Here is a 72,089-nt window from a genome sequence, read left to right as displayed (position 1 = left end):
ATTGAAGGGGATTCTAACTAAACATTCTGGTTTTTTTTTTTTTTTACATTTTAATTAACTTTGAAGAGTCTATTGAAATCCATTCATGTGCTTCCAAGTAGAAATCAACATCTAAATATTCTCAAGGATATTAGTGGAATAATAAAGCCTTCAAAGTATCAATACAATTACTGTTCCATTCATTGATTTCTCTATGTACGTTTGGAACAAATATAACTTATTTCAATTTGCTTTTTTTCTCCTTCAGAATAACGTTGCTTTTGGGACCTCCGAGTTCTGGAAAAATGACACTTCTATTGGCTTTGGCCGGGAAACTTGATCAGAAATTGGAGGTTAGAACATTAATAAGAAGATAAACCCACCTCTTATCTATATTTTCTATTTTATCAAAATCATGGCATTTAATTGGTATACATGGTGGGATTGTTCACCTTTCAACTGACTTCAAATGATCCTGTTGAGTTGGAGCATTAAAAACTACAATTATTCATAATTAGTTGGTGCGATCCACTATCCCAATTGGTGGAACAATCGATGCATACATTCTATTGTGCTGTGCTTTTGCAATTCACTGATATATTTGTTATCCTAATCACTTAATTTCTTGCATTATTAATAAAAAATAAGAGGGTGAAACACTGTTGCTCATGTCATAATAAGCTCGGGCTGTGTTTTTGATCATTGTTGATCAGAAATGGAATCTACTAAAAGGCGCAAAACCAACGGTATGTAATTTTGATTCATAATTTTAAATAACATGAAGGTAGCATAGTGATTTTCGTTGCTATAAAAGTGACAAATTGTGTCGCAGTCCTTGATCAATGCTCTTTAATGTAGTTGACACTCCATCAACGCATAGAGAAAATAGAACTTTGCCATCAGATAAAGCAGGCCTCAAACCGATTGCTCCTGGAAAATACAATCTAAGGCATGTGGGAAATGAAGGTAGTATACAAGGAGGTGGAGATTGTATTGATAACACAACCAATGTCGTATACAAGGAGGTGGAGATTGCATTGATAACTCCACCAACCTTGAACCGTCATTTTAAATTTTTTGGATTTGTCATGATGTACTGTATTTTGATTTCTTACTATATGATGCTGGGCTTGGGACTATATTTTTTAAATTAAAGGCTATAAATGCCCGTGCGTTAGCACGGGTAGGAGAACTAGTGAAAATCTATATAGGCACCCCACCTGTTGAAAGGCTTGCTGTTGCAGACACAGGTAGTAATCTTATTTGGGTACAATGTTCCCCCTTGTGAGAAATGTTTTCCACAAGACAAACCTTATTTTGATCCAAACAAATCTTCCACTTACATGGGTTTGTCATGTGACTCACAATCTTGCTCATTACTGTTGTAATAAATTATGCATGAACTATCTTTATAAATAATAATCGATATATAAATATAACAATCAATTAAATATAAATAAAAGAGAGATGAATGAAATTATCTTTTTGAGGTTGTTGTTGAAATCGATCACTGACCACACCGCTATGAACATCTTTGACAACCAAGCGAAATCTGCTACCGAATCAACTATCAAGATCTGTAGAACGAACAAACAATGAGATAGTCTGAGACGTGATGATCGCACTGTCCTTAAGGATTTTCTGCGTGATTATACGCTAACCGCCCAGGATTTAACAGACCCTTCCCGGTAAAAACCGAGGATACAGAACTGACAAGAAGAATTATTTTCAGGAAGATGTAACCCAAAAATTGTTTTCTATATGTTCGATGTATAACTCTAAGCATGAATATGGGGGCTTTTCTGTGTTAGTCGTGTCTGCCAAAATCAATAACTCATTATTAGTAAATGCATGGCAATTAAAATTGAAGGTTATGTTCAACAAACTCAACAAAATTAAAGTGTATACGGTTATGCTACTACACGTGTTTGAGTAAGTCATAAGGAGTATTGCTCATCTATAATAACTAATATGAAAATAAATGTCCATTGAATTTACCATTTTACCCCTAGGAGGGGCATTTTGGTAAATTAATTATTGGAAGGTTTTTTTTTTAGGGTTGGCATTTGAATTTCCATTTTTGCCCCTAACCAATTTTTTTAATTATTTTCTAATTTTTATATTTTTAATAACTTTTAATTATTTTCCAATTTTTATATTTTTAACTATTTTTCAATTTTTCCTCCCAAATTCAGTTGCTTCTACATTGCCGTTGTGGGAGATTAAGGTATCGTTTGACCCGACTTTTTTCAAACTTCTCTACATTTTTAAGGAGAAGTTAGGCCGAATACAATATCAATTAAGTACTTACTAAAAAAAGTATTTTTTTTTTAACGCATAAAATTGAATGGAATGAGCTTTGACCAGAAGTTGTTGAATGTTACTTTAAAAAACTACTTCTCGACAATTTATTTCACAAGCACCTCTTTTCAACTCACGCTGGGAACCTTTTCTTTATTTTTTAATATTATATTTCAATATGTTTTTTTCTTCCATTTAACTTTATTTTTTTAACCGTTCCGTTAATTTTTTAAGGAGGTTCCATTTAATTTTATTACCTTTTTTTCAAAGGAATTTTATTATCTTTTCATCACTTATATATTTAATTTCAATATCGTTTAACCATCACAATCTCACAAATATTTTTATTCACGCTGTCATTTAATGATCCCAAATATTTTTATCTCCTTTCTTCAACCTCGCGAATATACACACATATTAACGTTTAGAGTAATATTTTATGTCCGTCTGTCTGTTTTTTTGTTACGCTAATGCATATAATTTTTTTAGTGTTGCTTGGTTGAGTGCTACCTCACCAATTTTTTTAACTATTTTCCAATTTTTATATTTTTAAATTTTTTTAACTATTTTACAATTTTTTATTTTTAACTATTTAAAACTAAGTTGATGGTTCATGGTTTTTAAGGTTTATATTTTGACATATTACAATGATTCACAATTATCTGTCATTTTACCATCTATCCTTTCAATGTAATCTTCCAGACTGAATATTACTAAGCATATGTGAAGAGACTGAGATATTACTTTTTTGACGTCAAAGAGATTTTTTATTTTTTAACGGTCAAATTACTAATAACCAAGTTCCTACACAAGACGCTAAAGAGTTTAATGTGTTTCTTTCGTTCATTTTGTGTCATGTAAATATTGGTGTTAATCCCTTTTTAGTAACTCTATGACAGAAGCGCTCACTTTTATAATTTTAACTAATATGTAATTTATGATGTTTTTTTGCTCTTGATAAAGCTTTAATAAATATTTTGATAAAGATTTATAATTTTTGTGCAATATTCATTAATTTGTTCATTTTTCCTTCGGAACAATTTTTTTACAAAATACGTTACTGAACCCCATGCCTTAGACCATGCATCACAAATATTTGGATTATGCGACCTTCATTCTCAAATTTACGAAGAATGGTAATATTCCGTAATTTGAACATGTCTCCTTTAAAATAAGTTTTTTAAACGTGCCTATAATTCACATGAAAGGACTCGATACTAAATTGCAGTTAATATCTGCCTTTGCTGTAGATCATGTGAAATGATTTATATACGTTGAAACTGAAAGGCAAAATGATATAAATCAAGTAGAGAGGCATTCAACTATCTGTCTGATTCAGAAGTTTGTTCACCTGAAAGGACTGAATACTAAATTGCAGTTAATATCTACCTTTGCTGTAGATCATGTGAAAGGATTTATATACGTGGTACTAAATTGCAGTTAATATCTGCCTTTGCTAGGGGTGGCAAAAATACCCATGCCCATGGGTACCCGTGGGTAAAATCCGTCACGGGTATGGAGCGGGTAGCTAAACAGGTATCCACAGGTATAATAAATGGGTATTTGACTACCCATTATTATATGGACACAGACACGGATTGGATTGTATCCATACCCACGGGTACCCATACCCGATAATAAATTAAGTAAATTACTAATATATTTTTATATATCATATCTTATTAATTAAAGTTGGTACCTTATTGAAGAAAATTTTACCGCCCACCTAAAAATCCTCAATAATAACCTATTTTATTTTAAATTTTTTTAATTCATCTTATTAAGTTCACCGTTTCCACTTCATTCACATCATAAAACATATAGATTATATAAGAATCATGAATTTTCTATGAATTATGTATGATTTATGAAATTTTCAGTGGATTATGTATGGATGTTTAAAAGTTGAAGTTTTTTGAAAAAGTTATTATTTGTACCAAAAAATAAATAAATTCAAAACTCCATGGGTACCCATGGATACCCATGGATACCTCAATACCCACGGGTACCCGTATAGTGGGTACCCACGAGGATACGGGGTGGGCACGAGTATCATATTTATCCAACGGGGCGGGGACATGTATCATATTATCCTTACCCATGGGTATCAACTGACATTTGCTGTAGATCATGTGAAAAGATTTATATACGTTGAAGCTAAAACACAAAATGATATAAAGTAGGTAGAGAGGCATTCAACTATCTGTCTGATGCAGAAGTTTGTTCACCTGAAAGAACTGGATACTAAATTGCAGTTAATACCTGCCTTTGTTGTAGATCATGTGAAATGATTTATATATGTTGAAGCTGAAAGTCAAAATGATATAATCAGATAGCTTTGGTAATAGGGTTTTCATTGGTTTATAGATAGATATCAATTATTACTGGAAAAGTGTTTCTACCGTTGACTAAATATGTTTTCATTTGTTACTCGTGATCAAGCCATTTTGAAGATTTAATTTTGTAATCCGTAATGCAAGAGTACTCTAAATATTATATTATGGTTTATAATTATCTGTCATTTTTGCAATCTATCCTTCCAATATAATATTTTGTCAAATACGTTACTGAACCCCCGTGCGAAGCACGGGTTTGTAACTAGTATAGCATAAAAATAGGGAGCACATTGTACATCCCATTTGACTTGGTAAATTAAAAAAGAAAACATGTGCTCAAAGAAATTATTTGAAAAAATGTTTAGACTAGGTTCAATATATGACCAGAGGGATTGGATCATGTCTAATAAAATAAAACAATAATAATATTAAGTTTTTATTAAGAATATTTTTTCTATATGTCTCAATTGAAAATATGGAACACAAATTATTTGAAATTTTTGAAATATACTCAAAATTAACAACAATCCCCCACATATTTCAAAAGTTTAAAATAAGTTAGAAAAAAGACTTCCTGGGTTAACATCCTGGATGTGATGCATCAAACTGGTGTAGCAAGCTATATGAACCAGCCCTAGAATGATAATACTTAACATACAGTGAAGACGGTGTAGCAAGCTATATGAACCAAAATCACTTGGCGTATGTTAGTGGTATACCACTCGCATCACACCCCCACAGTTCTTGTTGTTGGCGCTGTTGGTGCGCTAATAAGCTGTGCGCGTGCCTGGATTATTTCATGAGTGCTCCAGAGATTTCGCCAATATCTGATACAAGCGGCCCCAATTGACACTCATATAGGTGATTTCATCAAGTGTATGCTGCAAATCATACACCACCCATAAGGGATATGAAATTCATTAAAAGCTTTATAGGTTTATCCTCTCATTAATGGAGTGTCTACCACATCTCACACACACACCATAGGAAAGGGACGAGAACAAAAATTAATTAACTAATTTTTTTTTTTGTGCTAGCAGAACTAATAAGTGACTTGTTCTTACCCATATGAATCTTATTCGTGGGATCTCCAATCACAAAGGTTAGGTTCCCATCACTTATTAATTTCAAATGGCTTAAGTCCCAATCCCCTCGATGCACACAAATTTATTTCATCCCAGGGGCTTTGTTTAGTGTAACAGCCCGGTGGGCCCCTCGCAAGGCAAGGCACTGCACCCCCCGCACTGCACTGTTACTCACAAGCTTAATCACTAGCCCCCTCACCATACTAGTGTTTTTGCCTCCCGTGGGAATCGAACCTAGTACCTGGGGATAAGTACTACTTCAATGCATTCCCACTACCAATTGAGGGGCATTTTGGTAAATTAATTATTGGAAGGTTTTTTTTTTAGGGTTGGCATTTGAATTTCCATTTTTGCCCCTAACCAATTTTTTTAATTATTTTCTAATTTTTATATTTTTAATAACTTTTAATTATTTTCCAATTTTTATATTTTTAACTATTTTTCAATTTTTCCTCCCAAATTCAGTTGCTTCTACATTGCCGTTGTGGGAGATTAAGGTATCGTTTGACCCGACTTTTTTCAAACTTCTCTACATTTTTAAGGAGAAGTTAGGCCGAATACAATATCAATTAAGTACTTACTAAAAAAAGTATTTTTTTTTTGAACGCATAAAATTGAATGGAATGAGCTTTGACCAGAAGTTGTTGAATGTTACTTTAAAAAACTACTTCTCGACAATTTATTTCACAAGCACCTCTTTTCAACTCACGCTGGGAACCTTTTCTTTATTTTTTAATATTATATTTCAATATGTTTTTTTCTTCCATTTAACTTTATTTTTTTAACCGTTCCGTTAATTTTTTAAGGAGGTTCCATTTAATTTTATTACCTTTTTTTCAAAGGAATTTTATTATCTTTTCATCACTTATATATTTAATTTCAATATCGTTTAACCATCACAATCTCACAAATATTTTTATTCACGCTGTCATTTAATGATCCCAAATATTTTTATCTCCTTTCTTCAACCTCGCGAATATATACACATATTAACGTTTAGAGTAATATTATATGTCCGTCTGTCTGTTTTTTTGTTACGCTAATGCATATAATTTTTTTAGTGTTGCTTGGTTGAGTGCTACCTCACCAATTTTTTTAACTATTTTCCAATTTTTATATTTTTAAATTTTTTTAACTATTTTACAATTTTTTATTTTTAACTATTTAAAACTAAGTTGATGGTTCATGGTTTTTAAGGTTTATATTTTGACATATTACAATGATTCACAATTATCTGTCATTTTACCATCTATCCTTTCAATGTAATCTTCCAGACTGAATATTACTAAGCATATGTGAAGAGACTGAATATTGCTAAGCTAATATTACTTTTTTGACGTCAAAGAGATTTTTTATTTTTTAACGGTCAAATTACTAATAACCAAGTTCCTACACAAGACTCTAAAGAGTTTAATGTGTTTCTTTCGTTCATTTTGTGTCATGTAAATATTGGTGTTAATCCCTTTTTAGTAACTCTATGACAGAAGCGCTCACTTTTATAATTTTAACTAATATGTAATTTATGATGTTTTTTTGCTCTTGATAAAGCTTTAATAAATATTTTGATAAAGATTTATAATTTTTGTGCAATATTCATTAATTTGTTCATTTTTCCTTCGGAACAATTTTTTTACAAAATACGTTACTGAACCCCATGCCTTAGACCATGCATCACAAATATTTGGATTATGCGACCTTCATTCTCAAATTTACGAAGAATGGTAATATTCCGTAATTTGAACATGTCTCCTTTAAAATAAGTTTTTTAAACGTGCCTATAATTCACATGAAAGGACTCGATACTAAATTGCAGTTAATATCTGCCTTTGCTGTAGATCATGTGAAATGATTTATATACGTTGAAACTGAAAGGCAAAATGATATAAATCAAGTAGAGAGGCATTCAACTATCTGTCTGATTCAGAAGTTTGTTCACCTGAAAGGACTGAATACTAAATTGCAGTTAATATCTACCTTTGCTGTAGATCATGTGAAAGGATTTATATACGTGGTACTAAATTGCAGTTAATATCTGCCTTTGCTAGGGGTGGCAAAAATACCCATGCCCATGGGTACCCGTGGGTAAAATCCGTCACGGGTATGGAGCGGGTAGCTAAACAGGTATCCACAGGTATAATAAATGGGTATTTGACTACCCATTATTATATGGACACAGACACGGATTGGATTGTATCCATACCCACGGGTACCCATACCCGATAATAAATTAAGTAAATTACTAATATATTTTTATATATCATATCTTATTAATTAAAGTTGGTACCTTATTGAAGAAAATTTTACCGCCCACCTAAAAATCCTCAATAATAACCTATTTTATTTTAAATTTTTTTAATTCATCTTATTAAGTTCACCGTTTCCACTTCATTCACATCATAAAACATATAGATTATATAAGAATCATGAATTTTCTATGAATTATGTATGATTTATGAAATTTTCAGTGGATTATGTATGGATGTTTAAAAGTTGAAGTTTTTTGAAAAAGTTATTATTTGTACCAAAAAATAAATAAATTCAAAACTCCATGGGTACCCATGGATACCCATGGATACCTCAATACCCACGGGTACCCGTATAGTGGGTACCCACGAGGATACGGGGTGGGCACGAGTATCATATTTATCCAACGGGGCGGGGACATGTATCATATTATCCTTACCCATGGGTATCAACTGACATTTGCTGTAGATCATGTGAAAAGATTTATATACGTTGAAGCTAAAACACAAAATGATATAAAGTAGGTAGAGAGGCATTCAACTATCTGTCTGATGCAGAAGTTTGTTCACCTGAAAGAACTGGATACTAAATTGCAGTTAATACCTGCCTTTGTTGTAGATCATGTGAAATGATTTATATATGTTGAAGCTGAAAGTCAAAATGATATAATCAGATAGCTTTGGTAATAGGGTTTTCATTGGTTTATAGATAGATATCAATTATTACTGGAAAAGTGTTTCTACCGTTGACTAAATATGTTTTCATTTGTTACTCGTGATCAAGCCATTTTGAAGATTTAATTTTGTAATCCGTAATGCAATCTGTCATTTTCGCAATCTATCCTTCCAATATAATATTTTGTCAAATACGTTACTGAACCCCCGTGCGAAACACGGGTTTGTAACTAGTATAGCATAAAAATAGGGAGCACATTGTACATCCCATTTGACTTGGTAAATTAAAAAAGAAAACATGTGCTCAAAGAAATTATTTGAAAAAATGTTTAGACTAGGTTCAATATATGACCAGAGGGATTGGATCATGTCTAATAAAATAAAACAATAATAATATTAAGTTTTTATTAAGAATATTTTTTCTATATGTCTCAATTGAAAATATGGAACACAAATTATTTGAAATTTTTGAAATATACTCAAAATTAACAACAATCCCCCACATATTTCAAAAGTTTAAAATAAGTTAGAAAAAAGACTTCCTGGGTTAACATCCTGGATGTGATGCATCAAACTGGTGTAGCAAGCTATATGAACCAGCCCTAGAATGATAATACTTAACATACAGTGAAGACGGTGTAGCAAGCTATATGAACCAAAATCACTTGGCGTATGTTAGTGGTATACCACTCGCATCACACCCCCACAGTTCTTGTTGTTGGCGCTGTTGGTGCGCTAATAAGCTGTGCGCGTGCCTGGATTATTTCATGAGTGCTCCAGAGATTTCGCCAATATCTGATACAAGCGGCCCCAATTGACACTCATATAGGTGATTTCATCAAGTGTATGCTGCAAATCATACACCACCCATAAGGGATATGAAATTCATTAAAAGCTTTATAGGTTTATCCTCTCATTAATGGAGTGTCTACCACATCTCACACACACACCATAGGAAAGGGACGAGAACAAAAATTAATTAACTAATTTTTTTTTTGTGCTAGCAGAACTAATAAGTGACTTGTTCTTACCCATATGAATCTTATTCGTGGGATCTCCAATCACAAAGGTTAGGTTCCCATCACTTATTAATTTCAAATGGCTTAAGTCCCAATCCCCTCGATGCACACAAATTTATTTCATCCCAGGGGCTTTGTTTAGTGTAACAGCCCGGTGGGCCCCTCGCAAGGCAAGGCACTGCACCCCCCGCACTGCACTGTTACTCACAAGCTTAATCACTAGCCCCCTCACCATACTAGTGTTTTTGCCTCCCGTGGGAATCGAACCTAGTACCTGGGGATAAGTACTACTTCAATGCATTCCCACTACCTCATGACATCCTCCACGTTTGAATGGTTAACCAATTTACTCGAACCTCTCCTTGAATGCCGTGACCCGGCCTACCTTTTCCCTCTCAACCTCACCGCCGGCGTTCGTCTCGGTATCGGTCTCTTCCGTCTTGCTAACGGCTCCGATTATCAACAAATCGCTAACCAATTCAACGTCCCTGTTTCCGTCGCTAAATTCTGCGTCAAACAGCTCTGTAGAGTCCTTTGTACCAATTTCCGCTTTTGGATTTCTTTCCCAAACGCAAATGATTTATCAATTTCGCAGAATTTCGAATCAATCTCTGGTTTGCCTAATTGCTCCGGCGTTGTTTTCTCATCTCGCTTCGAAATTGCCCCTTCAACATCACCACAACAGCCACAGCTACCACATTCCTCGATCGCGGCTCAAATAGTCGTTGATTCTACTTGTCGAATACTTAGCATTGCCGCAGGTTATTTCGGTCATAAAACTGATTATACGATTTTAAAGGCTTCGAGTTTGTTTAATGACATTGAAGAACAGACTCTTTTGAATGCTCCGTCGGTTAACGGGGTTGATCAGTATTTGATTGGTGATTCTGGGTATCCTTTACTTCCTTGGTTAATGGTACCTTTTGCTGATAATGTATGTGTTACTGGTTCTGTTGAAGAGAATTTCAATGCTGCTCATGGACTAATGCGGATTCCGGCTTTTAAAACTGATGCTAGTTTAAGGAAATGGGGTGTTCTGAGTAAACCGGTTCGCGAGGAGATTAAGATGGCTGTGGCTTATATCGGTGCTTGTTCGATTCTTCATAATAGTTTGTTGATGAGGGAGGATTTTTCTGCTTTGGTTAGTGATTTTGAATATCAGAGGAAGAGTGTGGATCCTTTCGTGTTGGAGGATGATCCTGTGAAGACTTCGAAGGCTTTGGCGATGAGAGCAACATTGTTCTTTCTAAGTCAATCAACCTCATATATTTATCAAAGTCTATAACAATAAACTTGATCTCTATAATTATTTTTATGCATGTCTGCTTACATTATTATTAACCGACATTACTATCAATGTGGATAAATATAAATCTATTTGTAGATTTGTTTACACAGGTCTGCTTGAATAACTTCAAACAACAACATCCCCACAATAAGTAAAGTAATTGTACATCATTGGATTTCAATTTCAATTAACATCATTGCATTATTTTGATGCAATGGTTCATCAACTCTAAACAATATTTCATATATTGTCAAACTGACATCATTGATATACTTCATCAGGTCTACTTAGGTAAATTTTAAGCGACAAACCCCCACATTGGAAAAATATAACTCTGTGTGGATTTGTTATACAGGTCTACTTGAAAATACTTTCAAGTGACAACAGTTCCACAATAAAAAATAAATCTCATAAATATATATTTTCTCATAAACAAAATTCATTAAACATCATTGTATAATTTTAGTACTGCCGAAGAATATTCTCTTCACTCTAGATACCTATCAAAAGCAAACTCTTTAAATCTTTCTGAAATTGCGGAAATTAAAATTGTGTGAGTGTCCATTTATTTCATCATCTGTTTTGCACTACTCCGAATTCTAATAAATCGCTTTTAACCATTTCTGTCTTCGTTCTTCTAAATAAAATTTTGTTCTATGTAAAACTTCACTTATTCTTTCTTTCCTTAGCCAGATATCAATACTTACTAATTGATGGTTTTAGATTAAATGGAAAGTCATATCTTAATTTTATGTGTCACCAATAGTCAATTAGTTCTATTGTAATTAAGAAAATTACAAGTTATAGTGTAAAGTTATAGTGTGTGTGGTTAAGGCTATAATTCTTAACATGATTATAAGCTAAAACGTGATTTTTATGTCGAAAGTTTTAGTGTATTCCAATGAATGGCCGCTGCAGCACCCTTCTGCAACCTCTTCTTCCAATTAATGCTAAGTTAATCATATAGTATATGTATATTTGTATATGTGTAGCTAGCTGCTCTTAATAAAAGGCTAGAAAGGTCTGATCGAGTTGGTCGGTTGTATTGGCTATCTTCCTGTTATCTAATCACAGTTATTTTCTGCTAACCAAAAACTACATCAGTAAAAGTCTTGTCTATGAACTATAGCTGATAACCTTTTGAATTGTAAAAGAATGGATAATAATTATTGTAACAAAATCTCTAAATTCAATTCAAACTTTAAAATAAATGTTTGCTATGAATTCAAAAATATTAGAATCAACAAAACGATAAGATTTTAACGGTTAAAATCATTGATATTGTTTGTATTGCTTCCAAATTTTTAGAATGTAGGCAAAAAAGTAGAAGGAAAATGGACTCAAAGGAACACAAGGGTGAGAAGTAACAATGTAAAATGTAGTGCACAATCTATCTTGCACCAAGAAAACTTATGCAGTCAAGAGCTGGTGCTCATTCTTAGTTTAGCAACAGTTTAAACTTCCTGGTTGGCAAATACTAAAACTCCACCCTGTCACAAATTGGATGTGGGAAGAGGATCATTGAATATTTTTTAAAACCATTTATCAATTATTAATTTTTTAACAGAAAAACCCATTTATGAATTAATCTTAAAGACAAATAAAATATAAATTATCCAGACAAGAATCAGACATGTGGAATTCACATCACAGAAAAATAAAAAGAGAATTGCAATAATCTGTACTCACATTGATCCCACAAAAATATGACATTCAAAACAAAGTATAGTCAATGGAAAGGAGTCAATGGTGAGTATTGTGAAATAAGGTTAGTTAAACAATAGAGGACATCAATGGCAAAAGCCTTTTCTAAATACCTTTGAACATAACATTAGTTCAATATATTTCAGTTACAACTTACAATACAATGATTGTGCCAATCCTGTTGGCATTATTGCTGAAACAGTAAACAAACATTTATGCAAAAACTATATCAGAAACTCTGATACCAACATTAAAAACACAGGTGTATATTCTGATTGTTTTGACGTTGCTCAAAGATCATCCACCAATACACATGCGTGGTTTTTTCAAACACAACCAACTGTTGCAGATATTAGGCCTACCATCATCTACAAAACAACATGAAAAATTAACGCGGATAAAATGATACATGATCGAACTATGGACCAAAATAATAATATGCATTTCAGATGCTACATATCACCACTACTGATCTATATGCTCATGCTATATAAGGATTTTCAATTCTGATTATAAGAGTATCATGTGTGTGAAATATTTTGTCTGCTGCTGCATAATTCTACTTATAAGGCCTTAGGCAAAGAGCTGTATTACTTTGCAATTAGATTTATGCATCCATTATAAGGATTCGCGCCACAGTTTCTGTTATGCATTTCATGTCTTGAAATATATCAAAGTTCATAAGAAACTCCAATTAGATTTTGTTAAACTAAGAATGGGATGTTCTTGATACCATATGAAGGCAATATATAAAAACTCATATTTGATATTATTTACATGAATAAGGTCTAGAACAGTACTACAGAAATTTGTGCACTATCACAAAGTGCTTGTTTCATGCCTTGAAACTAAGCAAAGGTGAAATACCTCCCCTGATTTCAGATCAGGAGGTTTTCTTGTGGTGATGTTCTGTTGTCACAAAATGGATCTCTCTACTGTTGTACCTAATAAAAGTGGTAGGGGAATATAAGGAAGTTTTTAGATCATTCTAAAACTGAATTTGAAAAATTGTCCTTGTGTCTTTCATATATCATGAATGCCAAAATTTGAGTAAAAATTCTCACCATAAGTTTGCACTCTAATCCTTCAAAAAAAAAAAAAAAAAGAAGTTTGCACTTTAATCATCTAGAGGATTTTTGCTTCAGTATTTTGCTTCTGGGCAAAGACAATTCAATTTCTCCTATTCCCACACAGTGGTTGGATTTTGAGTTATCTGTACTGTGTGGAATAAGTTGCATTCGCTATAAGTATGCCAATGTACATGGTTGCATGGCTCTCCAAGACAAAATATTGACAAGAGGTGGCATTGGTCTTGAAATGTTATCTTTGTCTAATGTCTGGGCTGGACAAACAATTTAAATATATCCATATGGCATAACTTCTATCATATAAGTGTGTATGTAAAATAAAGTCAAACTATAATTATACATAAAATAAAGTCAAACTATTTTCATATAAGCTTAAATTGTTTTCATAAACTATCTTTTGAATAACGCATCTTGTAAAAAAATTGTTCCAAAGCAAAAATGAGTAAATTAAGGAATATTGCACATACATTAAAAATATTTATCAAAGCCTCACTAAGTCTTGATTCATGAAATAGTTAAAAACTCGTGCTTCATACGGGTTAAATATCGTGTTTTTGAAAGATTTTGTTATACACGAAAATTGAGCAAATTAAGGGAAATAGCGCATTCAATGAATTACACCTTAATGAATTAAGGGAAATAATGCCTATATTCTTAAATAAGTTGTACAAATTCGATTCAAAATTGTTGTGACACATTGTTGTAATATAGATAATGGATTACACCTAAATTCAACAACATAACCAAGCTGCTCTTTTGTCCTGTTTCAAGATGCATACTGGAAATTTCAGCCCCAAACAAACAAAAAGTCAAGAGACAAAAAAGAAAGATGAAGAAGAAACAACAATCTCAACCTAATAGAAAGAAATGCTGCAAATAAATGGATTCATTGAATTTAAAGGTTTCATTGAATTTAAAACATATTCTCTTTTCTTAAAAAATGAATAGTTACAAACCCGTGCTTTGCACAGGGGTTAGCTACTTTTTTGACAAAATATTATATCGGACGGATAGATTGCGAAATGACAGATAATTGTAAACCATAACACAATATTTAAGGTGGATTTGTTTTTCGCAAGGTTCGATCTAGAAACCTCACTTGAGAATATCTTGTACACATTTGGGCATTGCATACCTAGTGTAGTGCCATTAAGCCAGCCCATTAGGGTAGGAACAAAGTGTTTGCTGAGTGCCAATTCTAATTCTAAGCAGAATTGTGTTGAATTGGTGTCTAATAGAATGAGTGGTTTCATTTCATTACTGTTGTTTTCTTTTTTGATTATATGAATTTAATTATCGGCATTAACATGGCAATTTGTGAATCAATATACCAAAAAAATAACAAAAGATACAATTTGACAATTTGATGTTTTACTCGTGTTCCATGTTTATAGTGTCGTTAATAGAAACATCGAACCTAGAGTGACACATATTCACGGGAATGGGGAGAATCACGCACTACCTATGAAAATGGTTGAGCAAGGCTAAATTTTCTATGCCATTATATTTCGACGAGTAGGACAAGTATTGTCTATAAATATCATATATGTACCGTTTATTGAACACACAATCAATCAAACAAACTATTTTTCTTATTTTATCTCTTTAACCTTTGCTTGACTTTTCATTTATGCATTTCTTAATTTTACAAAAAACTTTGTACTTAAGATTCTTAAGATGAGTTAAAGAACCCATAATTGAAGGACATAAATCCATTAATTCTCAACAGCAAAAAGAGAATCGGGGTTAAAAATTATTAGTCAATATCTCAACAAAACTTTGAAGTTTGAGAACAATCCATACACCCTTAACACACATGTTAACATTTGATTAGGTGGGATATTATACCAAAATTAGAAAGGAAAATCCCAACAAATTTCTCTGTAACACTTGTTTTTTCAAATTTACATTTGTTTTTTAGTTAGTAAGTGCTCCAAGCACCAATTATTATTAAATTAACATACCGTGAGATAAAAAGATAAAGAATGGAGTAGTTGTTGTCTTTTCAGTTTGAGCACCGACGAACATTATCCAAAAACAAACATGTCGTTGCAAGGACGGATAGATTGCGAAATGACAGATTATGTGTCTATAAATTGCTATCATCTTATTTCCAACAGCTCTAAAAGATAGTTTATGAAAACAATTTAAGCTTATATGAAAATAGTTTGACTTTATTTTATGTATAATTATAGTTTGACTTTATTTTACATACACACTTATATGATAGAAGTTATGCCATATGGATATATTTAAATTGTTTGTCCAGCCCAGACATTAGACAAAGATAACATTTCAAGACCAATGCCACCTCTTGTCAATATTTTGTCTTGGAGAGCCATGCAACCATGTACATTGGCATACTTATAGCGAATGCAACTTATTCCACACAGTACAGATAACTCAAAATCCAACCACTGTGTGGGAATAGGAGAAATTGAATTGTCTTTGCCCAGAAGCAAAATACTGAAGCAAAAATCCTCTAGATGATTAAAGTGCAAACTTCTTTTTTTTTTTTTTTTGAAGGATTAGAGTGCAAACTTATGGTGAGAATTTTTACTCAAATTTTGGCATTCATGATATATGAAAGACACAAGGACAATTTTTCAAATTCAGTTTTAGAATGATCTAAAAACTTCCTTATATTCCCCTACCACTTTTATTAGGTACAACAGTAGAGAGATCCATTTTGTGACAACAGAACATCACCACAAGAAAACCTCCTGATCTGAAATCAGGGGAGATGACATTTAATGTTGATGATTCATGTATGGTTATATCATCAGGAAATCTATTTAATTGTAAAGGTACGTATTGTTGTTTGGTCCCTGCGCATAGTCTTCTTTAGGGCCTCATTTTTAATTTGTAGGTAGACGAGATGACAATAGCCATTGAAAACTCAAACCCATAAGTGGAGAAGCTAGGGTTCAAACTCCTTTCATGACATCAAACCTAACAATTTGGACATTTTATCAGTTGAGCTAGGACATATGGATTGTGGGTCCAAGTATGCCATGTAGGATTTAACAATCACTTAGTTTTTTCTCTCCAATGCTAGAACTTAACACATTTCCTATTTTACTTTATGTAGACCCCTCATATTTCTTCTCATTTTCCATTATACCTCTTCTCTCTCCTTTTTTTACTTTTTATGATGCAGTCACTGCTTGCTAGATCGTGTTCCACTAGGAGAATTGTTCTCCACAGTGTCATCCAACTCATTGATCTCCAATGCATATAACATAGAAATATTTTCTTGTTTGCTAAGAACACTAAGAAAGAATGGATGCTGGAGATGGGTGCTAAGAACACAGAGAAATATCTTAGGGTCTCATTTTACACGACCTTGCTTGCTAGTATAGTTTGTCATATAAATCAATGTTTAAAATGTCACTTATTTTAAAATATGTGCCTATATACACATAATTATATCAATGCTACTATTTCTATTGAGAAATGAACATAATCCCTAGTGGCAATTATTTCTTTTAGGCAAAGAGAAGTTGAATACTCTTATGTATATTATAAAGCACCATGATTATTCTAGCACAGATCAGGTCACGAAGCACCTTGATTATGTACATTACAAAGTTCACGGTAGTATAGTTGCCTTTTCCATTTGGAGGGGAACAATATTCATTCTTTGCATGTTATAAGTTATAATTCATTCATTGCGTTGTAATTATCAGTCGTTTTATTTCTCTCTTTTTTTTTTTTTGGGTATAATGTCAAAATTTCCTTATTATTTTTTATGACATTTCGGATTTGTATATCTAGAAATGAGAGGGTTGTTAGGTAGTTTTCTTGCAAATGCATACCATACGAAAGAAAACGTTAAGAATAGAAAGTTGGTTGTTTTGTTTTGTTTTACAGTCCGTTAAATTACTATTTTTGAGAGAAGTCTACGTGAAATTATTATTAAAATCTGAACTAACTGCACTTTCTTCTGTTTATTAATCATTTAAACGTAGACTATTCAAAACACATACATCATCTTTGAAAATTGAGCAAGCAAGCGAGATAGTTGTTGTGTGAGTCAGAAATCAGAATCAGAAAAAACCAACTGATGGGCTGGGCAGTAGCACTACACGGCGGCGCTGGCGTCCCATGTTCACTTCCACCGGAAGCCCGTCAGCCACGCGAAGAAGCTCTCCGTCATTGCCTCCAGATCGGTGTCAAAGCTCTCAAATCCAACATGGCCCCTCTAGACGTCATTGAACTTGTTGTATGTATTCATCATGATCATAATATTTATCATTTTCTTTTATGAAAACTTGGTATCCGGTCTAAGGAACAATTAACCCAGAGGTCTAATCCTACCGTCTATTGAGGAGATGTACTCAAGGTTTCAAACCTTATTCTCTGGGCTACAAATCCTGAAAAGAGCTATATTGCTTCTGATCATGTAAGCAAGATACTCAGAAGCTTGCCTGCCAGATGGAGACCAAAAGTGACTGCCATTGAGGAAGCTAAAGATTTAAACACATTAAGTGTCTAAGATCTTGTTAGTTCTCTCAAAGTTCATGAGATAAGTCTTAATGAACATGAGTCTACTAAGAAGAGTAAATCAATAGCTCTTCCATCCAAAGGCAAGTCATCAAAAGCGCTCAAAGTGGTTGAATCTGAAGAGGAAGATCAATCAAGTTCAGATTCTGAACCAGATCCTGCTGAGATGGCTATGCTCTCAAGCAGACTTCAGTATCTGGCCAAGAAGAACAGAAAGTTTCAAGCCAGAAGGGGTAACTTCAGAAGCTCAAGGAAAGAAGATCAGAATGGATGCTTCAACTGTAAGAAGCCTGGACACTTCATTGCTGAATGCCCTGATCTTCAAAGAGAAAAGTCAAAGGACAAGTCAAAGAAATCAACGTTCAAACCAAGCAAATACAAGAAGCAGATTAAGCAGAGTTTAATGGCAACCTGGGATGATTTGGGAAGTGAATCTGGATCTGATAAAGAGGAAGCTGATGAAGATGCAAAGGTAGCTGTTGGGTTGGTAGCAACAGCAACTTCAGAAGCTGGATCAGATTCAGACTCAGAAGATGAAAACGAGGTATATTCCAAAATTCCCAGAGATGAACTTGTTGAGTCACTTAAAGAACTTTTTACACATTTTGAAGTAAGAACCAATGAGTTGAAGGATTTAAAAGAAAAATATGCTGATTTGGTACAACAGAAAAAATCAACTCTATTGGATCTGAAAGCTTCTGAACAAGGACTTAGGGGCTTTGACTTCATGTGTAAAACATATGAAGATCAGCTCAGGTTCTTATGTCAGAAGCTACAAGAAAAGTGTAATGAAAAACCTTTAAGTAACCATGAAATTGCTCTTGAAGATTTTATTATATCTGGCATTGACAGAAGCAGAGTAGCTTCTATGATTTATAGCATTTACAAGAACAATGGCAGAGGAATTGGTTTTTCAGAAGTGAAACTTGAGAAAACCAATCTAAAATCTTGTTGTGAATGCATCAATGAAGGACTGAAAACCTTCTTTGTACCAGAAGGGGCTGAGTTGGAAACTGTTGTTCAATCAGAACCTGAAGCTTCTAGTTCTAAGGCTAAGATTACTTCAAAGCAAAAGAACTCTAAGTCAAAGGCTATGATCAAATCTGATTCCAAGACTTCAAAGGTTAGGATCCTGAAAAGATCAGAACCTATTCCTCAGAGTCTAGTGAAACCAAAATCTGAGGCTCTGAAGTCTAAGTTTCAGAAGAAGACAGTTACTGCTTCTGAAGTACCAAAACCTAAGGTGATGGTTAATCAGAAGCAACCTAACTCACAGCACAAGGTACAAGAAGTGAAGAGTAAAGCCTTAAGTACTAACCTTTCAGGACCCATAGGACAATGGGTGAACTGATAGCTACTTTTTCTGAATTTGGTTCACACATCTCTAACATTATGTTAAACTTTCTTTCATTCATATAGTAAAAATATCTGCTTTAACTCTTAAGTGAATGAACTTTCAAAGAAAGTCCTTAGAAATCTACCACCTTCAACAGGTTTAGCTTGCTCTTCATTGATAGTTTTTTGGGATATACTTTGGATTGATGATATAGAGTAGATGAAGTTGATTGGGATACAGTGTAAATTAGATGAATAAAAAATATTTGTACGAATTTTTGTTGTTCTCAAGGAAATCTTGATTTCTTTATTGTTCTGAATGAAATCTTGATTTCGATGTTTATACTAAAAGTTAAATTTTAATTTACTCAAATTACTCTTTTTATGCAATAAGTGAAGATTTGTTTAATCTCTATTAACTTTGTACATGCGGTGACGTGCCTAAGACTTTTGAGGCCTTAGGCGAAATTTATTAAAAGTGTACTTTATATTATATCATGAGCACCACATTGACAGTAACTAATTTTTCAGTTTTTCTTTAATTTTTGATGATCAGGGGCTTATACTCTATGTTTGATATTTTGATGCTACTGAAGCTGTTCCATATACAATAGAGAAGAAAATAGATGTGGTTGTGGAAACTACAGTCTTCTGTCAAACCTGTGACCATTCTGGAACCTGATCTCTAAATGGAGCCAAGCCAATTCGTTCAGCCAAAGTAAGCATCACCTGCAAAACACATAAAGGCCATGTTAGTTACTACAAGGTTTTTCAGACAGACAAAAATGGTTACCTCTTTGCACAACTAGAAGGATTCAAGATGCAGCATTATATAATAGATCATCCACTTCACTCTTGCTTCGTGAAACCTGTTTGGTCTCCTCTTGAAAGTTGCAGTGTTCTCGCGAATGTCAATTACGATTTGAATGGATCTCCACTTCGTTATGAGAACAAGAGATTGCGCGGAAGTAGGTATGAGGCTGTTATATATACAGCTGGTCCCTTGGCTTTCCATCCACACAGGGCCATGAACATCTTTGACAACCAAGCGAAATCTGCTACCGAATCAACTATCAAGATCTATACAACGAACAAACAATGAGATAGTCTGAGACGTGCTGATCGCACTGTCCTTAAGGATTTTCTGCGTGATTATACGCTAACCCCCCATGATTTAACAGACCCTTCCTGGTAAAAACCGAGGACACAGAACTGACAAGAAGAATTATTTTCAGGAAGATGTAACCCAAAAATTGTTTTCTATATGTTCGATGTATAACTCTAAGCATGAATATGGGGGCTTTTCTGTGTTAGTCGTGTCTGCCAAAATCAATAACTCATTATTAGTAAATGCATGGCAATTAAAATTGAAGGTTATGTTCAACAAACTCAACAAAATTAAAGTGTATACGGTTATGCTACTACACGTGTTTGAGTAAGTCATAAGGAGTATTGCTCATATAGCATAAAAATAGGGAGCACATTGTACATCCCATTTGACTTGGTAAATTAAAAAAGAAAACGTGCTCAAAGAAATTATTTGGAAAAATGTTTAGACTAGGTTCAATATATGACCAGAGGGATTGGATCATGTCTAATAAAATAAAACAATAATAATATTAAGTTTTTATTAAGAATATTTTTTCTATATGTCTCAATTGAAAATATGGAACACAAATTATTTGAAACTTTTGAAATATACTCAAAATTTACAACAATTACTACCACTTGGCAAACATAGATGTGGAAAATCAAAGAAGTGTGAGTATTTAATTACTTATGGTGATGACTCTTACAGTTTTGGTGAATTGAGTACCGATTCCATTAGTTTTGGAGAACAATAGTTATTTTCCAAAATTAATCACTACTGGCTGAATCCCACAAAATCCGGAATTAATTAAATGCAGCGGTTTTGCCTCTTTAACTCATAAAAATGCACTTCAGGATATTTCAAGAAAAGAAGTGTCGCTAGATATTTTGTCAAAAAAAAGAAAAAAGTGTCGCTAGATATAGCATTGCTCTTTCCTCTATCTTTTCCTCCTCCTAAACAAAAACCATAGAGCATTAACAATAGAGAGCTCCAACACTTGAGTGTCTAACTGCAAAGGGTGACTTTCATTCACAGTTTTTGTGGAAGAAGCTAGAAAACATTGTGTAATTGTGACAATGTTACAAGTATATATACATGCTCTTTGGCTAGACCATGATGATTGGTTTTATTGAAAAGTAGTTTTTAGATGGTCATTCGTACAAAGTCGACTAACTTACTCTTTTAAAATGAATGTCGTTAACAAATTGTCTATAAGAGTTAACTTACTATTTATTAGAAGAACTATATTTTGCAATACACCCATTTTTTTTTCCTGCAAATGGATCATAAAAGAGATTGTTGTAGTGTAAAAATCATAATATTTAGTCCGTGGAACACAAGTTCATAGTTTTTTTCATATGGCTGCTACAACCTTCAATCATGTTGTAATCCTTAGATGAAGGGGACAGCTAGATAGTTGTCTATAATCAGTTAACTTGGTAATGGGGAAACTTATTTAGAAAAAGACCCAATTAATGCATGATGACTTTGATTAAGTCTTCCTTGATTTGATTGAATCAATATGTGGAAGTGTGTTTTTTTTTCTTAAATGAAGTGATAATCCACTGAAATTAAACTCACACACAACTGTGAGGTCTCGGGTTTGAACCCGAGTCATGACGTCCGGCCTTGCAATTTCGACATTTGCATGTTGAGCTAGGACTTCTAGACGTGGAAGTGCGTTTTTCAGTCACAACTATTATGGAAGAAACCAAAAAAAACCCAGTGAGAAAATCTAAGCCCATTGGAATTTTCCAACCACTCTTACAAGCATCACATACATGGAAGCTTAATTTTTTAACGTAATTACACTTTTGGTTTTGAAGTTTTAGATTGTGCGATTTTGGCTTACTCAATTTAAAATGAGCGACTTAACCCTTCAGTTTTACTCCGCTTTGCACTTAGACCATTTGCAATGGTTTGTTTAATGTGAGTTTCAACATCATGTGCCTTTCCAATGGTCTGTTGAACGGTTGTTGAATAATGACATGGATGAGAGAGAGAGAGGATGAATGCATTCAACGCAATTGAATCCGGCGGAACTGCCACGTGTCGTCGCTTAATTGGACAAAATCTGGAGCGTGTACCACACGCGCAGACAGTACGCGTGAAAAGCAGAGGACGGAGAGAGAAGAAAGAATTCTGGAATGATGGGGACACTTGTTGCTCTTTGATTGGTTGTCCGGTTTTTAATAATTTTAATAATTAAACCTCAATTATTTCATTGTAAAATAATTTTTTTTAAAAAAATATATATACCAAAATTCATGATTTTTTTTTCTCTATAAATAGAGAATTGGTTTATTTGATTTGGACACTGAAAAAAAACCAAGTTTTTCACTATCTTCTTCTTATTATTATCTTTCTATTAGCAAACTAAGTAAAATTTTAATCTTATATTTAGAGAAATGGATCCCAATAATAACCATTTCAACACCCAAAATTATTCTAATATCTTTCTATTAATATCTTTATTTTAATTTAATTATAATCGATAATTGTAATTTTATGTAAATATAAAAACAAAAATATAAAATTAAATAAGAATAAGAAATAAAAGGTGGTGGGGTAGAGTGTTGAATGAAAAAACCATTGGAGAGGTAAAAATTGAATGAGTGTTGAATTAAGAGAGAGAAAATGATGTGGAGTGTTGAAAACTGAAAAAATGGGTGTTGAAAGTTGTTGAATGTATATAACCATTGTAAATGGTCTTACTAATCATCTATCCATATTTTGACCAAAAACATTGACACGACTAATTTTAATTATGATATAGTATTTTTCATGTTTTCGTCAACGTGGAAATTAACATTTTAAAACAAAAGAAAAAACAATGGAAATCATGCGACTACTCCACCCAAATCATCTTTCTTCTTCCTCCTTCCACCTCCACATCAAACCTTCATTCTTTTTCACTCTTGTATTCTCATCTTTACTCACACACTCCTTTCTAATTTCATCCAACGGATTAATGAAAAAAATAATAACTTTTGTAAATTTAGTAATGAAAAAGAAAGTGAAGCAAGTCAAACTGCACAATCAATCTTTTCATCGAGTATAAAAATCATGAAAAATCTAGAAAACTCAAACACATAACGTGAAGTTGAGAACTAAAATTCAGAAAAAAATAATAAGAATAAAAAAACTAAATATCCAAATGGTCCCCATAAATATTAGATGTTTTTTTGGTCCATGTAAAAATATTTCTTGGTATCAATCCCTGCAGATATAGAATAATTTGTTTTGGTCCTTAATGTTGAGTCCAAGAATGTTCGATTTAGTATTAGCTCCATTTAGTCCATTTAAGGTTTGAAGTAAAACATGTTGCTAAAAAATAATCAAGGGCTGAGATTTGAAATTAAAAAAAATAAGTATTTGTTCAATAAAAAATAAATTCTCTCTCCTCATTTCTCACCGATAATACCTTCCTATAACAGGCAGCGGCATGGTTTCTTTTTTATGGCGGCACCCAGACGGCAATGAAAGGAATATGGGAGAGTGACGACGTTGTGAGATGAATAGGGGAGAGTACGACGTTGTGATTCACTGAGGCTTTGTTTGGGAGTTTGGAGGGGAGGGGAGGGTTTTGGAAAAAAGGAAAGAGCAAGTGGAAGAAATAAAAGACTTTGGGAGGAGAGGGTTTTGGAGGTTAACTTTTTACTCGTAATAAAAAATCCCCTTCATTTGGGGGAACTCAAAAATTGCATTGGAAGAGGGTTTTGGGGGGTTATGGAGGGTTTATATGAATTTTTCAAATTCAATCTATGTTGTTATAATATTCTTAAAATTAAAAGTATATTAATCATAAGTATTAGTTTATCATTCTCTAAAAAACTGTTCTTTCAAAAAATGTGAATTTTTTGTCCATTTTTCTATATATTTCCAACCCCCCAAAGCCCTCCCCTCCCTTCCCCTCCAAACTCCCAAACAAAGGCTGAGAGGGCAGCGGCGTGCGGCGATATTGGTGGTGGTGAGTGGCGTGGAGAGGATAAGACGACTGAGATCGCAGTAATGGGGAAGAGGGGAGCTGAATGAATAGAAATTGCATTTTTTTTATTAAAATAATTAATGCTTTTTAAAATTTAAAATCTCAGCCCTTCATTATTTTTTTGACACATGACTTGCATCCAAACCCTAAATGGAGCTAATACTAAATAGAGCATACATGGACTCATTAATGTTTTGTTTTAGTTTATGTAGAATCGTTTTATATTGAAAGTGGTCGCTCAAATATTCATTTTAGTCTTTATTTTGAGGGACGAAAATTAAATATTCTACATATTACAAGGATCAAATCTAATATGAATTAAATTTTGCAAAGAATAAAAGAAAACAACAATTAAAAAAATAGATAATTGCAAGGACTAAAATAATATATATATATATATATATATATATATATATATATATATATATATATATATATATTTACAATGAATAAAAACCAAAACACTTGATATCTGCAAGGATCATTTGCACATTTAAGCCTAAAAAAATATGATTGAAAAGAGGAAGATGTTTATGAAAAAGGAAAGAAGATGAAAAATGAAAACGAAAAAAAAAATTAATTAAGTAAATGGTCCTTATAAATATCCATAATTTTATTTTTAGACCCTAAAAACAATCACACTTGTTAGGTCAAATGATATATTTTACATGTTTCTTGAATGTAGTTACAATCTAATTTAGCTATAAATAGTCTTGCATTATTCTCCATTTTCATTAAAATTCACATCTTATTTCCTTCTTTCCATTCTTTTTCTTACTTCTGTTTTGGGAGACGGTAATGATGCCATGGTTACCGTTGACGATTCATATCATCTACAAAAACTGCTATGTAATTTTTGTGGGGATGATATGTATCATCTAGTAGGTGTTTTTTGATTATTTTTATAGGATTCTGATTATATAATTCGAAATAGTATAAGTACCTTACAAATTATATAATCCAAATGCGGTAAAATGAGAAATTTGGAAGGTGCATGAGAAATGGAGTTTAATATGAAGCCCATTCCAGTTTTTTTGAAGGGCCCATCATTCACCAAGCCCAAAAGCAACAAACACACAGCAAAAGAAAAAAAATAAAACTCAGCAGCTTCACAAAAAAAAAATGGAGTTTCGCGCTAAATTGTGCGAGCAAGAATCGCACTGAAGACTGAATTCAACTGCTCGGAAAACGTCGCCGGAGTTCGCCGTCGGCCGCCAGAAACAGTTATAAAGTCGTTCAGGTTTTCTTTATTTTTACTTTTTAAAAAAAAAAAATTCTTGGCTAAGTTAAGATTGCAATTAGGATTTTGGATCTCAAGTGATTAGGATTTATTTTCAATCAATCTTCGATAGCGTTTCATCTTTATAACCCTTAATTGAATACTATAATACTAATTTCCTTGTAGCACTGAAGCTTTTGATCGAAGTCGTGCCTGATGTCTGACACATGTAATTACATTCAATTATGTCATTTTCTCAAATTACTACCGGTGTAATGTGTCTGTGTCGTGTCCGATTTCCTTGTGTTCTTAATTGAATTTTAATGTTACTTGGTTGCATGTAATAGTTACTACCTAGAACTTGTCGCTTATAGTACAGTTGAAGAGTAGCTCAAAAACATTTGCTTCCTCTTTCTGTAAATTGTGATTATGAAGCACAGACTCTGGACATGACACGGACACTGGACACCGACACCGCTAATAATTTGAGAAAATCACTTAATTCAGTGTAATTATATGTGTCGGTGTCGGACACAACACTGTCCGACACTGGGACACATAATCCGAGGAGTGTCAGTGCTTCATGTGAAAATTGTAGGTTCATTTTAGGCCAATGTAGACCTGCTTTTGTGCTTCATTGTATATTGTACTTATCATATAAGATAAGCTAATTGTTTCTTCCATGTATAATTTTTTGTATGTAAAACATTGTCTGCTACAACATGAGAATTCAATCAGTAGGGATGGGTGTTCCACAAAGTTATTTTTCTCTTGTTTAACTAGAAGCATATTTTACACATTACACTGATTCCATCTGTTAAGAAATTGGAAAGTGTTGGAGTATTTTCACTTCAGTATGCATGTACCTTCTCCTGATTATACGCAATAATACTTTGTCTAACTGCTATTGGAGTCATTTTCTTTTCTTCTTAAGGAACGTATATGAGGAAATATTTTCATTTAATTGTTACCAAATAATTAATATTAAGAAAATTATGTCACCTTACAACAATAACTGATTTTCATAAGAAAAAAATCACAAGGAGTTGCTTTTCTATGCCGGCCAACCAACCTGTTATAATGGTTAGTGTATTGCACCATTATATGAAGAATGCAATAGGAACCTTAAAGTTGAAATTCACAGTGTTCTATTTTGTTCTCTGTGCTCCTTGACAAATTTTCAGTCATAATAAGTGTTAACTAGTTCTTTTATGGTACAATATCCTCGTAACCTTTTTATGTGATTATCAAAATGAGGTTTTTGTTTTAGTTGACTCATCTTTTATTTGTTCATTGAGTTTTGATAAAACACTATTGTTTTCATTGACCGGGTCTTGCATACGCCACTTAACAAAATGTTGTATTGCAGATGCAGTTAAAGATCAGCAATTTTTTCAAATGCCCCTCCAATTCCACTCCCGCATCCACATCCCTCGCCTCCGAGGACGACCGCGACGATGACTTGTCCCAATGGGAGAACAAACAAAACCATATTTTCAACACTTACCACCGAACCCGGAAGAACCCTAAACCTGTTGTTTCACCTTCCACCATAATCAGAAAACCAGCGGTGAAGAACAAGAAGAGGAGCTACGCCCAGTTCCATTTGGAATTCGGCCAATCCGATTTCTTGTTGCGCACGTGTTCCACTTGTGGTGTTGAGTTCACTCCCGGCAATGTAGATGACGAGAAAACCCACACACAATTTCACAAACTTTACATGCAAGGAATCCAATTCAGAGTAAGTTTCCCATTCTAATCTCTATTATTTGATTCCTATGCCCATTTCTTCTTATTCCTATTATTGATTCTGTTTTTCTGCAGGGTTGGATCAGTGAAAGGGTTATCTCTTCTCACAAGGATGGTCGAATTATTATGGTGTTGGGGACCGACCCAGTTTCTCACAAAAACAAGGTTATTTATTCTTTTTAACCCCATTTCTTATGATTTTCCGGGTTTTTTAGTGTTGAACATAGGCATGGCAACAAAACCCATACCCGTGGTTACCCACCCGAACCAAACCCAATTTGACGGGTTTTCCCCGTTTTGACTGGGTATGGGTATGGGTTTGGGTTTTCCCCGATTCCAAAACACGGGTATGGGACGGGTAACGGGTATATAGGTACCCACCCCAAACCCATACCCAAACCCGTCCCGAATGCAGAAAACTATTTTATGTTGATATGTCATATTATTTTGTTTAATAATTGTCGTGTTATAAAAACTACCATTGATAATTAAAGGGGCAACTAAATCAATCGATCTAACAAATGTTAAAGTGAGCATATTGTTGGATAATGCATTCCAACATTTCTCTAGGGGTTGCAAAAAAGCTTCTATTTTTTGTTAAAAAAAATTATTCAATGTGGGGACGGGGATGGGGCGGGGATACCCGAACCCGTTGGGGACGGGTTTGGGGTTCAATTTCTCATCCCCGTTGGGTATGGGTAGGGTAACGGGTAAGTATATGACAATCGGGTATGGGGACGGGGAATGTAAAACCCGTCCCCACCCCGCCCCATTGCCATGCCTAGTTGAACAAGTTCTTATGAAATTGTTGTTTGAACAGGCAGAAGAAGTTGTGAAGATGATGGAAATTGAGTTGGGAAGTGGATGGATAGGTCATCAACACTGTAAGGTGCATACTGTTCTTCTTCACCTCAAAAACCTTACTTGCAATTTAGATTTTGATTATGGTATTAGATTAGCTTTTATATTTTATATGTTTCTTGAGTAAAAGTAATAACAAGTTTATGATTGTTCATATATTTTAAAACACTTTAAACTGGTAGATATTCATTGAAATATCAAATGAGAGAGCTTGTTAAATAAGTAAATAAAATTAGGATACATTTGTAAATTTCTACTTATAAGTAATAAATATTTGTTATCACTTCTTTCCTGAAAGTACTTTTCATAATTATACTCTACCTATGCTGTTTTTATTATATGAAAATATTGTGTTAGATATTATTGTTTGACATCGTAGTATATATGCGCAGGTCTATTTGTTTGTTTCTCTCCAGAGGATTGTTGGGTGCGTGGTTGCAGAACCAATCAAAGAAGCATTCAGAGTCGTGTCTTTCTCGATTGATGAGCATTCTGATAGCAAGAGGAAAAGGGAAAAGAAGCCATGTCCAACCACTCTCCAGTTTGGGAATATTGTTTTTCAAAGGGAAGTTGAAAAAAAAGCTGTGAATGTGAATGATTCTGAGGTGATGGATGGTAGGGCAATCTTCTGCGAAAGCAACCCTGTTGCTGCTGTTTGTGGCATTAGAGCCATTTGGGTCACTCCATCCAACAGAAGAAAACACATAGCTAGCCAGTTGCTGGATACTGTGAGGTAATTTTACTTCCTTTAATTGTGTTATTCTTGGAAAACTAAATCAGGCAACCAGAGGATTCTACAATATCCGAATAGTGCATAGGTTCAAATGAGAGTCAATAGCAACAAATAGATTCAATTAGTACACAGATAATGGAGGATGGTGTTATGTAATACCACATCTTTGAAGCATTTCATACTAGCTATGTTGAATTAGTGTTAGTTGGTTAATTATTCTTCAATCAACTTTCCGGCTTGTTGATTCATTTTCTTCTCTGCACTAAATTGTGGCAGGAAAAGTTTCTGCACTGACTTGGAGCTTCAACGTGCTGAGCTAGCATTCTCTGCACCAACCTCAGTTGGGAAGGCATTAGCATGTAGTTACACCGGTACTGGATCATTCTTGGTGTATAAATCAGTACAACCGGGGAGTAGAAATGGCTGTGGAATTGAGGAGTCTCGTGTCATTGAAGCTGGAAATCAAGAGTAGAAATGTAGACAGCATGTTCTTCTCTTTCCGTCAGAAAATATTAGGCAACCCATTTAGTTCCGGTGATGTGATGGCGGTTGAGTAACAGATGTCATTAGGCGGCCTACCACCGCTATTTTAAAGGCAATGAACACCACATAGATGCAGGGATTATCTTTCTTTTGAAGAATACATACAAAGCCTTCTTTTAGTAGGTTGTATACAGTATGACTCACAAGTTTAGTATCTGAAATAGTAGTGGTCTGACAATTTTGTTAAATTGATAAAGTTTTGAAGTAACATCTGAAATTAAAAATGTTTGACCACATTCTTATTCGAGACAATTTCAGGTATGATACAAACATAATACATTTGAGTTTAATAGAGGCTTTTTCTAATTCTGATATGGGTAATTATGTGATTTATTGATTCAGTGTGTATAGCTTTAACCTTTGTCAAGATAATTGATATGCCGATATTGTACCTATCTAGTTTTTCTGAATACCTTTTGTACATGTTTCTATCATTCTTTGAAATTGTGGGGTGGGATTAGAAATTTAGAATCATCTCTTTGGTTTTATGGGGCTGCATTGCCCAATTTATGCTACTGATGCTAAAACAATATGGATAAGGTGGGATTTTGTGCATCACATTGCCTTAAGGAAGCTCTTTGATTGATTGGATTTGGTATGTCTTAGTTAAGCAAGTTGTAATATTCATCTGTCATATTTGTTCTGTTTTTTTCTTTGGTTCCGTTGTATATGCTGCTGTATGATTCATCTTTGGTGCTTGTACTCTTACTCTTGATAATTTTTGCACAACTTGTGCATGATTCATCTTTGCTCCAAGAAAGCTTCAACGGAGACTCACGTAAAATTTAGCTTCCTTTTTGGTTTAAGTATTGATAATAGTATTACTGTTGTGGAGATGAAGAGGCAAGGTTGGGGTGCTGATGGGCAAGAATGGCGGTGGAGAAGACGGTTGTTTTCCTGGGAGGAGAAACAGTTGGCTGACTATGTTTCTGTTAGCAAACATTTTCTTTTTGCAGGACAATGTTGTGGATAAATGAGTTTGGTTTCATCATTCTGATGAAGGTTATACCATGAAAAAAGTGCTTATTAAATTATCACTCAAGTTGAGCGGTCCGTATTGACGTTTTCTCAAATTTAATTTGAAACAAAGTTGCCCCTCTAAAAGTATCTTTATTCGCATGGAGAATTTTCAAGAAGAGAATTCCAACAAAGTGATAGTTTAAATCGGCACGGAGTGGTGCCTTTAGGTTCATTATTATGTTTCGGTGGTTTTGGAGAGGAGGAAACAATCAATCATCTTGTTCTTGGTTTTGATTTTTTTGGCAATATTTAGTAGCTTGTTTATCGGTGGCTGGTAAGGAAGTTCACTTTTGCATTTAGGTTATTTGGCTGACTAGCATTTGAAATATTTGAAAGGAGCATAATGCTCGAATTTTTTGTAATCGTAGATTCGAACTCACGTTTCTCCATTTTCATGTGTTTAGTTTTGTAAGTTTTTCTATCTCGCTCTTTAAAACAAAGTAAAACATCTTATACATTTTTTGTTTATGGATTAAGTACTTTTTGTAATTTTTTTCTCTCATCCAATAAAATTTTTGGTTCAAAAAATAAAGAAAATTGAAAACTATATTATAAAACTCTTATTATAGCACCACACATAAGTTTTTTTTTTTTTTATTACAAGCCACCGCCCAAAAGATTTTCTTTTTTGGGTGGAAATGAACATAAGTTGTTAACAACGAGTACAGATGCTAACGTTTTTTTTTTTTTTCACTACCAAAAAAAAGATGCTAACGTTTTTTTCAGAAAAAGGGAAAAATAAATAAAACCGGTACTTAATTATCAAATCACGTTCCTTTTTTTTCCTTTTCCTTTTTATAAGTTCAAATCACTTTCTTATTACATAAGTTCGTCCTTAATCTATACACGAATATATGAAAGATAATTAAAAAATGAAAAAGAGCCAAAGTGGAGATAATATAAATTATTAAAAATTGCAGAATGGTCGGATCCTCCAATGAATGAGCACATGCTTATCTATTTCCAACACACAAGTGGAATAGTATTATTATATATTTGCTATTGACTTTATTTATTTAAATCACTAGATTTTTTTTGAAGGGATTTAAAAAACTAAATATCAAATAAGTAATCAATCACTGCATACACAAAAATATTATATTAGAAAATGTAGATATTCCGTTTGTATTTTATTACGTTCAATAATCAAATAACTTATGTTCATTTAAGAATATCTAATTCATTTAAGAATAATCAAATAACTTATAAAAATAAATTTTGTGTAAAACTAGAAGTATAAGTGAAATATAAAATTAAATTTTACAAATAATCAAATAAAATATAAATGGTGCAAAGTGAAACATTTTAAAAATATTCTGTAAAAAGTATAATAAATAAATTTGATATGAAAAATTATACTCAACATTTAAATTTTTTAAAAAATAGTCCCTAGTGAGTATAACTCAGTTGGTAAGGACAATGCATAATATATGCAATGTCTGGGGTTCGATCCCCGGGCACCACCAAAAAAAAATTAAATTAAGATTATTTTTAAAAATTCCTTAAAAATTATTTTTAAAAATTCCTTAAAAATTAAAAATTCCTTAAAAAAAAGATTATTAAAAATTCCTTAAAAAATTAAAAATTCCTTAAAAAAAATATTATTTTTCGTTTGTTTTTGTGATTTCATTATCTTTGTACAACTTTGCTTGTTTTGATTTCTCGTCTTTGTGCGGTGTGTTTTTTTATTTTCAGTCTTAATGTGGTGTTTATTTGATTCAGGTTGAAAGATTAATTTTGAGAAAGTGCAGATTCAATTAGTGACTTTGGCATAGTTAACATTGTAGATCCGGAGACATGAGCATTTCAGAGACTTAAATATAATCATGTTTGTAGGCATAGATACTTTACTGTTCTATGATATTAGCATGAATGTTGTGAGTTTGTTCACAAATTCATAATTTCTGTTTTCAGCAGTTTTAAATTTATTGTATCAATATATACTCTATTAATTTAAATGAATGAATATCGATCGTTTAAAAAAACAAAGTATATCATCTAAATTTATTGAATTTCACTTCCCATATTCAACACCGATGAAATTAAAAGAACATTTTCTTGAAAACTACATTTAAATATGTCATATTATTATATTTTAAATCAAATATTTGATGTCTATGATATTTGATGGACAATGCATAATATAGGTAAAAATCAAATATTTTATGAAAGATAGAAACTGTCAAATTTTAAAATAAAAGGACAAAATTACAAAATTATGAAAAATAGTGGAATCAAAACTTTATAATAAGAAATATTAAATTAAATATCTTGTCAAAAAAAGAAATATTAAATATAAATAAATAGTTTTGTTTCAATTTTTTTCTAAATAATAATAATACTTTATCATATCACTTTGTTTCTTCCTCTCTTTTGTACAAGTAGTATACAATTTGATTTCATACCCATTCTTTCTTAATAAAGATCTAGATTGAATATCATATCACTTTCGGCACAAAAACTCAAAGGACGGTGGGTGCAAGTGCAACACCAACGTCAACGTCAACGTGTGGGTGCAACATCAACGTTAATACGTAACATACAAACAATGTCAAACAAATAAAACAACACCAACAACGTGTGCTAGGACCATTTTCCCATTTTCTTTTGTTTTTCTCTTAATACAAGTTCTTCTTTTTCATCCATTGTTGAATCCAAACTGCATCTGTTCAACTTTGAGCAAATGGGTATGTGAAAGTTTTGTTTTTTATTCTTTTTTTCTTCATTGGGTACCTAGATTTACTTTCATTGTCTCTCTTTTTTCTTTTGTTGCTAATTTTGTCATTTTTGTTATGTATTTTTGTATTTTGATTTTCTTCATTGTGATGTGAAGTTCAAGTACATTAGGAAGAACCCTAGATTGATAAATCTTGGGTTTAGAAAGCTAGATTGGGGGGTTTTGATTCTGTTTATAGTTGTATCTCTATTTTGAGTTTGACCATGTTTGTTAAGTTTGATAAGATTTGTTTTTCCAATGATGTTTCATGTTTAGGATTGGTAATGCTCTTTTTGCTTAACTTCTATTTCTAATTTCCTGATTTACTCTTGAATGGATTCTGCTTGTTATGTTTGGCTTTAAAATAGTTAGTGTATGTTTGGTTACACTTTTGGTGGTGTAATTGATTCTATATTTGTATAATTGATTTTGTCATGTTTGGATATTCTTTAGTATAAGTATAATTGATTCTAACTAGAAGCTAGAATTTGAAGTTTTTGCCTCTACAATTGATTTTTAGCCTCAAATTTATTGTTCAACTTACTTTTACATGAATGTTTCTACACATAAATCACTTACATTCAACTTATTTTGATCCAGAATCAATTTTAGAGAAGCAATTCATTTAAAATCAATGTTTGTCACTACAGAACCAACCACACTTTTAAACTAATTGAGTGAAGAGCGAGCTTACAAGTTTCCAAAATTGTAGTGGCTGGACTAGATGTGTATTTTATTTACTTACCGAGACATTCATACTCAAGCTTGCACGATCTCAGTCATACATGGTCATTCAAGTCATGCAATGTATAATTTATTACATTAAAATATGGTGTTTTAGGCTTTTATACTTGATTTTCATGTGGCTAACATTTATTCTTTATTCCATTTATAAATATCATGTGTATTTGTTCCTATTTATGTGATATATCTTATTGCCTGTTAATTTCTTGCTAATAGGACCATGATTCTGTTCTATTTGCAGGGCAGTTTCTTTATAGGTACTACTACTCTTGATAGTTGATAGTTTACAAGATTGCCAATGCTGCTTCAAATTTCTATATAGTGACTTCACCGGTCAGTTACTAAAGTTTAGAATTTTTTTTGACCCAAACATTAATTTATTCTTCTACAAAGCCGACAAATGATGCTGTGATGCAACAGTCAAGACTCTAGAAAACGTTTTTATACGTAAGCATGGATCCTAGAAATGAATACCAGCCTGGATCACAGTCAATAATGCATGACCACATGGATGGAATTTATATGAGTAGAAGACCTTATGACCTCAATACATCGGAAGTTAAACCTGTACAGCATTATTTGATACAGACGGGTGAGGAATTCTCTCTTGAGTTTATGAGAGACAGGGCAAATATTGGGAAGCTTGTATTTTCGAATGTCAGTGATCCTAATTATACAACTGGTTATATGGAACTGAAAGTCATTTTAGGAATCAGTCATGGAGGATCTGAAACTGGATCAGACATGTCTATGCCGTCAATGATGGATAAATATCCTAAAGAGTTTGATAGAAGCAACTACGGATCGATTCGATCGATTCCAAGAACTTCGCTGCATCAGGACAATAGACAGTTTGTGCATGGATATGGCTCTTCCGAAAGTTATGATAACTCATCAATTATGATGAAGTTTCTTTGTAGCTTCGGAGGCCAAACACGCATTCTCCGTATAAGAAAGGACATATCTTATCACGAGCTTATTCAAAAAGCGTTGATGATCTATAATCAGGTTCAGACAATTAAGTACCAGCTTCCCGGGGAAGATCTTGATGCCTTGGTATCTGTATCATCTGACGAGGATATACAGAACATGATGGAAGAATGTAATCATCTAGAAGATAGAGAAGGATCACAAAAGCTTAGGATGTTTTTGTTCTCAATCAGTGATTTGCAGGATGCTCAGTTTGGTCTCACGTCCATGGGCGATGATTCTGAAGTCCAGTATGTTATTGCTGTTAATGGCATGGACTTGGAGTCGAGAAAAAACTCAAATATGGTTGGTTTGAGCTTTTCTGCAAATGATATAAATGAATTGGAGGGGGATCATTCTTGGTGTATAAATCAGTACAATCGGGGAGTAGAAATGGCTGTGGAATTGAGGAGTCTCAAGTCATTGAAGCTGGAAATCAAGAGTAGAAATGTAGATAGCATGTTCTTCTCTTTCTGTCAGAAAATATTAGGCAACCCATTTAGTTCCGGTGGTGTGATGGCAGTTGAGTAACAGATATCATTAGGCGGCCTCCCACTGCTAACTTAAAGGCAATGAACACTACATAGATGCCGGGATGATTTGTCTTTTGAAGAATACATACAAAGCCTTCTTTTAGTAGGTTGTATACAGTATGAATCACAAGTTTAGTATCTGAAATAGTAGTGTGGTCTGACAATTTTGTTAAAGTTGATAAAATTTTAAATTAACATCTGAAATTAAAAATGTTTGACCACATTCTTTTTCGAGACAATTTCAGAGATGATACAAACATAATACATTTGAGTTTAATGGAGGCATGTTGTAATATTCATCTGTCGTATTTGTTCTGTTTTTTTCTTGTTCCATTGTATTTGCTGTATGATCCATCTTTGGTGCTTGTACTCTTGATAATTTTTGCACAACTTGTGCATGCTTCATCTTTTCTCCAAGAAAGCTTCAACGGAGGCTAAATTTGGATGAAGAGGCAATGGTTGAGGTGCTGATGGGCAAGAATGGTGGTGGAGAAGACGATTGTTTTCCTGGGAGGAGGAACAGTTGGCTGACCATGTTTCTGATAGCTAACAATTTTTTTTTTGCAGGACAATGTTGTGGATAAATGGGTTTGGTTTCATTATTCTGATGAAGGTTATACCATTAAAAAGGTGCTTATCAAATTATTACTCAAGTTGAGCGGTCTGTATTTGACGTTTTCTCAAATTTAATTTGAAACAAAGTTGTCCCTTTAAAAGTATCTTTATTCGCATGGAGAATTTTCAAGAAGAGGATTCCAACAAAGCGATAGTTTAAATCGGCATGGAGTGGTGCCTTTAGGAGTTTAGGTTCATTATTATGTTTCGGTGGTTGTGGAAAGGAGGAAACAGTCAATCATCTTGTTCTTGGTTTTGATTTTTTTGGCGGTATTTGATAGCTTGTTATCGGTGGCTGGCAAGGAAGTTCACTTTTGCATTTAGGTTATTTGGCTGACTAGCATTTGGAATATTTGCATTTAGGTATAATGCTCGAATTTTTTTATATTGTAGATTCGAACTCACGTTTCTCCATTTTCATGTGTTTAGTTTTGTAAGTTTTTCTACGTGGCTCTTTAAAACAAAGTGAAACCTCTTATGCTTTTTTTGGTTTATGGATTAAGTACTTTTTGTAATTTTTTTCTCTCATCCAATAAAATTTTTAGTTCAAAAAATAAAGACAATTGAAAACTATATTATAAAACTCTTACTAGCACCACACATAAGTTTTTTTTTTTTTTATTAATATAAGCCACCGCCCAAAAGATTTTCTTTTTTTGGGTGGAAGTTGTTAACAACGAGTACAGATACTAACGTTTTGTCAACAAAAGGAAAAAAATAAAATAAAACCGGTACTTAATTATCAAATCGCTCCTTTTTTTTCCTTTTCCTTTTTATAAGTTCAAATCACTTTCTTATCAGATCACTTAATTATCAAACCGGTACTTTCTTTCTTTCTTTTTTTTAAGGGAAAACCGGTACTTTCTTATAAGTTCGTCCTCAATCTATACACGAATATATGAAAGATAATTAAAAAATGAAAAAGAGCCAAAGTGGAGATAATATAAATTATTAAAAATTGCAGAATGGACGGATCCTCCAATGAATGAGCACATGCTTATCTATTTCCAACACACAAGTTTGCTATTGACTTTATTTATTTAAATCACTAGATTTTTTTTGAAGGGATTTTAAAAACTAAATATTAAATAAGTAATCAATCACTGCATACACAAAAATATTATATTAGAAAATCTAGATATTCGGTTTGTATTTTATTATGTTCAATAATCAAATAACTTATGTTCATTTAAGAATATCTAATTCATTTAAGAATAATCAAATAACTTATAAAAATAATTTTTGTGTAAAACTAGAAGTATAAGTGAAATATAAAAATAATAAGTTTCTTTTTGTCAAAAAAAAAGTGAAATATAAAATTAAATTTTACAAATAATCAAATAAAATATAAATGGTACAAAGTGAAACATTTTAAAATATTAACTATTCTGTAAAAAGTATAATAAATAAATTTGATATGAAAAATTATAGTCAACATTTAAATTTTAAAAAAATATCAAATGTGTAATGATTAAGATTATTTTTAAAAATTCCTTCAAAAAAAAGATTATTTTTAAAAATATAAGTTCTATTTTTTATTACTAAAATTAATATTTGTTGGGCTATGCTATTTTTTTTGTAGTGGCCGGGGTTTGAACCCCATACCTTACATATTTTATTCATTGTCCCAACCAACTGAGCTAAGCTCACGGGGTTATGCTATATTATACATGTGGTTGCATTCAATTTAAACAATTTTTTAAAATTCTACCATAACTTAGTCAATATACATCTTCTTTTTGGTGGAATAGAAGGGGTAACCCCAGAAGGAAAAATATAACAACTATGGTCTAGATATTTCATTCTATCTTTAAATTAATATTGATTGCATTAGTTTTAAATTTAAAATAAAATACGATCAGTAATGAAATTTTATCCATTTTTCTATCGCACTTAATCATATATAAAATATATATCAAAATTAAATTTTATTATAATTAAATATATTTTTGGCAAATATAATCAATATAAGTTATTTTAATAGTGTCAAATGTTGTCATGTAGTTTTGTCAAAAAACAAATTGTCATGTAGTTGTTTCTATTTTGATGTGATTTAACTTTTTTTATTAATAATTTAAATTCAGATTGTAATGTGTTGTTCCAAATTTAAAGGGATAAAATTATAAGTATACTAGTTTAAATGAAGAATAAAATCAGAGTAAAAAAAGACATCACAATATTATATATCCCCTTTATATATTGGTATAAATAATAAAACATATACAATATATTTATAACAACCGACATAAAGACATACATTTTTTGTTCAAAAAAAAAAAACATAAACATTAACAATTTTGAAAACTTAAAATAAAGACATACATTAATGTGCTTGTCTATCCACCCTTCTCTTATTGTATTTTACTTCTTTTTTTCTTACAAAATACTTTGTTGTGTATATATTTTTAGGAGGTTATTTGTAGGTGTCTGTCTAGTTGAAATTTTAAGTTTCAATCTAATGTCTTTCTCACTCCTAGTTTACCCAAATTAAAGATTTGCTCTATTTTCTTCTTCCCAAACCCTACCAATCACCACTTTTCTTCTTCTTGATCTATCAAAGAGAGGTGATTTAGGGTCAATTTTGACCCAAAATCACTAATCCAAATTGGTTTTCTTTTTCTATTAGTTGAATAAGTGATTTCCACATATTTTCAATTTTTTCCGTTTGTTTTTGTGATTTCGTCGTCTTTGTACAACTTTACTTGTTTTGATTTCTCGTCTTTGTGCAGTGTGTTTTTTTATTTTTAGTCTTAATGTGGTGTTTATTTGATTCAGGTTGAAAGTTTAATTTTGAGAAAGTGCAGATTCAATTAGTGACTTTGGCGTAGTTAACATTGCAGATCCGGAGACATGAGTATTTCAGAGACTTAAATATAATCATGTTTGTCGGCATAGATACATTACCGTTCTATGATATTAGTATGAATGTTGTGAGTTTGTTCGCAAATTCATAATTTCTGTTTTCAGCAATTTTAATTTTCTATTGTATCAATATATACTCTATCAATTTAAATTAATGCATATCGATCGTTTAAAAAAACAAAGTATATCATCTAAATTTATTGAATTTCACTTCCCATATTCAACACCGATGAAATTAAAAGCCCGGTGCCAATTTATGTGGGCTATTTAGCTTATTCAAAAAAAAAACGATGAAATTAAAAGAACATTTTCTTGAAAACTACATTTAAATATGTTATATTATTATATTTTAAATCAAATATTTGATGTCTATGATATTTGATGGACAATGCATAATATAAGTAAAAATCAAATATTTTATGAAAGATAGAAACCGTCAAATTTTAAAATAAAAGGACAAAATTACAAAATTATGAAAAATAGTGGAATCAAAACTTTATAATAAGAAATATTAAATATCTTTGTCAAAAAAGAAATATTAAATATAAATAAATAGTTTTGTTTCAATTTTTTTATAAATAATAATACTGTATCACTTTGTTTCTTCCTCTCTTTTGTACAAGTAGTATACAATTTGAATTTCATACCCATTCTTTCTTACTCCCTCCGGTCCTTATTATAAGAAACATTTGACTTTTTAGGTTCATTGTTTAAGTGATGTATCTCGTTATAAATGTAGACTAGATACATCACTTAAACAATGAACCTAAAAAGTCAAATGTTTCTTTATAATAAAGACCGGAAGGAGTAATAAAAGATCTAGATTGGATTTGTCTCGTTTGACTAAATCAAGAAATTAAAAAATTAAAAATAAAATAAAAAAACACTTTCGGCACAAAAACTCAAAGGACGGTGGGTGCAAGTGCAAAATGCAAGTGCAACTGGTAGAGAGAGAAAGAAGAAGAAAGAGTTCAACTACAACAACAACAACTTGATTTGGAGTAACATCAACGTTAATACGTAACATACAAACAATGTCAAACAAATAAAACAACACCAACAACGTGTGCTAGGACCATTTTCCCATTTTCTTTTGTTTTCCTCTTAATACAAGTTCTTTTTCATCCATTGCTGAATCCAAACTGCATCTTTTCAACTTTGAACAAATGGGTATGTGAAAGTTTTGATTTTTATTCTTTTTTTCTTCATTGGGTACCTAGATTTACTTTCATTGTCTCTCTTTTTTCTTTTGTTGCTAATTTTGTCATTTTTGTTATGTATTTTGATTTTCTTCGTTGTGATGTGAAGTTCAAGTACATTAGGAAGAACCCTAGATTGATAAATCTTGGGTTTAGAAAGCTAGATTGGGGGTTTTTGATTTTGTTTTTAGTTGTATCTCTATTTTGAGTTTGACCATATTTGTTTTTCCAATGATGTTTCATGTTTAGGATTGGTAATGCTCTTTTTGCTTAACTTCTATTTCTAATTTCCTGATTTACTCTTGAATGGATTCTGCTTGTTATGTTTGGCTTTAAGATAGTTAGTGTATGTTTGGTTCCACTTTTGGTGGTATAAATTCTATACTTGTATAATTAATTTTGAAATGTTTGGATATTCTTTAGTAGAATTGATTCTGACTAGAAGCTAGAATTTGAAGTTTTTGCCTCTACAATTCATTTTTAGCCTCTAATTTATTGTTCAACTTTTACATGAATGTTTCTACACATAAATCACTTAAATTCAACTTTTTTTTAGTCAGAATCAATTTTAGAGAACCAATTCATTTAAATCAATTTTTGTCACTACAGAACCAAACACACTTTTAGACTAATTGAGTGAAGAGCTTCCAAAATTGTAGTGATATGACTAGGGTGTAGTTTATTTGAAAACTTACCGAGACATTCACACTCAAGCTTGCACGATCTCAGTCATATAGTCATTCAAGTCATGCAATATAGAATTTATTACATTAAAATATCGTGCTTTCGTTGTGTAGGATTTTATACTTGATTTTCATGTGCCTAACATTTATTCTTTACTCCAGTGTATTTGTTCCTATTTATGTGATATATCTTATTGCCTGTTCATTTGTTCCTAATAGGATCGTGATTCTGTTCTATTTACAGGGCAGTTTCTTTATAGGTACAACCGCTCTTGAGAGTTGATAGTTTCACCGGTCAGTTACTAAAGTTAAGAATTTTTTTTTTTTGACCCAAACATTAATGTATTCTTCTTCTACAAAAACTACAAATGATGCTGTGATGCAACAGTCAATACTCTAGAAAACGTTTTTATACGTAAGCATGGATCCTAGAAATGAATACCAACCTGGATCACAATCAATAATGCATGACCACATGGATGGAATTTATATGAGTAGAAGACCACATGACCTCAATACATCGGAAGTTAAACCTGTACAGCATTATTCGATACAGACGGGTGAGGAATTCTCTCTTGAGTTTATGAGAGATAGGGCAAATATTGGAAAGCCTGTATTTTCGAATGTCACTGATCCTAATTATTCAACTGGTTATATGGAACTAAAAGGCATTTTAGGAATCAGTCATGGAGGATCGGAAACTGGATCAGACATGTCCATGCTATCAATGATGGATAAATATCCTAAAGAGTTTGATAGAAGCAACTACGGATCGATTCGATCGATACCAAGAACTTCGCTGCATCAGGACAACAGACAGTTTGTGCATGGATATGGCTCTTCCGAAAGTTTTGATAACTCGTCAATTATGATGAAGTTTCTTTGTAGCTTCGGCGGTAGAATATTGCCACGGCCAAGTGATGGAAAGCTAAGGTATGTTGGAGGCCAAACGCGCATTCTCCGTATAAGAAAGGACATATCTTATCACGAGCTTATTCAAAAAGCGTTGATGATCTATAATCAGGTTCAGGCAATTAAGTACCAGCTTCCCGGGGAAGATCTCGATGCCTTGGTATCTGTATCATCTGATGAGGATATACAGAACATGATGGAAGAATGTAATCATCTAGAAGATAGAGAAGGATCACAAAAGCTTAGGATGTTTTTGTTCTCAATCAGTGATTTGCAGGATGCTCAGTTTGGTCTCACCTCCATGGGCGATGATTCTGAAGTCCAGTATGTTATTGCTGTTAATGGCATGGACTTGGAGTCGAGAAAAAACTCAACTATGGTTGGTCTGAGCTTTTCTGCAAACGATATAAATGAATTGGAGGGGGAAAATATTGACAGACAGGGCAATGCTCCCCAGACGAACAATTTCGACTCATCATTGGCAACTCATTTTTCACAACCAATGCTACCAACTTCCTCGAATTCATACGGAATGTATCCAGTATTTTATGGCGATCAAATGATACGCCACGGTGAACCTAACGCTCATGGTCAATATTTTATGAATCATGGTGTTGATCCTTCTTATAAACCTTTTATGGAAGGGGCTCCTATTAACATGCTTCCTCATATGCCGAATACTCAACAAGGGATTTTTAATGAAGGCTATCCTCCTGGTGGAGTACAAGTGCAAAATTCAGAAGTACCTGAAACTTTGGCGAGAATGATGGCTGACAGTTCAATTCAGCAAGAAACACTATCGCTGTCTCCTTCTCAACTGTTTGACGGTTATATAAAAAATGATTTTCCAGAAGCATCCGTTGTAGTTACTGCTCCAGAGGGGAATTCATTGCCTCCGACAAGAACAAACCAACCCTCAGATAATGACGAGGTTTCTTCTACTTCCAGCAGTGCATTTGTTGCGGGTCCTTATGTTGATTCTCGCAACAATGCAGTTGACTTGAGTTGTCTTCACCCTCCTCCTCTTCCTAAAAGAGTTTATTATTCAGAAAGAATTCCAAGGGAGCAAGTAGAGTCGCTGAATCGATCCACAAAGTCAGATGATGCGGTCAATACTCAGTTTCAAGTTTCAGATTTACTTTCTGGTGTCAATTCGCAGGACTCAGCTATAGACTCGGGTAACAACTTGCATGATGGAAATCCGTCTAATCTAGCCAAGGAAATGAACATCACAGCGAAGCCCTTGCCTGCAGATGGCGAAGGAACCAAAGATATCTTAACTAAGGAGAATGCTGTTGTTATGTTGGGAACAGAAAATTATCGTAACGATAACCATAAAGAATCCCCGCTTGAAGGTAAATCAGACATCCCTGTGAAAGAATCAAATGGTGATTTTAACATGCAAGCACCACCTGTTCCTTTGAATGCGAACACAACTGCGAAAGTTGATCACCAAGGGCAAGGTGACATTCTTATTGATATTAATGATCGATTTCCACGCGAATTGCTTAATGATATGTTCTCCAAAGCAATACTAGAAGAAGAAGATTCCTCTAGTCAACATCCATTAGCTTCAGATGGAATGGGTTTAAGTATAAACATGGAAAATCATGAACCTAAAAGTTGGTCGTATTTTCAAAAATTGGCACAAGAAGGGAACGACAATGCATCTCTTATTGACCAGGATCATCTTGGTTTTTCACCTGGTGTAGTTGGAGATAATAGAGCTCAACATGTTGCACCTTTAACAACTGATGAAGTTCCACTAAACCGTGCAGAATTCCATCTCAATTTTGGTGAAGAAATTCAGAAGGACTTTCATGGAGAAAATGAAGCAGAAACTACTGTTCTGAAATCAAATTTTGATCAGTCTCAAATTAATGACACTGAAAGTATGCAATTTGGTGCTATGATAGAAAACCTAAGAGCAGAAGAGTCAGAATATGAGGTACTATTGTAGTATTTTTTTTCTTTTTTTTGTGTTGAGAATCTTACTAATATGCTTATATGCTCACAAAAGTTCTTTTCCCTTTAACTTAGGTTGAAAAGTTTGAAAAGAAAAATAGCAGTCTACCTCCTCTTGATCCTTCTTTAGGAGAATTTGATATGAGTACTTTGCAGGTAAGTATGTTCATTTTTGCATGTGCAATATTTCTTCTGTGCCGTGATATTCATTTTGGGGAGGAAGGGGTTTAGATTGGATTTTGTTAAAGAAAGATCATTGCTCAGTTGCTAGTAATTTTTCTTTTGACAATGAATTGTTCTGCTGTGTATAATTTGGATGCTTGCATTTTAGTGATGAACATGACATTGTCGTGTCAATCTATTCCTACCCACTTAATTTCATATATATCGTATGAATGTTGCGTTAGTTGCTGCAGCAGGAAATAGAATCACTCAATGTTCATTGTTTTGACTCTACAAGTTAGAATATATGAAATATCTCTGAATATCTTTGCTATTATGTTTGAATATCTTATTCTATTTCCCAGTATTAACTTTTAATCTAAGAGTATCTTATCTTGTAAGATTAATTTCCATATTGATTAGCTATTATCATGATTTATTACCAGTTTTCCCTATTTATTTCGGATTAGGAGTCTTTATCCTATATATAGGGGTTAGTGTTTAGTTTTTTTATATTAAGTGATCATCAATAATGTTCAAAGTTATAATTATTTCTCTCCTCCATTTATTTAAAATCCTTAACTTCATTAATATGATACTATGTATCTTCTACTCCCTCTGTAACAAAATATAAACAAAAGTGAGTCGAAGAAAGTTGATGTATTTGGTACTAAATTTGGACCAAATATATCAAATTCCTTTGACTCACTTTTGCTTATATTTTGTTACGGAGGAAATTTTAAAGAATGTCAGTAAGAAAATTCCTTACAAATTGCTACATCCTGGACCAATACCTGTCATTCTCTCACTGGACCAGTAGTTGTTGATCAAGTGTTTCTTTGACATGTCTATTTCTAACATACATATCAACAATGTGTTTTATGGACAATTGAGTTCAATCAAGCTGGCCATCATACGCGTCTTGGATATCCTCCTTCTTTCATCTGACCATGTAAAACATTTTTGTGATCATCAAGTTGTTTGAACATCAACCATTTGGAAAACAAAATCAAGAAAAAAGAACACTCAAAGAAAAAGAGCTACTGGGATTCTTGTGTGTGTTTGCAATGTGCTTGTATGATTTTATCCACATTTACAATCAGGGAGAGCAACAACTAGTCGAACATATAAAAATAATAATAATAATGATCAAAAGTTATCTAATTAAATTAAAAATTATATTGAGCAAATTTAAATTTATTATTTGATTTTTGTAATAATTTGAGATACTAAAATTTCTATATTTGGAATGTATTTTAAAATCGAGTTAGATTGAAAATTAATTGTATATATGTTCAGAAATATATACATGCTTCAGATTTTATTGTCATGGTTAAACACATACATGAATTTTAGTTCATAATTGTTCTGATGCAAATTATAGGTCATAATGAATGAAGATCTTGAAGAGCTGAAGGAACTAGGTTCTGGTACCTTTGGAACTGTATATCATGGAAAATGGCGAGGAACAGACGTTGCAATTAAGAGAATAAAGAAGACTTGCTTCACTGGTCGATCGTCTGAGCAAGAGAGACTGGTAATGATAATCTCATTGTATTTTCTTGGAAGTGATTCCATGATAATGATAATCTCTGAGAGCTGTAAAATTGTATCTGCTTCTTTTTCAGACTGTCGAGTTTTGGCGGGAAGCTGATATTCTTTCCAAGCTTCATCATCCAAATGTGGTAGCGTTTTATGGTGTAGTTCAAAATGGACCAGGAGGAACAATGGCAACTGTTACAGAGTATATGGTTGATGGTTCTCTTAGGCATGTCTTACTTCGCAAGGATAGGTAACGAATACATACCTCGATAGAGCTTTTCTGATTTCTTATGTTTATTTCTAGGTTGTCAGTATTGGTAAATAGTGCCGCTATCCTGGTGGAGTGGGTGTTTGCCACCAGTGTCTCCCAGTGCGTCACGAAGGGATGGTGGTCGGAGCAGCTGCTTTCGCGACTCCAAGTCGCAGAATAAATTGCCGAAATAACATGCTACTGAGCCACGCCATTAAGGGGGGAGGAAAATCCAAAAAAAAAAAAAAATGGAAAATCTGATTTTTTTTTTCACCATTTATGTCGGTATTCCTTCCTCCCAAACCCACGCCACACACATTTTCCGCCCATCTCTGTCTGATGAAGTTAAAACTGTGTCTCAACTACCCAACATGGTCTCTTTGTACAGGTTTAAAAACAATAAATAGAATAATTACAGAATATTCTATCTCTGTTTACAAGATATGATATGATACGATATGTATATCCTATACAATAAATACATGGATCGATCCTAATCTTATTTTCAATGATTCTATTTCTTAGTTTTTATAATTTGTAGCTCGTTGAATAAGGTACTAGTATAATTTATCAGGTCTTAAAGAGTGAATGACGATGAATCTCTCGTCATGTTTTATGGAGGGATTTAAAAATCCTTGCATGATTTTTCATTGTAGGTATCTTGATCGTCGCAAGAGGCTGATAATTGCAATGGATGCAGCTTTTGGAATGGAATATTTGCACTCCAAAAATATTGTGCATTTTGACTTAAAATGTGACAATTTACTTGTAAACTTAAAAGATCCATTACGGCCAATATGCAAGGTATCGAAGCTGAAAACCTTTCTCCTATTTTCCATGAACTTGAAATGATATTCATTTAATACAAAGGTTGAGAAGACTGAGAAAATTTATATTTCAGGTTGGTGATTTTGGTTTGTCAAAAATTAAACGAAATACATTGGTTTCTGGTGGGGTGCGAGGCACTCTACCTTGGATGGCACCAGAGCTGTTGAATGGTAGCAGCAGCAAGGTCTCCGAAAAGGTAGAATTTTGAAATGTCTAAACTAACTGCTTTTTATTTTACGAGATTTCTGGTCATCATAGCTGTTTGGAGCAAAAATTTAGGGTTAAATATGTTTAGTATTTATATTTATCTTGAGTTTTGTTTTTTTTTTTAATCCCTACAATTTATAAAACTGCATGTTTTTTCACTTTGTAGGTTCTAAAAGTATGTAGCTTTGTAAAGATGAAAAAACATTTATCCTAAATTTATATGGAATTGTATTTGTTTGAGCCTTTATTTTACCTGTGATGTTTCAACATAATCTTTGGACATTAAAGTATTTCAGTTTATAATCCATATTGATCTCCTTTCACTCGCCTTGTTGCTTGCTTGTAGTTTTGGTTTTTGATATTGAATTTATGATTTGTAGGTTGATGTGTTCTCGTTTGGCATAGTACTTTGGGAGATTCTTACTGGCGAGGAGCCATATGCCAATATGCACTATGGTGCAATCATAGGTGCACAATCTTTTTCTTATGCTCTTGTTTACGTTGTCTGCGGTGGAGCCTGAACTTAGTTCTTGTTGCATCTTTTTGAAAATGTGGTTAATGAATCAGATTATGTTGGGGTTTACTCCGAAGACTTGGGCTTCACGTATGAAAGATGTGTTAGGAAACTATGTCTATTGTCTTTATATAACCGGTTAAAAGATATATACATAATCAAAGTTTTGTGGTGTTGTGTCCAATTGCTCGTGTCTGTTTCTTCCTTTTTGAACATTCAAAGTGTTCTTGAACATTCATCTTTTGTTATTATAGAATTTTTTATACATAAGGACTTGTATGATAAGCGCTTATAGTTGTTTATCCAAACAAGATCATATTAAAGTTTGTCTGTAATCAACTGGCCATCTGTGTATCACAAGGGTATTCTAAAGTTCTATATTCCAATGCAGGTGGAATTGTCAACAACACACTAAGGCCAACAATCCCAAATTATTGTGATATTGAATGGCGAACACTGATGGAGCAATGTTGGGCACCAAATCCTGCAGTTAGGCCATCCTTCACAGAAATAGCTAGTCGACTACGCACTATGACAACTGCAGCCGTCCCAACCAAATCACCGGGTCACAAGGCATCCAAATGATTGAAACAAATACTGATGGCATGGAAGTATTTGGATATCAAGAGTCTCTGCAGTTTTTGTATGACATGAGTCCCTTGTATTTTGTTGTTGTTGTTGTGTCACTATTTTGATTAAAATACATGTCTGATTGAAATATTGTTATACACTAATCTGCATTCATAGAAGTTCAGAATAATTTTCTGTTTAATCAGCAATTTTGTTTGTTTCCCCTTTCCTCTAAAAATCAATTCACCTGTTTATTTTTTCTCCCTCGTCCTCTGAATAAAAACTAACATTTAATTGAAAAGAAACAATCACACTTTTTGTTGCAACATGCAACTATGTCAAAGGAACTCAAATATCAAACTTGGTCATTAACCACTATTAAGTGGCTCGGGTCACATAACATTTATGTAACTAAAACATATTTTGCTTCAATGATAGAAAAATTAAACAACTTTTATCAAACTAACACCTCTAATATAGAAAAAAATACTTTGCAAGTAGCACCATATAATTAAAAATGCATTGAAACTGTAAGCAAGTTACAAGTATATGTTAGTAAAAACAAAAGAAGTTACAAATAAATATGTTTTTTTTTTCTTTCTAAATAGGGGTTGGGGAATATAATCTATGTATTTAGAGAGTGGGAGTATTATATATTTCTCAATTGGGACCCCACTATGCTATCACTCACGGGATGGGTACAAAGAATTTGAAGAAATTTTGTAGAAAAATACTAAAATAAAGGAAGAATATGTGCAACTTCTAGTCAATTAATAAGTAAATCTGAATGTATCCCTCTCTTATTATTATCATTGTTATTTTATTCAAATTATTTCTCTCTTTGTTGAATCTAATCTACACAAGATTTAGATGGCATTAACAACGAATATGCTGGGATTGACACACAAAAAGCAAAAAATATGGTGGGAGTGAAGCTAATCTACACTATAAGACATATTTAAATACAAGTTGAAATATTGTGAGATATTCTTTGACCAAACTTAATGTATTTTGACATATTTAAATACATAAGGACATATTTTCCTCAAGAAGTTCATAATGATTTATTTCTGTTTAATTTGCAATATTTTTTTCCTTTCAAAATCAAATCACCTAATTTTTATTATTTTATTTTTTACATTTCCCATCTTCGGATTAAAAAAGCATTCAATTGGAAAATAACAACACTTCTTGTTACAACATGCAACTATATATAATGAACTTAGCAGTGACAGAGAAATAAAAGAGACTTTGCATTCTGCAGTTAAAATCAAAATAAAGTAGCATCATTTAATGAAGAATGCATTAAAACTTCCAAAATATTATAGTGAGAAATCGATAATCTGTGATGCAAAAATGAGAGTATAAAAGGTAGAATCAAAACATGCTATAAAAAAATAAAAAAAAGATTCCGACCTACCGGATTCGAACCAGTGACCTAAGGATATCTGAGGTTTTGTCCCACTACAGTCCTCCGCTCTACCAACTGAGCTAAGGTCGGATTGTGATAATTCAGGAGAATCAAAGTATAAGTTTCTCAATAGAAAATACGATATTATTAAATGTTATTGCAAGGATTATGCCAAGAATATTCTCACTAGTTTGCAAATTATCATTAAATCCATCAACAAACTTATCATGAAGTATATACTCTATCAATTATGAACCATTTTTTTTTTAAACATTTCCATCTTCACCATTATTTACATTCTCTTACTAGCAAAATTCATTCAACAATATGGTTTTTTATTTTTGGAAACAAACTATATGGTTTTAAAAAAGCAAAATGAAAAACAAACTGGAGTTGAATGTTGAGGCTGAATTAAACCATGGTTGTGTTAAGTTGGTCTAATATGGGATACTAAATTTTAAAATGTTTGTACAGTTTGAAGTGCTAAATTTAATTAAGTACACAAAATGTCAATGTATAGATCCTATTTATTTCCACACCAAATCCAAAAGCATATTTCTAGAACCATGCTAAAGTTGATATTGTATCCATCAATTTCCAAAAGAGTACTTAGGATCCAATGCATTTTTTAGAAGAGAAAAAAAAATTAAGTAAAGGATATTGTAACAATTAGGGACGTTTCACTTGAATGACGTAATCTTTGGTGACATTAGTGTATTTTAGATTTAAGAGAATAATTGATGATTGATTAAAATTTAAATAAAAGATAATGATTGATTAAAAGAAAGATACGAACAATGTAACTAATATCACCAATGTCACCAAAAATTAATTTCATCCAAAATGTGCAAAGGTGCCCGAAATTATTCACATTGTTGTCTTTCTTTTATCATCATCATCATCACTTGAGCACCATTCAAGAAAATAATCATCACTTGGACCTTTGTTTTATTTCTTTTCTTACACAAGCAATACAGAATACAAATATATGGTGGAATTAAAATATAAACTCTTTAAATAAAAATATAATAATTTAATAGAATACTATACTATGCTTGACCAGAAAAAGAAAAAAAATAGAATACTATGCTATGAATAAATTAAATTAAAGGCAGTTGAATGGAGGCCGCCCTATAGAGGAGAAACTAAAAAAACTGTTAAGAAAAATTGATAAACAAATACGAGACAGCTCTTAAAAATGGGTTTAATAGGAGAGTTGGAAACATTTGTCTTGATTATAAAATTTCAAAATTAATTTTTAAATACCGACGGTTTAGATTTGAATTCAATCACAATTTACAATTTCAAATTTAATTTTTAAATACCGACGGTTTAGATTTAATTTTTACAGTGTTCGAGTATTTTTTTTTCTTTTGACAATAAATGTTCGAGTATCTATCTATAAATGTTAAAAAAACATAACAAGCCACCAAATTTTTGTAATAAACATTCTTCAAAAAAAAAAAAAAAAATTTGTGATAAACAGGAATGAAGAGAGTTATTGAAAAGATGACAAATGGCAATAGCACATTTACTTTTCTTATATACATAAATTAAAAAAGTGGTTCAATAAAAATAGATAAATAAATTATGCATATATTATTTGATGTTAAATATAATAAAAAAGTAGATGTTTTTTTTATAGGAAGAAAAAATATATATGTTGTGATTTAATATATAAGCAAATTTCAATTAGCTCCTACACCATTTAATTATATGTCTCTTAAAAGGAAGAATTAGAAACAAACTCTTTTCAATATTCACATGAACACTTCTTTCAAAAAAAGAAAAATATTCACAAGAACACTTAATTTCAGGGTTAACGAAGTTTTTAGTCCCTATAAATATTCACAGTTTTGTTTTTAGTCCCTACAAAATAAAATCACACTTTTTAGTCCCTGTGCAATTTTCCTTAAGCATTTTAGGGACCAAAAATGTTGATGGAAAAATTTTATATGGACTAAAAATGCTGATGGAAAAAATTTATAGGGACTAAAAATGCTGATGGAAAATTTTATAGGGACTAAAAAGTGTGATTTTATTTTGTAGGGACTAAAAATAAAATTCTAAATATTTATAGGAAATATTTACTTAATTAACCCTTAATTTTATATTAGGTGTAATCAATCTGAGTCTGAAACTTTAAAAATGGTTTTCACATAAAATAGTGAGACTATCTTTGATTTCATCTAATAAGAGAACAAATTTTAAAGTGAATGTTTGAAAAAGAGTATTCATAACACATATCTTATTAAAATATTATTCAATTAATTTTTGATATAATTAATTATTTTGTTGCTTATAATTAAAATTGAATGTTTTTGTGAGCTTAACTTAAATGATAGGGACATTCCATTTTATATGCAGAGACTGAAGTTTGAACCACGGACACTCGCTTATTCATCTTAAAACGGTGAATTTCTAGCGATTAGAGTACATGACAAAAAATAATTGAACAATTAACTAATAATAGTTATAGTAGCATTAACTATTCATCTGGTCTTAAGGTCAATTCCCATATGCTAGTTGGAGTTAATATGTTTGATTCTTGGATGTTAGAGGCTACTTCAGTTTTAAACTACATGATCAGTCACATTCCTTTCATTTATTTGGGTTTACCTATTGGTAGCGACTCCCACAAGTTGAATTTTTGGTATCCATTTCTTGATCGAATAAAGTCTAGATTGTTAGGGTGGAAAAAGTAGAAATATGTCTTTGGGTAGTCGATTGGTTCTTGTGTCATTTCTCCCGGTCTATTTTCTTTCCTTTTTCAAGGCTCATACAAATATCATTTCTTGTCTACAATCTATTTTTACTTGCTTCTTTAGGGAGGGAGGGGGTGCGGGGTGGGGGGTGTAAGAATTCTAGGAAAATACCTTGGATACATTGGGATACTATTTGTTTGAAAATGGAGAATGATAGGTTGAGGGTTAGAATGGTGTTGGAGGTTGAAGGAGGAGCAAGCGAGATTGTGATTTAGAGTTTTATATGCGAGGTATATTGAGGTAGGTGTCATCATTGGGGAGGGAGGGATTGTAGCATTAGTTTGGTGGAAGAATTATATTAGCATCAACGGTGGGGTGGGTGTCGGAAGTTGGTTTGAAGATAATTTATGCGGAGAGGTGGAAGATGGTAAAGATACTTTGTTTTGGTGGGATCCTTAGTTGGAAGTGATGTAGATTTGGCAACTTCATTTATCAAAAAATACAATGTTACAAGTGTTTATAATCACCTTTTTCAGTGGATCAACCTAACTATGGCTATCATTCACATAACTTTTGGCATAAAGAGGTTCCACTAAAGGTCAACCTTTTCGCTGGGCGTCTGTTGCACAATTGGATACCAACAACATGCAATTTAATTAGGAGACGAGTGCTTATGCAAAATGCACAATTATGTGCAGGCAAATGTGGCCTCCAGGAGGACATCGATCATCTCCTTTTGTTTTGTGACTTCTTTGTAAAATTTGGTTTGATAATTATAATTTGCTAGGTTTTGTTACGGTTTAGCTGATACATATCACATATCACTTACATCAATTTGGATCACAAGGTGACTACTCAAAAAATATTCGTTCGACTCTTCATTTGATTTGGCTGTCTAGAGTCTGAGTCATTTGATGCGAAAGAAATGCTTGAGTTTTTCAACAAAATGGGGATTCTATTCATTATCTTTTTGAGAAAATTAAGGCTCAATCTTTTTGGTGGCTAAAGGCTCGTCCTACTTTTGCTTTGTACCATCACATGTGGTGGCTTAACCCTAGATTATGTTTGAAGGTTGCTTTTTAGTGAGCTCGTTTGTTGGCTCTTTTTGGCCGTGTTACCTTTCCAGTTAGCTTGTATTTCGGCTCTCTTTGTTTTAATAAATGTGTTTTGTTGATGTAACTGTTTTACTTCCTTTCGGCGTTTTCTATCTCTCCGTGTTCGGGAATTAATTAGGATGTTCAATTAATATATTTTATTTTACCTTCTTAAACAAAAATTAACTTATTAATTTAAGTCAAATAGTTAATGAAATTTAGTTTACGACAAAACTTATGTGCTTTTCTTAGTTGTTTTTCACATGATCATTAACTAAATTAACCATGATTTTTACTATAACAAATTTTGAGAAAAATATGAATTCAAGAATACAAATTTTGAGAAAAATATGAATTCAAGAATATTATAGTTAATTTCATCAAAAACATTAAAAAAAAACATCTAAACTTCATCTTTAGTTAATGAGATAATTCGAGTTCAAATTCTATTTACAACAATCTTTGACCAAACTTCACTATACCTAAATCTAACACTATTCCACTAAGAACCTGATGGCTAAACGAAAAAATCTAGAATAGTATTTGGTGGACATCCGTGGTTTTTTTTTTTTGTGGTGGTCGGAGTTTGAACCCCAAACTATATATTATGCATTGTCCATACTAAATGAGCTAAATTTACGAGGACATGGTGAACATCTGTTTAATCTTTTGGTGGTGGCTGAGGTTTGAACCTCGGACCTTGCATATATTATGCATTGTCCTAACCAATTGAGTTAAGCTCACGGACGAACATCCGTCTTAATCTAATGATGTGATACGAAGAGAGAAAAATAATATAATGATAATAAGTATAATTGTTGAGGAAACTAATAGTAGCATTAATTTCAGGCAAAGGCTACGGTGGGAGACCTTGATAGGTCTCCTACCGGTGAGAGACCTCCTTTTTTTTTTTCCTTGCAAAATATGAAAAAAATGGAAAATTATATAATTTTTTGAAAAATGAAAAAAAATGGAATATATAATTTTGAAAATCATTAAAAAATCTGATTTTTTTTGAAAATATATTATTTCATTTTTTTCGAAAAATCTGGATATATTATTTCATTTTTTAACGAAAATTTCAATTTTAAAAAATTATTTCATTTTTTTCGAAAAATCTTGATATATTATTTCATTTTTTTACGAAAATTTCAATTTTAAAAAATTATTTCATTTTTTTCGAAAAATCTGGATATATTATTTCATTTTTTTACGAAAATTTCAATTTTAAAAAATTATTTCATTTTTTTTCGAAAAATTTCTGTAAATTATTTTAATATTTTAAATTTATTATCGCTTTTACCAAAAATACCCCTAATTTAAGAATGAAATAACAAAAGCATCATTTTTGTCCTTTTTTACTCAACCATTGGATTTAATCCAATGGCTCCATTCATTTTGCAAAAAAAAAAAAACAAAAAAAATGAGGTCTCTCACCGGTAGGAGACCTATCAAGGTCTCCCACCGTAGACGGCGCCTTAATTTCACTACATACTACATGTATCATACACAAGCGCAGTTAACGATTTAACGATTACCGAACTGTAGCAGTAATAAGAATATAATAATAAATCAAAAAGATTCACAAAATTTTGTGTCTTACTGTGTTCTTAACTCTTTGACTATTTCACTGACACAACACAACAACCTTATTTTTTTAATCATTCCACAAAACACAAACAAACATATACAGCTTCTACATTCCACCACAGATAGATATAATATAGAGAGAGAAACAAAACTGTTTGTGTGTGTGTAAAGACAGAAGAGAGAGAAAGTATCTATCTTTGTGTGTGTTGTGCTGCTGTGCTGTCATTTTGTTCCAAAAGCATCATTCAGTTACAGTTACAAGTAGATTCAGATTTTTCACAACTCAATATAGAACAAAAACATGGGATAGACAAACAAAGTTTGATTCCTTTTAGCTTACTTTTCAAGATATTTATATACTTTTTTTTTTTCAAGGCTGTTCCTGTGAAACCCCTCTTGAAGCATATCATCAATCAGGTATATAGATAATTCTATTTGATTTTCTACTTGATCTAGTTTTTGTTTGATCTTTTGTGAATTATATGTATTTTTGTTTGTTAAATTATACTTGATTTATGAGATTATGATAATCTATCATGTGTTTTGAATTGTGATGGAAAAAGGTTGAAGTTGGTACCCCTCAAGTTTGATGAATTTTGGATTTCATGATTCTGATGAGAGTTGACTTGAATTGATAATTTTTTATATATGGATCCTTTTTTTAGGTGGTTGAATTGACTAGAATTGACTTAATTTATTTGTTCAATTATACTTCATTTAATCTTTGCATGTGATTTGGTTTTTGTTATGTTATTTTCCATGCTGAAACCTGGACCTAACTTCTTCAGTGCAATATATGACAATTAAATGATAAAATTTTGTTTTTTCAGAACACTATTGTGCATTTTATAAATGCTTTTGTTCTTCTAATGGTACTTTAGGGTTTAAAATTAAAAAGTTGTTGTGGAATGAGCTGGGGATTGAAAGAAATATTTTGTTGTTAACCCTTTGGTTCTTAGGGGAAAGCCTTAGTAATCAAGAGTTCGGTCGGGAGGTAAGTAAAGTCTGGCCAAGAATTGTTCCACCTTGAAATCAAACTCAGCTTCTCTTGAACGATTTGTCCTTGTACAAGATGAGTTACTCATTATATCCAAAAACTATAGTGAACTGTCTGAATACTAACCAAATGAAGATCATGAAGGAACAATCTTAGATTTATAGTAGCCTCTCAGCCTTATAAGTTTTAGAGAAATTTATGTGATTTTGTACTCTTCAAGAAATTGTAGGAGGCTAAGACTAGATTTTTTTCCACTCATTTACGGAAGGTAAATGAATTTACTGATGGTTTATGATCTATTTGAGATCGTAATAGTAATAGCTAGATCGTTATATGAATTCTATTGATTGTATCAGATATTGTTCTTGTAATCTGTTCTATTGATGATCTATGATCTATTTGAGATCGTAATTTTAGTAGCTCGATCGATGATATAAATTCTTTTGATTGTATCAGTTTTTGTTCTTGTAATCTGTTCTATTTTGTATCTGCTCCTTTAATGTATCTGTTGTTCCATCTTAATCTCATGCTAAAAAGCTTCTAAATTTCGTCATTCTTACAGGGTGACATTTTGACTGTACTTTAATCATCAAATAAAGTAGTTAGTCTTGATAGTTCTGAAGATTGCGGAAGCTTCTTCATACGTTGATTATGGTGAGATAAACTGTAACATAAATGAAGCTTCTTATCAATGGGATTCGGAAATTGAATTAAAAATACTAGGTGAATTATTTTTACATGAGGTTGAGTTTCTTCTGAGTACTGGGCATTGTAGTAAACTCTTGCATTCAACATTACAAATGATGCATTGATTAGGCAATCAAGAATGCAGAAACATCAATACAATTCTCTGGATCCTCGAAATGAGGAATACCATTCTGCACCGCAACCGGTCCGGCAAGACCATCTGGATGGCATGCATACCAATACAAGGCCTCCTCCTGCCTTTAGCATGTCAGAAAATAAACCTGTACATAATTTCTCCATACAGACGGGTGAGGAATTCGCTCTCGAGTTTATGAGAGATAGGGTGAATGTCAAGAAGCCTGCGTTTCCAAATGTCGTGGGCGAGCCTAGTTATTCAACAGGGTATATGGAATTGAAAGGAATCTTAGGTCATCCAGGATCTGAAAGTGGTACCGAGATTTCTATCCTCACAAATATTGAAAAAGTTCCGAAAGAGTTTGACAGAAGGAATTCTGTTCTACATCAGGAAAGAAGTAATTATGGCTCAGCTCGATCGATTCCAAGATCATCTAATCAAGACAATAACCGAGTCTTTCAAGGAATTTCCTCCTCTGGATCTTCTGAAAACTTATCTATGAAGATGAAGATTCTATGCAGCTTTGGTGGTAGAATATTACCACGTCCGGGTGACGGAAAGCTTAGATATGTCGGGGGTGAAACACGGATTATTAGTATAAGAAAGGACATAAGTTGGCCGGAGCTTATGCAGAAAATATTATCGATCTATAATGAAACTCGTGTAATAAAGTATCAGCTCCCTGGAGAAGATCTTGATGCCCTAGTTTCGGTATCTTCCGATGAGGATCTCCGGAATATGATGGAGGAATGTCATGATCTACAAAGAAGGAGAGGATCGTTAAAGCTTAGGATGTTCTTATTCTCAATAAATGAATTGGAGGATACCCAGTTTGGTCTTGGTAGCATGGATGGTGGTGATTCTGAAATCCAGTATGTCGTTGCTATTAATGGTATGGACATGGAATCAAGAAGCAACTCTATCCTTCATTGCGGAGGAAGTTCTAATAATATAAATGAATTGGACAGACAAAGTATTGACAGGGAGACTAAAAGAGTTGCGGTAGAATCATATGGTGTCGGTAGTTCTTCCTTAACCGGCAATGTTAACTCGGTATTGACAAATCAGTCTTCGCAACCAATTCTACCAACACCCTCAAATGCTTATGACGCTTATCCGTTCTTTTACGAGGATCCGATCATTCAACAAGGGGGAACTGGTCAATATCCAATACACACTGGTCCTTTTCCTTCTAACAGTTCGGCTCTCAATCTAGGAGAGGTTCCTGTTTCTTTGCCTACTCATGGTGTTGTGAACCAAGGAATCACGAGCAAAGGACAATTATCCAGTGAGTTGCAAGTACAAAGAAGGGGTGATAATGTCATTCATGCAGCAAATGACCGAGTGAACGCTTTATCAACAGAAGCACCATATTCTCTTCCTTTGAATCCATTCGAGGGAAGTTTGCAAGGTAATTTATCAGAGGCATCAGTTCCAGCTGCTGTATCAGAAGCAATCCATCCTGCAGTTCCATTAGAAAACAAGATTCCAGCTGCTGTATCAGAAGTGCTGAATCCTACACAGATTCCAAGATCTGGGAAAGATGACTTCTATACTGCATCCACAGACGCATTCAGTCGTGCTCTTGTTGATGCCGAGTCCAATGTAATTGATTTCAGTTGCCTTGAACCACCTCCGCTTCCTAATAGAGTATATTATTCAGAGAGAGTTTTTCCCAGGGAACAGGCAGATTTGTTGAACCGGTCTGCAAAGTCGGATGATGCATATGGTTCTCACTTACTCATGTCAGATTTACTTTCCGATTTGAACCATATGAATTCAGTTAATGAATCCAGTGACATGTTGCACAGCGAGAATATGTCGAATCTGAACACAGTGTCCAACACATCAGCAAAGCCCTTGCATGCAGATGGCCATAGCATCAGCAGCAAACCTTTGCCTGATGCAACAAGTCAGGTGAATTCAAAGTTATATCAGCGTGTGGATTCTGATTTGAAGCCGGTATTATCAGATAACAAAATTTCTGAAAATGAGACAAATATCTCCAAAGATAGGCATAAAATTCCTCAAGTCGATGAAACCAAGGGCAGTGAGCATCTTGCATTTCATCGTGTTCCTTCTGTTGAACATAATGAGAATCTAGCATCTAAACTTCAAGAGCAAAATTTGTCTGCGGTTCCTACAAGGGATCCCAATAATGATGCTAAAGTCCAAGCTCCGCCTTTTGATGCTAAACCTAAACCTTCTCAAGGTGACATTCTGATTGATATTGAAGACAGGTTTCCCCGTGATTTCCTTTATGATATGTTCTCAAAAGCAGTTCATTCTGAAGATTCCGCAAATATTAGTCCATTACCAGCTGATAGAGCAGGTTTGAGCTTAAAAATGGAAAATCACGAGCCTAAAAGTTGGTCATATTTTCAGAAGCTGGCACATGAAGGGTTTGATAATGTTTCTCTAATTGATCAGGATAATCTCGGTTATTCATCAGCTGTTAATAAAGTAAAAGAAGGGGATGGTATGTTACAGCATTCTGCACCTCTACCAGCAGAGAGTGTTATGATGACAGGACCCAAGGAATCCCATTCCCAACTAAATGTAGAGGAAAATCAGAAAAGTTTACCTGTAACCACCAAAACCGAGGCTGTTGTTTTTCAACCAGAAAGTAACCCTTCTGAACTTAAGGGAAATGAAAATAACAACGTCAACGCCACAGTGGAAAACGATAGAGCTCAGGAGACTGAATATCCTGTACGTTTTTAATGGTTCTTTATCTTATGAACATGCCGACAATATGATTATTTTTTGCTGACAAATCCTTTGATGGACTGAATGTAGGATGGCAATGATGAGACAAGGGATGTGGTTTCAATTCCTCAAGATATTAGTTTTGGGGAGTTTGACATTAGTACTTTGCAGGTAAAATCATACTTTGATGTATCATAGTTCTTCAGCGCCGATGCATTATGAGTATCAATCTTCTCCATTTCTGAAAAGAAATGGACATTAAATTACTATATTTTTAATAAATAAATGATATAAAATCACACATTTTCACAATTGGTGACATTTATTGAGTATTTTTTTATTCAAAACTATGGTTATAGAGCCTTTCTTTTCTCTTGAGATATGGAAAGAATCTCTGGTACATTATATCTGCCTTTTCTACAAAATCTACTAATTTTAGTTCAACTAGTGAGCAAAGTAAATAAATTTTTCATTATTATTACAATTTTTCGAAATGAAAATATCACTCTTAGTAAGCATAACTATGGCATATTCAGTACAAATTAGTTTCTATGATAATGGCTTCATGAATATCTGTACTAGATGATGGCTTGGGGGCTTAACGGTCTATTTTTTCGTTATGTTATAAAATTAAAGTTAATATTTTCTAACACTTATTACATTACATATATTTATGATAAATATGACAGATCATAATGAATGCGGATCTTGAAGAACTGAGAGAACTCGGATCTGGTACCTTTGGGACTGTTTATCATGGAAAATGGAGAGGATCAGATGTTGCAATTAAAAGAATAAAGAAAAGCTGTTTCTCCGGTCGGTCTTCAGAACAAGAGAGACTGGTAACTTGTCTATAAATCACATGGAGTGCTTTTTGTTCCATTTTCCTTTGTTTTCCGTGCCACTATTAAAATGACTTATATCGATGAAATCTGCGTCCTCTTTTAGACGATAGAGTTCTGGCGGGAAGCTGACATTCTTTCCAAGCTTCATCATCCAAATGTGGTGGCCTTTTATGGTGTAGTTCAAGATGGACCAGGAGGTACAATGGCCACGGTTACGGAGTTCATGGTTGATGGTTCTCTTCGGCATGTTTTGCTACGTAAGGATAGGTAATGCATCCATCTGCAAAATTATAGCATTTCTATTGAGTAGCTTATTATTCAATGAGCTTAATTTTGATACATTGTGAGTGTAAAACTTTACACTTTCAGCGAATCACAAGCAATCATCTGTGAGTTTAAACGTAGTTATGATTAAAGTCAACTGTTTTTAATGATCCAACTATTATGACTAATTAACATTGTAAAATATCTTAACACTGATGGTGAACATGAATTAAATTCTTCAATTAAAGCCCGATCATTTTGCTACTTGTTTAGTCTTTAGATACCATTAACTATTTTATCATCAAGAAAATTGTTGAAGGGATTTTTGCATGATCTTATCATATGGTTCCATCCAGGTATCTTGATCGCCGCAAGAGGCTGATAATTGCAATGGATGCAGCTTTTGGAATGGAGTACTTACATGCAAAAAATATTGTTCATTTTGACTTGAAATGTGACAATTTGCTTGTGAACATGAAGGATCCTTTACGGCCAATATGCAAGGTATTTATTCATGTATTGTGGATTATTGATTCTATTAAACTTTGTCTTCAGTATTTTGACAACGTTGAAAAACTTGATTTTCATCAGGTTGGAGATTTTGGCCTGTCAAAAATTAAGCGGAATACCCTGGTGACAGGTGGTGTGCGTGGAACTCTACCTTGGATGGCACCGGAGCTGCTGAATGGGAGCAGCAATAAGGTTTCAGAAAAGGTAAAAGTTTAACCACGATATATGTTCACCAAGGTTTCATTAGGCATGAAAATTATGTTCAAATATACACTACTTTCAGGTATTAAAAAATACATGATATTTATTAACTAAGATATATGTTCAATGGATGATTAATGGGCTGCGACACTTTGTTATACCCATTAATCATCCATTGAATGTAATTAACCATATATTTGAATATCACTAACTACTAAAATTGTTGTCAAAAGTTGTCCCATTTCGTGTCAAAATAACACAGTTCTGTCTCATTATCTCATTAACTGAGAAGCCTTAGTGACTAATGCTATCTTGCCTAATGTTTAGGTTGATGTATTTTCCTTTGGCATTGTACTATGGGAGATTCTTACTGGGGAGGAGCCATATGCTAATATGCACTATGGTGCAATCATAGGTACTTTTCTTTTCCCTTCTCTTTGATAACCTCTTTACAGTTGCTTGGATTCAAGTTGTGTCGAACCTTTCTAAAGCACTAGTTTGCATCAATTGTACTTTCACTGCATTGATAGAATTTTAATTAAATCTCATAATAACACATGTCGGACTAGTTCTGTAGTTTAATTTACATCCAACAATATCAAATGTGTGGATAAAATAAAGAAACAAAACAACTCTTACAGAACCTGGAGAAAACACAACTTTGTAGCAGAACTTTCATCGGAGAGCTCAATCATCTTATCTTGCCAATTGTAACTTTGCACCTAAACATTTTCCGCTCCATCTTCTTTGATATTTTCAAATACGTTGCTTCCTTAAATTTTCTACGACAGTTCATATCAGTGGATGAGAAAATTGCAAAGATTCAATGCCTTTTGTTTTTCTGTATAAATTTAAGAATGACCATGACTTGTTCTTACAAGGAACTTCAGATAGTGTGCATAAATTTATGCTGCTCTTGCATGCATGCATTTCTGAATTTATTTTTCCTGTGATAATTGTTTAACCTCTCAGAGCTTAGATGATCTGCTTTCTCATATTTATTGCCTATGTATCACCGACACTTTTATTGTCTGATGTCTAACACATGTTAGTATCCGACATGGACATGTGGTTACATTCAAATATTTCATATCTCAAATTATTACTGGTGTCAACATGCCAGTGTAAATGTCAGTGGCGTGTCTAGTCATATTTGTTCATGCATAAAAAAGCCATTCTGTACTCTTATTCAAATTCTATATATTTCTCCTCACTCTCTTGCACACTCATATATACAGGAGGTATTGTGAACAACACATTAAGACCAACAATCCCAAGTTATTGTGATCTAGAATGGAGAACACTGATGGAGCAGTGTTGGGCACCTAACCCTGCAGTAAGGCCATCCTTTACAGAAATTGCGCGCCGCTTGCGCGTGATGTCCGCAGCTGCTGCTCATACCAAAGGACAAGGACACAAGGCATCTAAATGATAATCAACAGATTTGATCTGATGCAAACATTTCTATATGAAATAAGTTAAATACATTCAATTGAGGTATAAAAATGTATATGTGTTACAACTATATGAGGGACACTAGTATATGTTTGTATTGTAATTTTTTGGTCTCTCGACCTGTTTTTTCTGTTGTTGATTGTATAGAGTATATATGTCAATATGTGTGAAACCATATATTATAGGATTGTTCAAACAACATTTGTACCTATGATGTTAATTCTACAGTGTGTTCTGTACTGCAGGTTTCCTCCTTTTACTTTTCATATAAGTAGCTTAAATATAACTTAGAAAGCAAGAAATAAAGGTAAATATTCTAAACTACTATGATATACTAGTCGAGATACCCGTGCTACAGCACGGGTAGCGCGGCTTCGCCACGCTGTATGGCCGCGGCGGAGTGTCGCGTCTCGGCTGCGTTTGCAATAGTTATTTTTTTTTTTGTCCATGTTGAAAATATGTAAAGTATTTAAAGCATAATAATGTATATATTGATCGGTAGTAATGAAAAATTATAAAATAATTAAATTTTAATATGAACAAATATGTATTAAATTTTAGTATTGACGATATTAAAAAAGCTAATAAATAAAAATAATCATAGTTTTTATTTACTAATATGTTTCAGTGTGAAAAATACTAATAACCATCCCGTGAAAAATCATAATTAATGTATTATATACTATTGTTATCGTAAAATATGTTTCATAACATATTCCCGTAAAAAAACAGTGAGATATATTTTTGTTAATATATAGTCCATACACTCATATATATTTTATCAATATATATCATTCTCATTAGATTTCAGAAATAAGAATATACTAATATTTTCCCGTAAAACAAAAATATACTCATATATTTTTTTATTAATATATAGTCCATACACCCACATATAATTTATTAATATATTAATAAAATTTGGGCAGTCGCAGTGTTTAAATAGAGATATTAAAAAATACTAACTTTTTTTAAAGATTAAAAAATACTAATTAAAACTGATAACTCGTTATAGTTACTAAAATGGGTCCCGTGTTACAATTGTACACTCCAACGGGTTTTTTATTGATACATTTTTTAAAAAAAAAAACAGCGGAAAAAATTGAAGTATGATTAATCATAATATATAATAGTTTTTTTTTTGTTTTAGTATTGACGATATTAAAAAAAATGAAAATACATTTCACTAATAAACATATACTAACATATTCCCGTATAAAAACATATAGTGAGATATATTTTTATTAATATATAGTCCATACACTCATATATATTTATCAATATATTGTTCCCATTAGACTTCAGAAATAAGAATATATTAATATATTCCCTAAAACAAAGATATACTCACATATATATTTTTATTAATATATAGTTGATACCCCCACATATATTTTTTGAATATATTAATAAAACATAGGCAGTCGCGGTGTTTAAATAGAGATATTAAAAAAATACTAATTAAAATCGATCACTCGTTGTAGTTACTAAAATGGGTCTCGTGTTACAATTGTAGTTACTAAAATGGGTCCCGTGTTACAATTGTACACTCCAATGAATTTTTTAGTGATACATTTTCAAAAAAAAAAAAACAACGGAAAAAATTGAAGTATGATCAATCATGATATATTATAATATTGTTCTTGTTTTAGTATTGATGATATTAAAAAAGCTAATAAATAAAAATAATCATAGATTTTATTTACTAATATGTTTGAATGTGAAAAATATTAATATGCGTCCCATGAAAAAACATAATTAACGTATTATATAATAATGTTATCGCAAAATACAAAATCATATTCTGCTATAACAACAACACTTGTTAGTTTCTTCTAAAAAAAACTTGTTAGTAAAATCGAATTGAAAATTAGTAGAGAAAATGGAGTTGAAAATGAAGAGAGAAAATGAAAAATGAAAAAAGTTAGTAAGAAAAAGATAAGAGGAGAGTGATATTGAGATTGAGGTTGAGATTGAGAGAGAAAAGTTTATTATTAAAAAATAAAGATGAGAGAAAAGTTACTAAAATAGGTCCCGTGTTACAATTGTACACTCCAATGATTTTTTTAGTGATACATTTAAAAAAACAAAGGATAAAATTGAAGTATGATTAATCATAGTATATTATAATATTGTTCTTGTTTTAGTATTGACGATATGAAAAAAGCTAATAAATAAAAATAATCATAGATTTTATTTACTAATATGTTTGAGTGTGCAAAATATTAATATGCGTCCCGTGAAAAAACATAATTAACATATTATATAATAGTGTTATCGTAAAATACAAAATCATATTATGCTATAACAACAACACTTGTTAGTTTCCTCTAAAAAAAACTTGTTAGTAAAACCGAATTGAAAATTAGTAGAGAAAATTGAGTTGAAAATGAGGAGAGAAAATTGAGTTGAAAATGAAGAAAGTTGGTAAGAAAAAGATAAGAGAGGTGAGTGAGATTGAGATAGAGAAAAAAATTTATTATTAAAAAATGAAGGTGAGAAAAAAGATTATTATTATAAATAAAGAAAGATGAGAGAGAAAAATTTATTATTAAATAAAGAAAGATGAGAGAGAAAAGATTATTATTATAAATAAAGAAAGATGAGAGAGAAAAATTTATTATTAAATAAAGAAAGGTGAGAAAGTGGCTTTTGATAGTGGATTTGACAAAAATAACCCTAAGGAAAAAAAGTTTGGAAGAAAAGTAGGTATGGGTAGTTAAGTAATTTTGGTAGTATTTGACAAAAATAACCCTAAGAAAACAAAATTAGGTATGTGTAGTTAAGTAATTTTGGTAGTATTGTGTTTTCATATATAGAGAGTAGAGTAGATAGATGATTTGACATATCTCTTTCTTTCTCTGTCCTTCACATTTTCCAAGCAGAAATATTAACAAGGCATGTTTCACTAAAATCATCCGGCAGGTGTAAATCAACCGACAAATATAAATAAATCAGGATCATACTATCATTGTAGCGAAATCATTCAGATATAATATGTGTATAGAGTAAGACTCATAAGCAGTGTAGGGTGGCAGGGGGCGAGCGAGCGGAGCGAGCTACGCCCCTGCTGTTTCGTTTGGCGCATCACTAAGTGGATCCGACCATCATTATTTTTTATGTGTCTATCTCTCTCCAAATTGCAACAAATGGAAAAAGTTATAAATGGAGAGTATCTTGACCCTAATTCTAATCTCACAAATAGAACACCACCAAATCAAGAGTAAATAAACAGATAAAGATGAAAATCATTATTACCGAATGCCTTTAGTAAGCTTTCAAAAAGCAAAAGAAATAAGTCCCACATCCATGATGTCTACAAAATTGATAGGCTGATTCACTATAAATATGCGGTGTATGGCTGATTGCAACTTAGGGATTGGTATTTCTCATAAAGTGGGTATTTTACTTTGGTCTATTTAATTAGTTCCAGTGGCTGAATCGGTGTTAGACATTTTTTGTTCTATCATATTTGTCTGCACACAGTTCAGTCATAGGATCCAATTGTATGGATCTAATGCATTCCGTAAAGAAATTATTAGAAAAAGGAATGGTATACTTTTTTTTTGACGGTAAACAAAAGCTTAGCATTTCATAGAATAGAGAATGTTACAAGCAGCTGGTGTTAATATTGAAGGGACATTCCCCAACAATTTTGGAGGAGCTAATACAAGATAAAAGGCCCGCTAAAACACATAAACTTTGCCAACAAATATGAAAAATTAAGCCAAGATTCATAACATTCATAACCTAACTGCCCATCTATCAACAATTTCCATCTTCTAATGCTGACAAAGGAGATGTGAGAATCCAAAGTCTTTTTTCCTATCCAGTTACGGATCATTTTTTTGGACACAAGCCAAGGGATATCTTATGCCTGTCATACCTAACATAAATAGTGAGGTCGGAGAATTGCAATAAAAAATATTATTGTTGAAACTAGGACTGGAAATGAGTAGAGTCGAATCGAACCTATCTGAATTTGGCTCGACTCGATAAGAATTTGCTCGGCTCGAAACTCAGCTTGAGTTCGACACGAACTCTTTTCAGCTTGAGTTCGACACGAACTCTTTTTTCAGCTCGAAACTTTTTTTTTTCAATTCAAACTCGACTCGAATCAAGCTCGAAAACAACTCGGTTCAGTTTGATAACTCGCATTAAATGAACCAAGAGACAAACACAACTATATGGTTTATATGGGCACAAAAAACAGCTCACAAACCTCTTAATTGGTCTAAAAACCACTTTAGTAACAAACCTCTTAATTGGTCTAAAAACCACTTTAGTAAATTGGTAACAATACTATTAATTAAATTAATCCTTATTTATTAATTTTGTTACGTCTGCAGCAACTTAACCTAATTTTTTCCCGCTCATTTGCTTTATTAGGTTTGCAATTATTTAGCCTAACAAATTTCATCTTAAAAAATGCATTGCACACCAATTTCATTCCTATCCGCTTGCCTTTTTTTTTTGAAGAAAATATTTGCTGCCATATCAATGATCACGAATGATCCTTCTATTTTATACTTTTTTTTGTCAAGAATTTTACACTTTTTTTTGGATTTTTTTTAATTTCATGCCTTTTTTTTTTTTACATCCTTATTTATTAATTTTGTTACGTCTGCAGCAACTTAACCTAATTTTTCCCCGGCCATTTGCTTTATTAGGTTTGTAATTATTTAACCTAACAAATTTCATCTAAAAAAATGCATTGCACACCAATTTCATTCCTATCCGGTTTTTTTTTGTGAAGAAAATATATTCTATCATATCAATGATCACGTATGATCCTTCTATTTTATATTTTTTTTTGATCAAGAATTTTACACTTTTTTTTTGGATTTTTTTTTAATTTCATGCCTTTTTTTTTTACATCCTTATTTATTAATTTTGTTACGTCTGCAGCAACTTAACCTAATTTTTTCCCGTTCATTTGCTTTATTAGGTTTGCAATTATTTAACCTAACAAATTCCATCTAAAAAAATGCATTGCACACCAATTTCATTACTATCCGCTTGCCTTTTTTTTTGAAGAAAATATTTGCTGTCATATCAATGATCACGTATGATCCTTCTATTTTATACTTTTTTTTTTGTCAAGAATTTTACACTTTTTTTTTTGGATTTTTTTTTTTAATTTCATGCCTTTTTTTTGACATCCTTATTTATTAATTTTGTTACGTCTGCAGCAACTTAACCTAATTTTTTCCCGCTCATTTGTTGTATTAGGTTAGCAGTAATTTAACCTAACAAATTTCATCTAAAAAAATGCATCGAACCAATTTCATTCTTATCCTCTTGCCTTTTTTTTGTACATTTATTTAATACTAAAAAAATGCATCGCACCAATTTCATTACTATCATGTTGGCTATATCCTTATTCGTATGTCAATCCCTTTACAATAAACATGTGCGAAGCACGGGTCAAATATCTAGTTAATTAATTAATATTATTGTAATTTCATTCCCATGGAAGGTGAATGTACTTTAGACGCCTCTTTTTATAGACAAGTTGCTTTCCGTTCTTCACAAAACTTTCGATGTGGGACATAAAATTGCAAGCCTAATTTTTTTTTGGACATGCAAGCTTAAATCTTTCAAGTGTATGGATTATGTTATATACTCCACTTGCTATCGATATGTAAAAAACTTTAGGTGAGGATTACCATTATTTTTACTCAAGTGTACGTTTTATTTTATATTGTTAATAAAGTGGTAATAAAAAACTTTGACAAAGAAAAACGTTAGAAACAATATTTCATCTAAAAATTAGTGTAATTGATTTAGCAAAACTAGTCGAACTATATATAGCTCAAGTTCGGCTCATTTATTTGACGAGCTTAATTTTCAACTCAAGTTCAACTAATTTGGTTCATGAATCAAGTTCAACGAAACAATTACCGAATCGAATTTCGAACTATTTTCGAGTTGGTTCGGTTCGTTGCCAGCCCTAGTGGAAACTATTATCATTAGGCAAAGAGAAACATAAAGAGTGTTATCTTTTATGCTAAGTTTAGCTTTAGGGTAGATTGCTTAATTCATTGATCTGCGTTTCTTGGCTCCATCGTTAAGTCATTTAGCAGTAGCACCTCTAACCATCACGCCACAATTTTACGAAACTACAAACATCACACTCTTACATAATTTTGATGGTCCTTATTTCCCAACCAAAGTTACACGATTAATATATATTTTTTCTCCACCTAATCTTTAGTCCAGGTATAGACATGTATATTGTAAAAAAAAGTATAGACACATATTTGAAAAAACGACAAATTCATTTAGGCGAACCGAACGCATCCATCTAAGTCGATTGACATACAATGATACTCAATTGACCACCCATGTGTCGCCATGGTTGAGATGGCTATTAGTTTGGTCCATTTGATCCTTCAAGTCATACGGTGTAACATCAACATAGGCCATAAACAAATTGAGTTTCTCTCAGTTGTAGTAAGTTGTACGTACTCCTACTGGATAAGTGTTTACCAGCTTGTGGTGTGGAGAGCAAATGAATAAAAAAACGTCAATTCATAGAAGTTTATGTGCATTGTGGACCACATAAACTATCGGTGCATCACGGACTACATAAAATCATGTACTCCCTCCGTCCCTATATGTAAGCACCCTATGCATCTAATAAAATGGTGCTTAGATATATGGACGGAGGGAGTATTTCACTAGTTTGGATTGCAGAATTTGAATTGTACCAAACCCTTAATCCACAAGTTTTACTTAGTTTGGGTATTAATGTATACCGACAAGTTTCATATTCTATAAACTGAACGGGTAAAATATTGTTTCAGCTTATAGAATTTGAACCAACAATGTACAAGATCTTGAAACAAATAAAAACATAATATAACAAAATAGAACCCCATTTAAGAAAAATGTAACACATTATAAAAGCGAGCGGAGCAAGCTTGCCCCTGCCGTTTCGTTTGGCACAACTGTTTGTTGTTGGGGGACATTTTAGGGTGTGGAGTGTGATAGCCTCTTGCGGTACAGTTCAAGAGCATTGTTATAAATTATAATATGGACCAACGTATTTATACAAGACTTGTAAGTTGTAACACTATAAACCCAAATTCCATTCACATAAATAATTCGAAACTATAGCTGCTTTGTAGTCAGAGACATAAACACACGTGGTCGAACTTTGTAACGAAACATGTTCCATTGTTTTTTGATTTCAATATATTTTCTCTCCTGTTACTAGTTGTTCTAACAGTGTGGTGATCTAGCAAATTAACAATGTTTTTAATGAAATGGTATGAAAGACATCACTATAGATGTGGTGATCTCAGGCAGCCGCAGGTTAGACACCTCGAGTTATACATATAGGGGATTATCATCATATTATCAACCACTTCTCCTAAAGATCTTTCAGGTCCCTTCTAGCAAATATATCTTGGTATCTCCTCTAGACAACTGTTAATTTATAGATCAACAAGTTGTGCCGTTAATCCTTTTTAAATGGCAAAATCAATCCTCCTAAAAATAACATTTATGGACCGATGAGATACAACATTATTATACATGACACTTTAAACTCTTTGTAGAAGATCCATCGACTTTGACGCTAGAAAGTCAAAAGTTTCAAACACAAGTGTATAAAAACGTTGATTGTCAAAACACGTTTTCTCATTTTTAACTACTTTGTTTAAAATGGTTGTGAAGGCTGTTTGTCCCATAGTAAAAATCTTTGTCCTCAATCCCACAAGTTGGAAAACCCAAATCAAGTCACACGTTTATCTCCTACCCAAATGGTTTTTTTTACAAGTGCTTTTCACCGATTTAAAAAAACGAGGTCATGTGGCAACTAAGTGCTTTTCCATGATCTAATTCTAATCTCACAAATAGAACACCACCAAATCAAGAGTAAATAAACAGATAAAGATGAAAATCATTATTACCGAATGCCTTTAGTAAGCTTTCAAAAAGCAAAAGAAATAAGTCCCACATCGATGATGTCTACAAAATTGATAGGCTGATTCACTATAAATATGCGGTGTATGCTGATTGCAACTTAGGGATTGGTATTTCTCATAAAGTGGGTATTTTACTTTGATCTATTTAATTAGTTCCTATGGCTAAATCCGTGTAGACATTTTTTGTTCAATCATATTTGTCTGTACACAGTTCAGTCATAGGATCCAATTGTATGGATCTAATGCATTTCATAAAAAAATTAATAGAAAAAGGAATGGTATACTTGGACAAAGCCAAGGCATATCTTATGCTTGTCATACCTAGCATAAGTAGTGAGGTCGGAGAATTGCAATAAAAAAAAATTATTGTGGATACTATTATCATTAGGCAAAGAGAAACATAAAGAGTGTTATCTTTTATGATAAGTTTAGCTCTAGGGTAGATTGCTTAATTCATTGATCTGCGTTTCTTGGCTCCATCGTTAAGTCATTTAGCAGTAGCACCTCTAACCATCTTTACTGACTTCCTCATACAATATCAACATGGGAATCCTATGTATGATGGAGCACGCCACAATTTTACGAAACTACAAACATCACACTCTTACATAATTTTGATGGTCCTTATTTCCCAACCAAAGTTACACGATTATTATATATTTTCTCTCCACCTAATCCTTAGTCCAGGTATAGACATATATATTGTAAAAAAAGGTATAATCACATATATGAAAAAACAACAAATTCATCTGAGCGAACCGAACACATCCATCTAAGTCGATCGACATACGATGATATTCAATTGACCACCTTTGTGTCGCCATGGTTGAGACGACTATTAGTTTGATCCATTTGATCCTTCAAGTCATACGGTGTAACATCAACATAGGCCATAAACAAATTGAGTTTCTCTCAGTTGTAGTAAGTTGTACTTACTCCTACCAGATAAGTGTTTACCATCTTGTTGTGTGGAGAGCAAATGAATAAAAAAACGTCAATTCATAGAAGTTTATGTGCATTGTGGACCACATAAACTATCGGTGCATTGCGGACTACATAAAATCATGTATTTCACCAGTTTGGATTGCAGAATTTGAATTACACCAAACCCTTAATCCACAAGTTTTACTTAGTCTGGGTATTAATGTATACCGACAAGTTTCATATTCTATAAACTGAACAGGTAAAATATTGTTTCAGCTTATAGAATTTGAACCAACAATGCACAAGATCTTGAAACAAATAAAACATATAATACAACAAAATAGAACCCCATTTAAGATAAATGTAACAAATTATAAAATTTCACAAGGCATATCATATCCCGTCCTTGTGTCATGACCACTTTTAGATCTGGAGGACAACATTTGAAACATTATATAATTCACAATTAATTTGAAAATAATTATGTATACAAGTGCTAGAGCAGAACGGTTACTAATGTCTACAATTGTTTTGTCAAAAAAATAAAAAATGTCTACAATTGTTAATGTTGGTGCTAATTATTTATAATCACAA

General features: G+C 32.6%; 3 protein-coding genes, 1 long non-coding RNA gene, 1 other non-coding gene and 1 pseudogene across 10 annotated transcripts in view; 5 read left to right on the top strand and 1 right to left on the bottom strand.

Annotated features, from left to right (window-relative positions):
• Positions 1-1,106, top strand: part of LOC146948955 (uncharacterized) — a 1,659-nt gene extending 553 nt beyond the window's left edge. Inside the window, exons 1-3 of the long non-coding RNA XR_015025371.1 lie at positions 1-332; positions 628-725; positions 838-1,106. The exon at positions 1-332 is cut by the window's left edge and continues 553 nt beyond it. This is a non-coding gene — a long non-coding RNA (uncharacterized LOC146948955). The remainder of the gene's footprint in view (positions 333-627; positions 726-837) is intronic.
• A 24,633-nt stretch (positions 1,107-25,739) lies between these two features.
• LOC146948954 (protein CHROMOSOME TRANSMISSION FIDELITY 7-like) lies at positions 25,740-30,079 on the top strand. Of its 2 annotated transcripts, none has more exons than XM_085745087.1 (6): positions 25,740-25,860; positions 27,226-27,597; positions 27,681-27,770; positions 28,426-28,494; positions 28,859-29,199; positions 29,476-30,079. In XM_085745087.1, exons 2-6 carry the CDS (start codon positions 27,226-27,228, stop codon positions 29,669-29,671), a joined length of 1,068 nt encoding a protein of 355 aa, XP_085601213.1. In that variant the 5' UTR covers positions 25,740-25,860; the 3' UTR covers positions 29,672-30,079. The 2 variants fall into 2 exon arrangements, with proteins under 2 accessions (XP_085601213.1, XP_085601212.1); XM_085745086.1 differs by having other exon boundaries at positions 25,749-25,877.
• A 3,200-nt stretch (positions 30,080-33,279) lies between these two features.
• On the top strand, positions 33,280-36,019 carry LOC146948953 (RAF-like serine/threonine-protein kinase 20 pseudogene; annotated as a pseudogene). Of its 3 annotated transcripts, none has more exons than XR_015027093.1 (3): positions 33,280-33,449; positions 34,464-34,479; positions 34,616-36,019. The product of XR_015027093.1 is annotated as an RAF-like serine/threonine-protein kinase 20 pseudogene, transcript variant X3 (transcript). The 3 variants fall into 3 exon arrangements; XR_015027092.1 differs by having other exon boundaries at positions 34,439-34,479; XR_015027091.1 differs by having other exon boundaries at positions 34,469-36,019.
• Positions 36,020-40,105: 4,086 nt separating this feature from the next.
• Positions 40,106-48,242, top strand: LOC146948952 (RAF-like serine/threonine-protein kinase 20). 2 transcript variants are annotated; one of them, XM_085745085.1, is made up of 9 exons: positions 40,106-40,371; positions 41,344-43,943; positions 44,036-44,116; positions 45,507-45,659; positions 45,751-45,914; positions 46,571-46,718; positions 46,816-46,938; positions 47,330-47,417; positions 47,855-48,242. In XM_085745085.1, exons 2-9 carry the CDS (start codon positions 41,505-41,507, stop codon positions 48,046-48,048), a joined length of 3,390 nt encoding a protein of 1,129 aa, XP_085601211.1. In that variant the 5' UTR covers positions 40,106-40,371; positions 41,344-41,504; the 3' UTR covers positions 48,049-48,242. The 2 variants fall into 2 exon arrangements, with proteins under 2 accessions (XP_085601211.1, XP_085601210.1); XM_085745084.1 differs by having other exon boundaries at positions 41,328-43,943.
• A 1,201-nt stretch (positions 48,243-49,443) lies between these two features.
• TRNAY-GUA (transfer RNA tyrosine (anticodon GUA)) lies at positions 49,444-49,534 on the bottom strand. Its single transcript is given in 2 exon segments — positions 49,444-49,479; positions 49,498-49,534. It is a non-coding gene; the product is annotated as a tRNA-Tyr (tRNA).
• A 5,409-nt stretch (positions 49,535-54,943) lies between these two features.
• Positions 54,944-62,876, top strand: LOC146948950 (RAF-like serine/threonine-protein kinase 20). Its single transcript, XM_085745083.1, has 9 exons — positions 54,944-55,250; positions 56,393-59,365; positions 59,453-59,533; positions 60,052-60,204; positions 60,311-60,474; positions 60,828-60,975; positions 61,063-61,185; positions 61,510-61,597; positions 62,421-62,876. The coding sequence occupies exons 2-9, from the start codon at positions 56,657-56,659 to the stop codon at positions 62,612-62,614; spliced, it is 3,660 nt and encodes a 1,219-aa protein (XP_085601209.1). The 5' UTR covers positions 54,944-55,250; positions 56,393-56,656; the 3' UTR covers positions 62,615-62,876.
• The last annotated feature ends 9,213 nt before the right edge of the window (positions 62,877-72,089 follow it).

The sequence above is a fragment of the Medicago sativa genome, chromosome 2, assembly GCF_051527215.1.
Source record: "Medicago sativa cultivar Bolivia chromosome 2, Bolivia_mono, whole genome shotgun sequence".
Classification (NCBI taxonomy): domain Eukaryota; kingdom Viridiplantae; phylum Streptophyta; class Magnoliopsida; order Fabales; family Fabaceae; genus Medicago; species Medicago sativa.
This window is presented reverse-complemented; position numbering and strand designations above follow the sequence as displayed.

Excerpts from the sequence above, each read along its gene's own strand:
- LOC146948954 (XM_085745087.1), top strand. The coding sequence starts at position 27,226 with ATGCAGTTAAAGATCAGCAATTTTTTCAAATGCCCCTCCAATTCCACT. Across the intron at positions 27,598-27,680 it reads TGCAAGGAATCCAATTCAGA|GGTTGGATCAGTGAAAGGGT; the intron begins GTAAGTTTCCCA and ends GTTTTTCTGCAG. Across the intron at positions 28,495-28,858 it reads TAGGTCATCAACACTGTAAG|GTCTATTTGTTTGTTTCTCT; the intron begins GTGCATACTGTT and ends ATATATGCGCAG.
- LOC146948952 (XM_085745085.1), top strand. The coding sequence starts at position 41,505 with ATGGATCCTAGAAATGAATACCAACCTGGATCACAATCAATAATGCAT. Across the intron at positions 45,660-45,750 it reads CGTCTGAGCAAGAGAGACTG|ACTGTCGAGTTTTGGCGGGA; the intron begins GTAATGATAATC and ends CTTCTTTTTCAG. Across the intron at positions 46,719-46,815 it reads CATTACGGCCAATATGCAAG|GTTGGTGATTTTGGTTTGTC; the intron begins GTATCGAAGCTG and ends TTTATATTTCAG.
- LOC146948950 (XM_085745083.1), top strand. The coding sequence starts at position 56,657 with ATGCAGAAACATCAATACAATTCTCTGGATCCTCGAAATGAGGAATAC. Across the intron at positions 60,475-60,827 it reads GTTTTGCTACGTAAGGATAG|GTATCTTGATCGCCGCAAGA; the intron begins GTAATGCATCCA and ends GGTTCCATCCAG. Across the intron at positions 61,598-62,420 it reads GCACTATGGTGCAATCATAG|GAGGTATTGTGAACAACACA; the intron begins GTACTTTTCTTT and ends TCATATATACAG.